General features: G+C 43.3%; 8 protein-coding genes across 8 annotated transcripts; 3 read left to right on the top strand and 5 right to left on the bottom strand.

The window, feature by feature from the left end:
• Positions 1-11,344: 11,344 nt before the first annotated feature.
• LOC131287789 (protein yippee-like) lies at positions 11,345-11,965 on the bottom strand. The gene is made up of 3 exons (XM_058316873.1): positions 11,756-11,965; positions 11,534-11,693; positions 11,345-11,466 (listed from the first exon to the last, which is right to left on the bottom strand). The coding sequence occupies exons 1-3, from the start codon at positions 11,871-11,873 to the stop codon at positions 11,397-11,399; spliced, it is 348 nt and encodes a 115-aa protein (XP_058172856.1). The 5' UTR covers positions 11,874-11,965; the 3' UTR covers positions 11,345-11,396.
• Positions 11,966-12,524: 559 nt separating this feature from the next.
• LOC131287094 (dnaJ homolog subfamily C member 11) lies at positions 12,525-14,686 on the top strand. The gene is made up of 6 exons (XM_058316111.1): positions 12,525-12,649; positions 12,763-13,444; positions 13,514-13,721; positions 13,803-13,919; positions 13,986-14,442; positions 14,507-14,686. The coding sequence occupies exons 1-6, from the start codon at positions 12,581-12,583 to the stop codon at positions 14,651-14,653; spliced, it is 1,680 nt and encodes a 559-aa protein (XP_058172094.1). The 5' UTR covers positions 12,525-12,580; the 3' UTR covers positions 14,654-14,686.
• Positions 14,687-21,436: 6,750 nt separating this feature from the next.
• Positions 21,437-22,461, top strand: LOC131287281 (uncharacterized). Its single transcript, XM_058316315.1, has 3 exons — positions 21,437-21,666; positions 21,732-21,907; positions 21,969-22,461. The coding sequence occupies exons 1-3, from the start codon at positions 21,448-21,450 to the stop codon at positions 22,075-22,077; spliced, it is 504 nt and encodes a 167-aa protein (XP_058172298.1). The 5' UTR covers positions 21,437-21,447; the 3' UTR covers positions 22,078-22,461.
• Positions 22,363-29,917, bottom strand: LOC131287280 (GPI mannosyltransferase 1). The gene is made up of 2 exons (XM_058316314.1): positions 29,897-29,917; positions 22,363-23,764 (listed from the first exon to the last, which is right to left on the bottom strand). Exon 2 carries the CDS (start codon positions 23,762-23,764, stop codon positions 22,430-22,432), a length of 1,335 nt encoding a protein of 444 aa, XP_058172297.1. The 5' UTR covers positions 29,897-29,917; the 3' UTR covers positions 22,363-22,429.
• LOC131287283 (uncharacterized) lies at positions 23,782-24,249 on the bottom strand. Its single transcript, XM_058316318.1, has one exon. The coding sequence runs from the start codon at positions 24,109-24,111 to the stop codon at positions 23,914-23,916; it is 198 nt and encodes a 65-aa protein (XP_058172301.1). The 5' UTR covers positions 24,112-24,249; the 3' UTR covers positions 23,782-23,913.
• LOC131287282 (cx9C motif-containing protein 4) lies at positions 24,205-24,714 on the bottom strand. The gene is made up of 2 exons (XM_058316316.1): positions 24,576-24,714; positions 24,205-24,509 (listed from the first exon to the last, which is right to left on the bottom strand). Exons 1-2 carry the CDS (start codon positions 24,640-24,642, stop codon positions 24,340-24,342), a joined length of 237 nt encoding a protein of 78 aa, XP_058172299.1. The 5' UTR covers positions 24,643-24,714; the 3' UTR covers positions 24,205-24,339.
• LOC131287278 (zinc finger protein 878-like) lies at positions 25,937-28,475 on the top strand. The gene has a single exon (XM_058316313.1). It carries the CDS (start codon positions 26,037-26,039, stop codon positions 28,458-28,460), a length of 2,424 nt encoding a protein of 807 aa, XP_058172296.1. The 5' UTR covers positions 25,937-26,036; the 3' UTR covers positions 28,461-28,475.
• LOC131287277 (dynein beta chain, ciliary) lies at positions 29,183-46,589 on the bottom strand. Its single transcript, XM_058316312.1, has 26 exons — positions 46,477-46,589; positions 46,275-46,405; positions 45,759-46,214; positions 45,513-45,665; positions 45,263-45,436; positions 45,158-45,195; positions 44,575-45,090; positions 44,239-44,504; positions 42,134-44,156; positions 41,799-42,071; positions 40,230-40,259; positions 39,237-40,076; positions 38,212-39,158; positions 37,932-38,133; positions 37,125-37,837; positions 35,807-36,983; positions 35,232-35,593; positions 34,885-35,041; positions 33,325-34,674; positions 33,086-33,255; positions 32,529-33,026; positions 31,782-32,463; positions 31,395-31,711; positions 29,901-31,317; positions 29,523-29,804; positions 29,183-29,344 (listed from the first exon to the last, which is right to left on the bottom strand). Exons 1-26 carry the CDS (start codon positions 46,587-46,589, stop codon positions 29,183-29,185), a joined length of 13,449 nt encoding a protein of 4,482 aa, XP_058172295.1.
• Positions 46,590-53,977: the final 7,388 nt, after the last annotated feature.

The following is a 53,977-nucleotide window of genomic DNA, read 5'->3' as shown; positions in this document are numbered from 1 at the left end:
CATTAAGTTTTATAGATATAGATGTATATATCTACGAAGTAGATAAATAGTATAGTATAGAATAAGTATAAAGTTACAGTTGTGGGTAGGTTGGAGAAAATGTCTACGCACCAATTATTGTTTAAAAATTAGGTTTAGACTTTCTTTTTTTTTATATCTGGTCGTCCGAAATAAAATAAATATGAATCAAATATTAAAAGCGAATGGAGGAGCCTGATGTACATCGTCTTTAAGTGATTCGAAATTGTCATAACAACTCTTTTTTTAAATCATTGGGATATTTTCATCACGTTGTGAAACATATTTTACATTAGCTATACGACTAGCATAATCAAAACATGATCAACCCATAAAATCGACCTTGTGTTAAAACTTTATATTCAAAAATCGATCATATTCGGCTCCAAGAGATAAATAGAGGATGAACTAATAAAAGGTGTTTTCTTTAAATCGGACAGAATTATCTTAAACCCATCAAGATGTTTTTCAAATCAGTCATGTTGCCGTTAACATGGTGGATACTAGTTTTAATACTTTTTGGTGTTATTTCTTTTCTTTACTTTCGGAATATCCTTTTACACCGGTCCGGGAAAAACAAACCATTTTGCGTGACCAACCGTGAGCATGAAAGCTTCCTCACTTTCCCATCCCTCCACACCAGCATGTTCGACGTGTAAGCTCTTTAAGTGCTCGGAAGCATAAATACTCGCAGGGAATTCTGGGAAAACCCTTTCGCTGGACGAACAAACGGAACCAGCCGGCATTGCCGAGTAGGTACGAAAAAAGTCAGCAGGAAAAGAATCTCCGCATGCTGTAGCTCGAGTCCGGAAAGCTAAAATGTATAGAATTAAATTAACATATTTTTCCGCTCCAGTGGCGGTAGTGGAAGTACAAGACACGCAATGGCAACACAGCATGGCAAACGGCTGTCTAGAACCGTTTCCAATCCTCGCCTGTCGGACAACTTTGACAAGGGTTACAATAAGCAAGGTAAAGGAAGTGGTGCAGACGTACAACGGCGGGCATAACTTCATGACATTGCCTTCAGTACAATCGCACGGCATCAGGGTTGAAAAGAATGACTAAAGATTTGTCTGCAGTATTTTGTTGTTTTGTACCATACACTGTTCAAACCAAAGATATGTAAAGGTTAATTATGTTGATGTAAAGAAGGTTGTGAGCCAAAGAAAATTTTGTTCACCCCAAATGTCAATGTTTGCTGCAGTCTCAATGAAACGATTATGGTTTTCCTGGAAATATATTTGTTGTTTTATTTTATTTATTTGCTAACGTTTCATTTGCATGTACTTACAAACATGTATACCGTCATTTATTTTGGTATTTTCCTTTATTTGTCATTCTTTTGCTTGTTTTTCTTATTCTTCTTCTTATTCTTTTACCGTATTGGTCATGAGCCCTAACTTTCATTGGCCGATATTCTAACCAGCACTACCACTCCACTGTCGCGGACCCCCATTATTTGCATTATAATATTCAAAACTCCTGTTACTTTAACCCTTGTTCTGTCCAGTTTTGTGATATTTATTAGACCAAACTACCTAATACATTCATTGTTTTTCATTGCTATATTTATCTTTAGCTAATTAGCTTTAGTATCTATCTAGGAATGCTGACGATAGTAACAAGCCCGCAAAAATAATTAAATTTTTGTTTTATGTAGAATAATATAATAATATAAATAAACATTAAAATATCTAAACAAATATTAAACATGTCAAAAATAATTTCCAAAAAATAAAGAGAGAGAAAAACAAATTTTAAAATTAGTTTGATGAGGTACGTTACAGTTACGGTACAGTTAAGAACTCTCCCTGTGGTTCTTGTTTGGGTTTGTAATTGAAATTAGCTAAATCAGTCCCAGTAATTGAGCTACATCTGGTACTGCCTTTGTTCCATACTTAACATTTAGTACCTTCCGCTACTCGTTCTCCACTCGACCCGTCAACAACCACAAGGTCAACGAAAGTGAAAACCGTCGCATACCACCGTCTTGCCCGGCCGCTAGGGAGGACGACTCCGAGATTTATGCGCTTTATTTAGATTAATGTATCCGTGAGAGAAGTTAATTTGGGCGGTAATTAAATTCATCGTCCCCGTCACAAGTGAGGTTTGCTCGTACCGCAGCACCGCCTTAAAGGTGGCCAAACTTGGGAGCGTGGAGGTGCACTTTTAGAACACACCGTGGTCTGTTGGATCATGATCAGCAGCGTACCGTTCATGGCTAGCCGTGTAGTAGCGAACATTGTGAGCCATCATGCTTTTTGTTTCCTGTTCCGTGGTGGAGGATGTTATTGTTGTTGTTCTACGAGGTCATAAATTACTCCCGATGTTTTCGCAAAACTTGTCTATCTCTCACACCACTGCCATGCCCCCTCCTTTCCCTTCCTCCTGCCCTTATGTTGGTGGTAGACGCAACTGCAATTATGGCTCATGTTACCAGTGTCTGACCGGTTGGTCCCCGAAGTATTTGCCGTTCCCTTTAGTCCTTCCTAGGAGGTACACCGACACAACCCTTCCTTTGCAGTGTAGAATCTTTACGGAAAAGATAAGGTTTGAAAGAGCCCGCGAACAACTTTTTTCGCATTTGCTAGCAGAAAACAAGCGATTGCATAGATGTGAGTCCTTGTAAATGTTCGTTAGTTGCTTGTGAATTTTCATTTATGCATCAGCCTCCATCGAGAAAAATGAAAAACAACTTCGTTCCAGGCCCAAGTCTAACGCCAAATTATTAGACTAATTTTTTTTTTTTTATTTAATTTTATTGTACAGTTTCAAGTGCAACCTAGACCTTCCTCAGCTACTGAAGTTGTCATCTTAATAGGAGCAGATTTTTGTCAAGCCCTCCACAAGAATATTCGAATCGACACAGCGTGCATTTTAATAAAGAGGTTGTTTTGTTCTCCCTACGTTCATATTGTTTTAAGTGTCCTTTCGACGCAATCTGGCACCCATATTTACTCCTATAGGGATTTGCATGTTTCATTGAATTTTGCGGGTGCTTCAGAATTCGTTACTTTTCTCGCTATGCGAAAATCAAGAGTAAAACTTCCGGTCAGCTACCCCGGCCTCCCCAGCTCATACCCATAGAAACACGTACCAGTACACAGGCACATACGACGGCTATTTCAAGTGGAACGTTATTTTGCAACGAATCATCCGGAAACCCGGCGGGCACAGCTGACCACCAGAACCACAGTCCAGCCGGCATGGGAATGCTACCATGGCCTAAAAACCAAGCGGTATGGAAGTAAATAAATTAAACTTTTATTTAAATTTCACCACCGTTTTTCACTGTACGCCTTCCGTCTCCCTGTCGCGCGTGCCGCATAGTTTGCCCTTCCTTCTTCGCTCACTGGACCTAGCGCTGGCGGTTGGGGTATCGTTAGCTAAATCAGAAGGATTTTTGCGGATGGACAAAATGGGAAAAACTCGTTATTTAAATTGAATTAAAACACCACAAAACTATACACAAAGTTGCAACCGGCCTCTGGTTCTCCTTCACATCCGGATGACCACACGGTCATTGAGAGTGTTTCCGTGCCGGCCATGGTTCGCATAAGCCGCAATGAGAGTACTCTGTGGTAATCAATGTAGAACGTTCTGTGCTGTTCTTTTTTTTTCAATAACCCTTCCTCTATGCTTAAGGATTAGTCCCGCGGATTGTAGAGTTGAATAAAGATTGTACCACCACATGATATTAATTGTTTGCATTGTATCTACGTTTCTACTATCGAGAAGTTTACATATTCATTTGGCAGGATTATTTTACACTTAAAATACCGTTTAAGTTAACAAAATGGATTGTATTATGGATTGGGCGTATTAGGAGTGCTCATGGCACAATTGTGGTACGAGGATACATCGCACACAAAGATATCAGTTTGAATTTCGAGTTTGACTCGCTCGTTATAGCAAACAGGTGACTACCGTGCTTTTGATCTACGATAAAACGTCAATAGGTCACTATTCAAGTCCAATAGGGGTTGTTGTACCATTTTAAAACAATATTAATCTCAAACATTACAGAGATGATCTGAAACCAGCATTCAAATAATTACTTTTAATGTTGATTCCATTTCTTCGACTTTTAAATCTCGTGGGAATATTAGAAACATATAGAAATAAAAGCAACATACTGATGTTGGTTTCCAAAACTGCTTACATAACAACGTTTTTATTTCTCATGAAACTTTCTAGCTAGTGAAGATCCTAATCTTGCTAGTATTTACTAAATATCTTGAGGGCTACCTTTGCATGTTACGCTGAGGGCGCATACAAAAGCCGATACTTTCAATTGGTTTTTAAATCCATAATAAATCACTAGGAGCCGAGATCCTTCAACAAGGTGGCATTCTCATTTTTGTGGTATTGTTGACATAAAGTTTTACCATCGTTCCAGGGAATCGGCATAGAACGGTTCAATGGTTAGATGAAGCCTAACGGTAGCACGAAACGATAGCGATACACCAGGGGAAGAACTATTTCTCGAGTCAGATTTCAAATGGCTAGGATTTGGTTGACCTTCCAGCGTAGCCGGATCTCCACGTCGAAGCGATACCAAAGCTCAAGATGTGGTAATAGGCACTCGGACACCGGATAGCAGTAAGCTGATGTCGATTGTATGTTTACCATTATATTGGTGCCACGGAGCAATCGGTTGCGGAAACAGGATTAACATCTGGTTCCCGTCCGTTTGGTACCGAGCCGGCACATGTTGGACAACCTTGGTGCTAACGTTTCCTTCCGGCCATCTCCTGTTCTGTACGATTCAGTCGGCCAGATTGGCTTGCCTAGTGCTTCTGGGTTCTGGCTCGACTTGACCCAGTGCGGCTCAACGTGGGAGCATAGCTGCCACTGTGTTGCTGATGGTGCTGGTGTCGGTTTCTCGTTGAGCTTAATAATAAATCGTACCTCCAACGTCAATGCCCGCACTGCCGGTTGGCGGGCCCGTCCATGTGCCGAGGGGCTTACCGGAGTTTCGTTCGGCGCCAGAGGCTACAAACGGAAGAAAACTCCCCAGCCTGCACTATGCAAATGTGTATGCATTTGATTTCTGCTTCCATTTGCATGTTTCAGCCCTATCAACAGCAAATATGTGTGGTAGGTTTCGACTTTTCAATTTCCTACCCACGACTCTCTTTCGCTCTTCTCCTCGCTCGTTCACTCTCTCCCACTGCCTCTTCCGTTTCTCTTGCTCTAACTTCTGTCCTTCCGGCCTTCTTTCCAAAACGCATCCACCCTCACGCATCGTCGTCCAACCAAGATACCAGCACGATACCGCACGATACCGAATTGGGCTGGTAAAAGCATTGGTTCAACTTTAGACTAAGTGGTTAAAAGTGATTTTCTACCCCTGCACACTGTCATTCCCACTAGGAGGACGGGCGTTCGCCACAAGAGGCACAACTGGACGAGCTGGGAGGAAACAAATTGCTTGTACAGAAATTGGATAAGTGGTGGCCTGTTACGAAATGTGCTGCCAGAAACACCCTCTTTATAGCTCTGTGAACGGTTTAGTTTTTTTTATGTTTTTTTTTTGTTTTGCAATTTACACATTCTCAACATGGAGGTAAGGACTTGTTCACGGCCTTTGTTTTTCGCTAAAGATTATTGTTACCGTTAAATTGAATTGCTCTTCTAGCTTAAGCCTACGGAAACGCCTACTTTTTGTAAAAGCAATCTCCATTTTAATACTGTGGTCTTTTAATTATTCTTAAAGTATAAAACATCAACTATAAACTTAATTCAAAAAAATTGTGTAATGCTATTTCATATAGATTTCTTAGCTTCACAATCTCGACTTCGGACAACTCTTCTTCTTCTTCTTCTTCTTGGCGTAACGACCTCTTGGTCATGCCTGCCCGTTAAGGGCTTACGAGACTTGTTTCCCTGTGGTACGTGGATAGTCAGTCCTCTCGTACAGGGGAGGGTCCGGTCTCGGTTGGGATGGTGGTGGTGAGCCCCAGCGCTCATGGGCCTATTTTCTACCGCTCGGCTGTCGCGGACTTCGGATAACTGGTATGGATCAAATGGTTATATGTTAATATGTTTACGATACCTTGGAGTAAGTTGAGACTTCAGGTGTCAAATATGTTCCTTGAGGCTGATAAATGAATTTCTGAGAATAAAATAACAATGCATTTGTTTTTTGCTCTCTTTGAACCTACGATAAATTTTTAACTGTGATTTTCGTCACGATAACGTTAAATTTAAAAGATTTGAAAAGTTTGATAGAAACCATGTGTACAAGTCATGGAATAAATTTAAATCGTCACGCCACAATCGTTTTAGCCATTGCATTCGATTCAAATCACGTCTTCTCTTAAACAGCTCTGATCGATGTGGCTTGAAGCCTTTATTACGATTCTAGCTACGATTTTTAGTACGGAAAGCGTGTAATAAAAAGGGAAAATCATCGTTTATGAAAGCGGTACTTCGTCCTCGGAATGCCTACCCCAGGTTAGCGATTCGTAATCGTTCCTTACTCAACTGCCCTGAAGGAGAAGTTTAGTGGATGTACGTGCCGACGATTTGGGCAACTTCATGCCGGTGTTCAGTGGCGAAATATGTGCCCTACGGACTGGCCCCTACCCTCTGAACAGGTGTCGAGTAGGATGAATATGTGTTATTTTACGACGGGTGCGAGGACGCCTGCTACAATCCCGGCGGGTTTAGAGCAAACAAACTTCAGACCGGAGGCAAAAGGGGTCGTTATAGAGATTTGTGGAAACATTTGAGATAATTTATCGGCGTATGTTTTATTTGATTGAGAAGAATTTATTTTACCCCCTACGTGCAATGGTGCCAAAACCAATATTCGTGTCAGTTGGTAACAAATTATTGCAGCCGAAATATCGAATAATAAGGGTGTAGTTTATAAGGGCTGTACCTACAGTAAAATACTCGTGCTTCTTCTTTGTGGCGTAACAACCGCCTTCGGCCCGTTAAAGGCTTACTTGACTTGTTCCCTTTGCGTGCATGGATAGTCAAGTCCTCTCGTACAGCGGTAAGAGCGGGTGGGGCTGCCTGTTTCGGTTGGGATTCGAACCCACACCTTCGAGGTGGTGAGCCCTAACGCTCATAGTTGATTTTCACCCTGCGGACCCTGATGCTCGTGCTAGCAGAAAGAATTTTTAAAAAGAACAACAAAAGCAAAGAAAGAAATTGTTTTTTTGTTTTGAAATTTTTTTATTTTATTGATTTGAATAGGACGTGATGGAGTAAGGATGATGCAATCAACGGGTTAACAAATTGAGCAATCAAATAACTATTTTTGCCAATCCTCATCATCACAATTACTTTCGTCCACTTCTCTGAATCCTGTATGGAATGAAACAGGTTATGTTAAATTACGTTTTCTAAATTCTACAACATTAATGTCTTACTATTGTTTGGTTCGCATTTGTTGTGACCTTCCAACAGGCATCTGTTGGAGAAATATTTAAAATTACGACCATCAGTAGCACAGATCGGTTCAAGTATATGCGGGCATGGAACACTGCACTCGTTGTCATCGGCCAAACTCTGATGCATGAACAAGAAGATAACTATAAATATAAAATGAAGTAAACATAACGATGCAAGGCAGTCAAATACAGGTTTTCTTAACACAAACGAACCGATCGTATAGACAAATATTTTCCCTTCCATTGTATGTTGTTTAAGTTCTGATCGTAGCAACGGCAAAGAACAACTGACTAACAGTGGCTTCCACGGGCCTAGTTTTATAGGCACCATATGTTAGTCTTTTGTCGATTACGAAAGCGTAAACTTCAGTTTGATTTTATTAAACTGGTTTAGCTTGATTTTGCGGGTAACATAGTAGTATGATAAACAGTGTTATACTATCTGGCCGACTTTTAACAGCCGGTTGGAACAATCCAAACACCATTTGTTCAAATTTGAAACAAATATGGGCCGTACGGCAGTTGCGTTTCCGGTGGATGCATCAATTTCTGGTTATAAACCGGTTTAAAACAGCTTCTTAACAAGTCGCCAGTCAAGTAAGGTGTCCATTTCAGCGTTATCGTTCAAACTTATGTTTTTTTATGTTTTTTTTTGCATTATTTAAGTAAGTAAGCATGCGAGAAATTTATCACGTGCACTTGATGCAAGATTTTTTCATGAAGTCGTTAAAGAGAAGATTGTTATAAGTGGTAGGTATTTTATTTTTTGATAATTTTGTGAGCATTGTATATCAAATAATTGTGTTTAGTACATATTTTGCCTGACATATAGTATGTATTTAGAAATCGTTTAGAAAATTCGTAGAAAATTTAGAACTTAACGCCTCAAGCCGCGTATTTGGACGAATGGACGAATATAAAGTTGAGATTTTTTTTGCCATGGTCAAAAATTTTTTTATAGTTTCATAGGTTTACGACAGGTTTTTTAATTTTTTTAATGTCTCAGTTTTTTTAAATTGGTCAGAAAATGTTTTATACGTTTATTTATGTTATTTTTACCTAGTTACAATTCAAAAGCGCAAATAAATTTGAAAACATTTGGCTTTTTTTAGCCATAGGCCTTAGAAAACCGGAGCTAATTATCAATACAACTTTTCCCAAGGAGTACTTAAGTATTGAAAAATATGTTTTTAAACTTTTGCAACCTCAAAGGTATGCAGATATGCCATACGATTTGCATAGGAAGCGATTAATTTTGGTTTTGGAAGCTTAATAAATTGGTTATGTTAGTCATGGAGGTTAGAAAATCGGCCCATGAGCGCCGAGGCTCACCACCTCGACGACGTGGGTTCGAATCCCAACCGAGACCGAACCCTCCCCTGTACGCGATTACTGACTATCCACGTACACATAGGCTAAAAACCCCGTAAGCCCTTAACGGGCAGGCATGAACTACAAGGTCGTTACGCCAAGAAGAAAAATAAAGAATATTAGTCATAGACAGTATATAACAATAATACAACAAATAACTTGAATAACAGAACAAATTTTCGTTTTTAAAAGCTTTTTAATAAATTAAATGTTTCTCATTAATTTTTTCCTATAACCAAGGCTTCTGGTGGACTCAACGATATTTATTAATTTTAGATATTTATTAATTTTAGATTTGTTCTAAAAAGGATTGGATTCGACACCTCCTGAGGTCTACCATAGGCTCTCCTTCCCAACTCCTACTCAATACGTCCGCGACGTACAGAACGGTAACTTGTCGTCTAAATATCCAAGCTAGTGTACACGGGAAAACTTACCCGCTTGGGCGGATGGGCGGCAAGGCTGAATTGAGAGGGGGAATGGACTGCTACCGCATGCGGCCCGCGAGACCCTCTCCTCCTTGGGTAAATGTGGCCTAACGCTACGGTTATTCCATCCAATGCGGCCCGCGTTCAAAAAGATTGGAGAACCCTGTAATAGACGAAAGGCATTTATCGGACATCATAGACGTGCGAACGTACAGGGGCGCAAACGTCGATTCAAACCACTTCCTGGTCATGGTGAAGCTAAGCTAAAAGCTCTGCGCTGTCAACACACTGCGTCATCGGCCTACCCCACGCCTAAACACGGATCAGTTGCGGACACCAGCTGTTGCCGAAGGCTGCGCGTCAGCGCTTGGGGAAGCGCTACCGGACAATATCGCGACCGCCACAACGTCCCTCGATGTTCACTGGCCTATGGTGGAGCGCGTCATCAGCAGCACAGCCGAGCAGACACTGGGCTATAAGCCACGTAACCAGAAAAAGTTCGATGACGAGTACAGGCTGGCACTATCCGAGAAAAACGCTGCACGCGCCAGAATGTTGCAGCGCGAAACCCGTAAGAACGTGGAACAATACAAACGACTGAGGACACGGCAAACCCGACTCTTGGAGGAGTCGGATGAACAACTGATGGAGCAACTAACTCAGTCCGGGGAAACTCGCCAGTTCTATAGCATGTTGAAGAAGACACAAGGCGGCTACACGCCAAACGTCGCAATGTGTCGAGGCGAGGAGGGCAACATTCTTACGGACTAGCGAGAGGTGATCGAAAGGTGGAAGTGCTACTTCAACGGACACCTGAACTGAGCGGAATTAGGTAAGTCCAGCAGCGGCGCAGACAGCATCGAGCAGCACATTAGCCAGGAGGTAGATGACCATGTGCTCCCACCATCCTTGGACGAAGTCATTAATGCCATCAAGCAGCTGAAACAGACCAAAGCAGCTGGCAGAACTATTCACGATGGGTTCAGTAGAGCTTGCCGTCAGCTAATTGTGAAAATCTAGGAGCATGAAAGGAAAGTTTACAAAAAGGGTGACAGAATGGACTGGTCCAACTTTTGAGCCATCACAGTCCTCAATGCTGCCTACAAAATCCTACCCCAGATAGTCTTCTGCAGACACGCGCCACTTGCTACAGATTTCGTCGGAGGCTACCAAGCTGGGTTTGCTGGAGGCAAATCCACTACCGACCAAATCTTCACGCTACGGCAGATATATAATTTAAAAAAATATATATATTTTAATGAACCACATAAAAAAATGTTTACATGCAACATTAAAAAACGGAAACACTAACTCTACCATGGAACATTGCTATAACCCTCGGGAATCAAACTACATTGAGTGGGTGCTCCTTACTTACCAGCCCATTGGTCTGTCCACTTGGTTCTGCAACCGCTGACACTTTTTGGAACCATTGAACTTCTTAGTAGAAAGATTATGTTTGATTAGCACTTGAATCCCAGATGCCTTGTCCTTACCAACGGCTAGTGAAAATCTATTACCGTATATCTGGCTCCGGACAAATAACACTATTGGTTTATTCGTCCAACAATATAATCTTGCAATATAGCGATGTGCAGGTTAAGGATACGATTGGAGGGATAAGGTATACCAAGCACTATTTTATGGAATTTTCGGAAATAACTCAATGTGTAAATAACGGGTGTTACTTTGCCTGATATCTGAAAGAATCCTCGGGCGATTTGTTGTGTACATTTCCGTGAAACAAAAGTGGTTGTATGTTGGTCTTGACTTGCTTTTGTGATTAAATGCTATCAGTACGTTTTAAACAATACGTACATGCCCATCGTATGACTCAGTCGAATGTTAGCCCTATTGTATGATGTTACCCCTTGGCAAACTATTCCATGTGTGAACAGAACATTGCTGGAGGGACCAGTTGTGTACATGTGAAGGAAACTCTTCCGAGCTTGTAACTTTTCTATCCGTCTTTGTGATGATCTTTCTGTTTTTTTGATAAGAACAAACATTTCTCATGTGTATTCGCATAGCAGTCGGTGAAAAAACTAATTCCGAAGACTTACATCGATTAGAAACGTGTTTCTGAACACTATTATTTGGAATTTTATTTCTTCACACACATATGATCCGAAGAATAAATTTAGTATATGATGAGAGCGATGAGTTTATCCTAAACTTCCGGAAAGCCTTCCGATTCAGTAATTAGAGCATGTTCGAGGATTACACGTCCCTCTTTGTACCTACGGTAACAAAAACGATTAGGTTATTCATAAAATCTCCAATTCGGTACACATTACCAAAGCATACTTTTGTGTTTCTTCAGTGGCAAACTCGTACATCCAACCCAGCTTGGCCTTGCAGTTTTTACACATAACGTCCCGAACCATATGGCGTCCAGTAAGCATTATACGGTCCTGTACCTGCGAGTAGGTAATGTTCACCACACGCTTGAACAAATACGCACGGCCTGGAAAAGGTAAGATTAGGTTACAACAAATGCGTAGTGACAAATTTGCTTCGCTCTATTACCAGTAGCCCCTGTGAATCTGGTGCTGATTAGCTCCCGTTTGTTGGTCAAGTTGGTTTCACAAGCGGCACAGTTGTACAACTTTTGGCCACCGATGTGATCCACAAAGATTTTTCCCATGGCGAAGCTGCTTTAAACTTTTCAACAAAAAATTGGTTTCGATAGCTTTGTTGTTTACTGCTTGGATCTCGATTTCGAAGTGTTTTGTTTGATTACCTTTGTCGTTTTCGGGACGTCATGTATTAATGTCAAAATATTTCGTTCACAGTGTTTAAAAATCGAATTCATCTTGTCTATTATAGAAAGTGGTGAATCAGAACATTTGACAAAAAAGGCATCCTTACATCCAGAGAAATTCGGATTCAAATGTAATTTTTTTTATAAACTTTTTGGATTGTATGTTTTTGCTCCAGTGGTGCAGTTTTATCAAATGACAGCTGATCCAGTCCAGTGGTGCAGTTTTATCAATAAACGAAATAAAAAGCGTAAGTTATGCAAATGTGTAATTTACATATTTATTAGTGTGGTTGTACATCTCAGGAATTTACCGCGATGTTATAAACCCAATCTACTGTCAAATTTTGAAAACCGCGTATCTCCGAATCCGCGTATGTCGAGTACCGCGTATGTCGGATATCTACTGTATATGTAAAATAACGCACTTAAATCGGAACTTAGTCCATCGTTCCAACATCTAGAATCATGTGAACCTAGAGATGGGTTCACCTACGAAGTCTCATCACTCAGTGTATTTCAAAGAAGAGCCGACGTCGACGAGCTCGTGTTGTTGTTGATAAATAGACTGTTTTTCGTTTTATTACGAAACTATGGACGATAATGAAGATCTGGATTATGTTGAAGAAGACTATTATACTACGTTGAATTTACCCAAAACTGTAAGTGTGGAAGTTGGTGTTCTATACAAACTATACCAGCTACGTATAGTTTCATCATTCGTGCTACTGATTACATCAACAAATCGGTCAACCCGGCAAACTTTTTTTTGTAGGCTACGCAAGAAGAAATCAGCAAAGCATACCGCAATTTAAGCCGAATCTTTCATCCGGACAAGCATGGCAATGGAGAGAACAAGCAAAAGGCAGAGCTTATGTTCAATCGAACGAAAAAAGCCTACGAAGTGCTATCCGATCCGCACCAGCGTGCAATTTACGATTCGCTCGGTGTTAAGGGACTGGAGACGGAAGGCTGGGAGATTGTACATCGGACTAAAACCCCGTCCGAAATCAGGGAAGAATATGAGCGTCTGGCACGCGAAAGGGAAGAACGCCGTTTGCAGCAGAAAACGAATCCCAGGGGAAATATTTCTGTGCATATTAACGCGACGGATTTCTTCAGTCGGTACGATGATGAGTATTACGATAGCGGTATACTGCCCTCCATCGAAGTGTCCGGGATGAGCATGTCACAGTCAATTGAGGCTCCCCTATCGCGCACCGAAGTAGCTACCCTCTCTGGTAGCCTGCATCTACAAAATGGGGTGGGCAGCGGAAATTTTGTGCTTTCAGGAAAGAGACTTATCAACAAGGGGTGGTTTGAAGTGGATTGTGGAGCCGGTAACGGGCCCGTTTTGGGTGCAAAAGGCTCCCGGAACCTTACCAATCGCATCTTCTTGAATGGTGGAACAACATTTCATTTTCGACCGAACGCGATCATACCGGGACTATCGGGAAGTAAGAAATACAAAGGGGATATATATTTGGGGTTGTGAAAGTTGATGATGTAACATTTTAAATTTTTAGCAATTGCCATTCAACTGGATAAACACACCTTAGGATATTTAACGTACAATGCAGGACTGCAGAACTCGATGTCGACGGTAGTAGAAAGGAATACTGAAAAGTATCATTGCAATATCACGGCCACATTAGGTATTCCTCACTGCTACATTTCTGCCTCATACACAAGGAAGTTGTTGGAGCAAGGACTAAAGCTTCGTGTAGCATTGAAGTAAGTTATTATAAACCGTTTTACAATCACTCCTTCCGTTATAATACTGCATGATGTGCCACAATTATCTCCCATTTGTAGAGGAGGTACCTTTGGCGTTTTATCCGAGTGCGGAGCAGAGAAGAAAGTTTCAAAATACAGCTCCGTGTCAGCCACCGTGTGTGTTGGAGTACCGTCTGGCGTGACACTCAAAATCAAGTATGAATTTGGTGGAAATCAATCGGCACACTTTCGTTATGAAAGTAAAATTTATTGTCTTTGCAGGATCATTCGTTCTACGCAAACTTACCTATTTCCCATCCATCTAAGCGAGGAAATCATTCCGGCCGCCATATTTTACGCCACTGTTACTCCTTTGTTGACGTATTTTGTTTTAAAAAAGATGCTTTTCGATCCCATGAACGAAGCAACGAAACAAAAAAACATCGAAAAGGTGAAAGAAACCAACAGTGCCCGCATGGCTGAAAAGCGAAAGGAAGCAGAATCTGCCGTCGCTCTAATGGGCGCTTTGTACGAGCGAATTTTGAAAGAGGAGCAGAAACTTCAAGGCCTAGTCATATTATCTGCCTTGTATGGTCGATTTAAAGACGGTGAACATGCGTCGTTGGAAGAATCGGATGATATGGGTTTTATTCAATCAAATCCATTTGTTATTGATGTGAAAATCGCTCTCCAGTGTTTAGTAAAAGATTCCCAGCTCGTTCTATATGCTTCTAGCAAGGTACGGATGAAATACTGCCATGCTTTGCTTAATATAATGCAATTTTATTGTTTTCTAATTGCAGAGTGAACTACCAGGCTTTTATGATCCGTGCTTTGGTGAAGAAAAACAACTGAAAATCGACTACGAATACAAGAACAATACCTACAGTTCCGTGTTTGCTGATTTGGATGCTGTTCATCTACCGCTTGTAGCGAACGAAGCGTCCTAACTAATCAGTGGACATTACAGTTTTAGTCTTTCCAAAGAATCAGACATTAAAACTACAAAAACAGTAAATATTTTTCAAGCGAAAATAATTTTAGGTTTTGTTAGCAGCCGCACCGCGTCGACCCAGCGGCTAGCAGAGAGCGATGGACCGACTGACACTCTCACTGACAGGAGGCTGTCAGTGGAGAAGTGTCCTGCGATGTAAAGAGGTGAAAAGGAGATCTCTTCTGATCGGCATCTCGAGCGGAGCGGACGCGTCGTCGTGACGGTCCGCCAGTTTTAATCTGTTATTAGTATCTTGTATTTTTAATGTGTTTATTATAATAAAGTTATTGTTTTATCACAAAGCACAAAAGTGGCGACGAGGTAGAGAGACGATTGTACGCGGCAAATGAAAAAAAGGCGCACGGCACGTTGTTAAGTAAAGAGGTCAACGGTCGCGCATTACAAAAGTGCAATGGAGGCGCATCGTGAGCAGCAGCCATCGCGCGAGGTTAATGGCTCACATCGGCAAGCTGATCCTGAATCAAGCTGGATTCAGGAAATCTTCAAACAGCAGCGGGAAGCTATGCAGCAGCAGCAGCAAGCGTTCCTGAACCAGCAGGAGAAATTGGTGACGGAACTTTTTGCGGTTTTAAAAGCTAAAGAGCCGACGGACACGGCGAGAACGATCGAGTCTTTAGCGAACAACATTAAAGAATTCCAGTTCGACCGGGAAGATCGCGTAACCTTTACCGGATGGTACAGCAGGTACGAGGATTTATTCGAAAAGGACACGGAGGGGTTGGACGACGCCGCTCGTGTCAGGTTGTTACTGAGAAAGTTAGGACTGGCCGAGCATGAAAAATACGCAAGCCATGTGCTACCGGCAAAACCAAACGAATTCGATTTTAAAACCACGGTGGAAAAGTTGAAAAAGTTATTTGGTTCCCCAACGTCGAAGATTGAAAAATGTTTCCGTTGTTTGAATCTGCAAAAGCTACCAGATGAAGATTTTGTAATGTATTCGTGCCGAGTTAACAGAGCCGTTATCGAGTCCACAATGAACGGGATGTCGGAAGAAGAGCTGAAATGTCTAGTGTTCGTGTGTGGGTTGAAAGAGGAGTCCCACACAGAGACACGCATCCGGCTACTAAGCTGCCTGGAAGAAAGGAGAGTGCTTACCCTGGCCCAGATGACCGATGAATGCAAGCGTTTGGTCAGCTTAAAGCGTGACACCGCTATGATAGCTAAATCGGAGAAAAGTATTGCGGTTGTGCGAGACCTGAATTATAAATCAAAATTTTCCAGACCGCAAGAGAAAAAAGTAAAATGTTGGCTTTGTGGTGGAGGGCATTTCGCGCAAAATTGTCCGAAGAAGTCCCACAAATGCCAAAGATGCCACGTTATAGGGCATAAAGAAGGTTTTTGTGCATCAGCCCAAAGATGGCGCAATAAACGAAAGCAATCCATTAAAACGGTTCTAGTGAACACAGTGTACAGTGGCCGTCGTGGCCATGTAAATGTGATATTAGATCACACACCAGTGTCGATGATGGTGGACACGGGCGCTGAAATTAGTATCATTTCAAGAGATGTATGGTGCAACATGGGCAGGCCGACGCTGTGGCCGACTGGAATAAATGCCAGGTCAGCGTCCGGTAATTTGGTACAAATATTGGGTGAATTTAAATGTGCAGTTACGATTGGACGTCACCAGCAGCAGTGCCTAATAAGAGTTGCGAGTTGCAATCTGCTTTTGTTGGGAACGGACATAATGGACAAATTTGGTCTATGGGATGTCCCATTATCATCGATCTGCAACCAGATAAATGTTGTGCAGGATGCAGTTGCAAGTTTGAAAATATCGTTCCCGACACTCTTCGCACCGAAGCTTGGGTGTTGCGTTAAGGCAAAGATTAGTTTGGTCCTGAAGGAAGGAGTCAGTGCAATATTTCGTCCGAAGAGGCCAGTGGCTTATGCCATGCGACAAGCAGTGGAAGGAGAGTTGCATCGTTTGGAGAGTGAAGGTATCATCACTCCCGTCGAGTATTCTGAATGGGCGGCACCAATAGTTGTCGTACGGAAGGCGAATGGAACCATCAGAATTTGTGGTGATTACTCGACTGGTTTAAATGAAGCACTGATGTCACACCAATACCCGTTACCGCTGCCGGAGGAAATATTCGCTAATCTAAGCACCTGCTCTATTTTCAGCCAGTTAGATCTTTCCGATGCCTTTCTACAGGTAGAAGTGGCAGAGCAGAGTCGCGAGCTACTCACGGTTAATACACACCGCGGTTTATATAGGTATAACCGTTTGCCCCCAGGAGTAAAGGCAGCCCCAGGAGCTTTTCAACAGCTCATCGATACAATGCTGGCGGGGCTAGAAGGAGTAGCTGCGTACATGGACGATATTGTGATCGGAGGAAACACTGTGGATGCTCATGATCGGAATTTACGAGCGGTATTGCAGAGGCTTCAAGAATACGGATTTACGATAAGGCCAAGTAAGTGCAGCTTTAATCAGTCCCAAATAAGATACTTGGGTCATATTCTAGATGAAAAAGGATTGCGTCCGGACCCTGATAAAATAATGGCTATTACAAAACTTCAACCACCGACGGATGTATCAGGAGTGCGTTCCTTTTTGGGAGCTATTAACTTCTACGGCAAATTCGTTCGTAACATGCGGATGTTACGTCAGCCACTTGATGATCTTCTCAAGGAGGGTACTGCGTTCCAGTGGACTCAAAAATGTCAACATGCGTTTGAGCAGTTCAAGAAAATATTATCTTCAGATCTGCTGTTGACCCACTACAACCCGAAGCTTGAGATTATTGTGTCAGCAGATGCATCATCATTTGGAGTAGGAGCTACTATTGCCCATAAGTTCCCAGATGGCACCCTTAAAGTAGTTCAACATGCTTCGCGGGCATTGACAGCTGCAGAACAGAGATACAGTCAACCTGATCGTGAAGGACTTGCCATTATTTATGCTGTAACCAAATTTCATCGAATGATATTCGGCAGACATTTCCGGTTACAAACGGACCACCAACCACTTCTTCGGATATTTGGCAGTAAAAAAGGGATTCCAGTTTACACTGCGAATAGACTGCAAAGATTTGCATTGACATTACTTCTCTATGATTTTGACATAGAATATGTCCCTACAGAGAAGTTTGGAAATGCAGATGTATTATCCCGGCTAATAGACAGACATGAGAAGCCAGAAGAAGATTTCATCATCGCGAGCATGGAGTTGGAAAACGATATGGAAGCCCTAGTGAAGAATGCAGCGACGTTCTTACCGCTGTCATTCAATGATGTCGTTCGTGAGACTAGAAAGGATCCTGTACTTCGGTTAGTGCATGATTACGTCCAGAATGGGTGGCCAGCCAAAGTGGAAGGACAAGAGCTAGGAAGGTTCTTTGTAAGACGCGAGTCCCTTTCAACAGCGGAAAATTGCATCATTTTTGGAGAACGTCTAGTAATACCGGCATCGCAACGTCACAAGGTATTACAAATGATGCATATTGGGCACCCTGGAATTGAGAGGATGAAAGGAATAGCCAGAAGCTATGTTTATTGGCCACAAATCGATGCTGACATAGAGAGAATGGTTAAAACATGTAAATCATGTCTCTCTGTCGCAAAATCACCAGCGCATAGTACTCCAGTACAATGGCCAACGACTAGTGTGCCATGGCAGCGAATACACATAGATTATGCTGGTCCGATTGAAGGGGTATACTTTTTACTGGCCATAGATTCCTACTCGAAATGGCCTGAAATTGTACCAACTACACGTATTTCTGCTGCTGCAACTGTGGAGATTTTACGAGGATTGTGCTCCCGCCTCGGTATGCCGAGCTGTATTGTGAGTGACAACGGGAGGCAATTTACCAGTTCAGAGTTTGCGGATTTCTGCAATAGCAACGGGATTGAACACATCAGAATTGCACCGTACCACCCGCAGTCAAACGGGCAGGCAGAACGTTTTGTCGACACATTCAAGAGAGCGCTTAAGAAAATTAAGGAGGGGAAGAGGACGTTACAAGAAGCTCTAGACGTGTTTTTGCTTACATATAGGAGTACGCCCCATAAGCTTTTGCAAGAACATAAATCACCGGCAGAGTTGATGTTCGGGCGTAGAATACGTACGTGCCTCGAGCTACTCAGAATACCTCCAAAGCCTAAGCCTGGTTGTGATCAAACCCATCATAGAAGACGTTATAACATTGGTGACCTTGTATATGCCAAGGAGTACAAGCAGAACACGTGGAAATGGATCGCTGGAGAGATTGAACAACGTGTAGGAAAGGTGATGTACAAAATTTTGAAATCAACTGGTGGAAAGCAGGTTTCACACATTAACCAGTTGAGACCGCGATTAGCCGATAGCAGCAAACTTCTTGAGCAAAACCGAGATAGTCAGCAACCTTCGATGGCTTTGGATATATTGCTAGAGGCCTGGGACCTCAATGAATCCAAAACAGCGCTACCATGCACCCGTGATATTGAGCAACCTGTGATAGTTCCTGGTAGGGAATCGTCATCGTCATCACCGGCAACGTCGTCGTCATCATCATCATCACCGTCGTCACCGTCATTATCGTCGTCTCCTTGTGTGTTAACGTCTTCGTTTTCGTCCTCAGTGTCATCCCATTCTCGCCCACCAGAAGAATGTCCTGAAACACCGAGGTCCGCTAACTCCCCAGGATTTGCAACGGCAGATAGTAGATCACCATCTCCGGTACGGACGCTACGCCGATCTTCGCGAGTCCGAAGGCCGCCGCTGTGGATGGACCAGTATCGGCAGAATTAAAGAGGGGGGATGTTAGCAGCCGCACCGCGTCGACCCAGCGGCTAGCAGAGAGCGATGGACCGACTGACACTCTCACTGACAGGAGGCTGTCAGTGGAGAAGTGTCCTGCGATGTAAAGAGGTGAAAAGGAGATCTCTTCTGATCGGCATCTCGAGCGGAGCGGACGCGTCGTCGTGACGGTCCGCCAGTTTTAATCTGTTATTAGTATCTTGTATTTTTAATGTGTTTATTATAATAAAGTTATTGTTTTATCACAAAACACAAAAGGTTTCTTTCAGCGTCTTCACATGCTTACGGCACAATATTTGGAATGTAAAATCATGTTAGAACCTGTGCGTTAGTAAAGTCTAGTTGTAGTATTGTTACATAAAGAATGCTGAATAAAATTGAGAAAAAAACAGATGTGCTGGTTTCAATTGTTCAATTTAAAAAAGTATACTACACGATCTTGTTCCGAATATATAGACGCAAATCCACTCTAAAATTACTGTTACACCATGCCATGAGCTTAGATAGCAATAGCATTGAAAGCGAGTGAAGGGAGCGCGAAAGTGAGATGCAGACAATTTCTACAATTTCTACCTTGAGCTTAGATAGCAATAGCGAAGGTGAACGAGCGAAGCGAGCGCCAAAGTGAGATGCACAATTTCGACGCGTCGAAATTTCCCCTAAGCGTCGAAATTTCCCCTTAACCGCTGTGCTGTTGCTAAGGGAAACCAAATACCGTATGCGTGATAATGTTTGCACCACCGTGTATACCATACCGTATGCGTAATAATGTTTGCACCATCGTAGTAAAATAGTTCCCGTTTTCTCTGGGCATACAAAACGAAATGAAACGTTTTCGTGATTTTGGGGACAATTTCGAATCGAACATTGCATCTACTCTTGGGAAAGGTGGTTCTTCAACGTGATGAAAATAACCAACGCAGAATAAAAATAACCAACGCAAAATAAAACTACATCCATAAGGTTGGGCCCAGTAAACGGGCCTTTTACCGGGCCCTGTAAACGGGCCACGTAAGCGGGTCCTGTTAACGGGTCGTGACACTGGGCTATGTAAACGGGTCCTGTAAATGGGCAATTTAACCGGGCTCTGTAAACGGGCCGTGTTACCGCCGTTTACCGAGCCCTGTAAACGGGCCGTGTTACCGGGCCATGTAAACGGGTCCTGTAAATTGTTCGTGTTACCGGGCCCTGTAACCGGAACCAGTCAACGGGCCGTGTTACCGGGCCCTGTAAACAGGCCGTGCTACCGGGCTCTGTAAACGAGCTGTGTTACTGGGCCCTGTAAAAGGGCCGTCTTACCGCCGTTTACCGGGCCCTGTAAATTGGCCGTGTTACAGGGCTCTGTAAACGGGCCGTGTTACCGGGCCCTGTAAACGGGCCGTGTTACCGGGCACTGTGACCGGGTCCAGTCAACGGGTCCTATAAACGGGTCCTGTAAACGGGCCCTGTAAACGTGCACTGTAACCTGGCCCTGTAAACGGGCCGTGTTACCAGGACCTGCCAACGGGCCCTGGAACCGGGACCTGTAACTGGGCCGTGTAACCGGGCCGTTTTACCTAGTGGATACTAAATTTTCTCCTCGGCAAAACTCGTGCTTCAATCCTGTCGAAATCCTGTTTAAAAAAAATAATTCTAGGTAAGTATATAAAAGCCAAACTAAACCTCATTTTACAAAGCGGAATCATTGACAACATGGTATTGCCCGCAACGTTAACTTTTTGACTTACATGTTGATAAGTTATAGTAAACATACGTTATTTGAAAGAAAGAGTGAAATGTACTGTTGACGATCAATTTTGTTGTTAGAATCCTTCGCAACAACGGCTCGGAATAGGAATTTTGAAAAAATCCTGCCCAAGAACTCTAATTCCACTAACATGAACGACAACAACCTGATAGGTTCAGGGAACACCTGGCACCTCTATAACAGTAGATTGTTTTTATTTCATGTTGAAAGCCAGAAAAATCATATAAACATGAATTACGTTGAAAATTTGCTAATATATGTGAGAAATCTTTCACCGTTTTATGTCGTAAGTATGGTGGTATCGATTCTTGTTGTAATTCTCACGGCCTACCTTGGGTTGACGGGCTGTGTCGCAACGCTGGATGATTCCCAAAACGAAGATGGTCAACAGAAGAGAGCAGAACCGAAGCAAAATACTACCCATAAATCAAAGCCTCCATCAGAGCCTGTACGTAGCTAACACGCAGAATGATCCGATAGGCAAGTGCTAAAAACATTCCCTCCCATTCCCAGATTGACTCCAACACATCCGATGATTCCGATGGCGATGCTAGCAACGACAGTGATGATGAAAGCTCGGACGAAAGAAGCAGGCGGTTGCACATTGAATCTCTGGGGCAGCTGAAATCGGCCAAGCTGAAATCGATTGAAAGTAAACTCACCGAAGAGCAGCGTCAGGCGGAAAAGGAGTAAGAATACATTTTGTCTTGTTGCGACGAAAACATCTAAGTTGTTGCCTCCGATTTCCAGGATCGAGCGGGCTCAGTTGGCTGCAATTTTTGAGCTGCTCAAGAAACAAACCGAAAGCTCCAATTTGAACGAAGAAGATCTCAAGGAGCAGCTTAGTTTGTATAGATAAACCGATTCCTCCGAATGCACGTTTGCATTAAATGGACGTTTCGATGTTCTAGTCAATTCGTAATAGTAATATGCGAAAAATTCCGTTCTATTCCGCTAAGTGTCGTATGGAGTAGATAATATTCTAGGGACCATAAGTTCATTAGTATGAAACGTAAAATCTTGATCGAAAAACACGTTGATCACGTCCAAAATTTGTGAACAGCATAATATTATTTTATCGAAACCAATGTGTCATAGCGTAGATGTACTTGATAATAACGAAGAACAACACTAAATGTGCAATAATACAAAAGGTTTTATTTACAAATTGTTGTTGCAATCACGTATCGAACGGTGTGCATGCGTGCTATTTAATCAATTTTGTAGTTGTAAGCGATATCATAGTTGCTGATAAGCATCTGCAGGATCAAAATGTTAGAAAAGAAAAAAACGATACTTTGTATCCAGATGTACTCGAACGTGTTCCAGCCTTTGAACTCCAGCAGGTAAGCCGGCAGCAACCAGCCTCCCTGTGAGATGAACCACATCACCGGGATGAATATGGCCTTCCTCATTCCTATGTTTTTAAAGTTCTTCACGCACAGCGGCAACAGGGAAAGGAACCAGACAAAGTACTGCGAGGTAACCACCGGGTTGTAGGTGACCATCACGAAAGCAATCGTAAACAATCCGAATACCATAGTTTGTCGATACTGCCCATAGCGGATGGTGAGCATCAGGATCAGTATCAATTGCGGCAGAAAGGTAAGAATCTTTTCGACAATCGTTACGTCGAACGTAGAGCTCAGATATTGGAGGTAAAAGTAGAGCGAAAAGTTGTGCCGTATATCCTTTCTGACTAGATGGTAGAGCATGGATTCGTACAGGAACTGATAGCCATACAACCAGTAGAATACGACGGTCGTGGTGCCCAAAGCTACCAGCGTACCAAGCACGAGGGCTATCTGTTTCTCGTTTGGGTTCAGTATTGCACTCGCGTAATCCTGCCACGATCTTAAGGGACGGTTTTGTGTGGCAAGGTAAAATGCCAACGAGAATCCAATAGGGTAAAGCCGGAAGTGAATTGAAAGCCCAAGAAAGAGCCCTGCGATGAAATGCTGCAAGCTGGTTTGTTCATTTTTTAGAAAGTAGTAGATGGCAAGCAGCACCAACGAGCACGAAACACAATCTCCGTTACCTCTGGTCGCAATTATCATGGTTAGCGGATTGTACAGCCAACAGTAGGCACTCAGTTCCGCCATCCGGATGTACTTCGGGGGTAGGGCTTCGTTGTTACTATTTAGAATTTCATTCTTCCGCTTGATCAAGTATTTGTTGCGGTTGTTTAGCGTTTCTAGTTTTAATAACTTTGTCTCGATCGAGATCTTGTTGCTACGATAGCAGTTGAGCAAGATCCATTTTATTAACACCCCGATAAGGATGTCAAAAAGGGAAAAAATGAACTTGCCAAAACTTGGATGGATCAGTAGATTCGGCAGCACGAGGTATGCCAGGAGCGGAGTGTATCGGTAAGTGTGCCTCTTGAAAGGTGATCCCAGTGAAAGTACATGATTTGCGCCATCCGTGACCACCCGATAATCCACGTCTGTGTACTGCACGTCCGATAAACTGTCCTGCACTTCCCCGTAGTATATGAGGAAAATTCGTACCGCCGTACTTATTATGAGATGCTTTTTGAATGACATCTTGACACAGACGTACTTAATTGGACTCTCCACGGGATATTTTTTAATGGTTGCTGGTTAGTGTTCTGTATTCGTTATCTACTCTAGCCCCTACACTTGTTAGTTTAACATACTAATTGGACGAAAGCGTGTGGTGCACACAGACGACCTTATAATTTTGTTTTCATTTCTATAGCGGCTTTCCGCATGCACTCTTTGAAGGCGTGAAACTCTTTATCGCAAGACCGATGCGTCACATTGAGGTCGGTCGTGACGCAAGTTGCGTACGATGCTGCTGCCACGGAACACTTAGCCATCAACAGTGGATAGTTGCGTAGTCTTTGATTTGCTCGTTTCACTGATTCCATTGCCGGGTTTTTCCTACTTCGGCCCGATACGAATGGAACGAATTTCTCGCGGAGGCAAGGCGCCTGGTTCTGGTTCTGCTATAAATGCGTCGTACAGCGGTTTTGAAAAAAAGATTAATAGTGCTGTACCGGTTACCAGGGAGCTGAATGTTCGTGGATTGCGCTGGAACCAGTTTCGCTTCGGAATTCGGAAAGGGCGACGAGGGTCCGCATTCATTCCGAGCTGTGTTACTTTTTCGACTGATTGCTTCGCTCTTGTTCTGCAGTTACTTTCTCGGCTTTGTAATCACGATCCAGTTGTATTCCGGAACAGCAAAGCGATACCTTGTGCCACTTCAGACAGCACTGGCGCATATCGTCGATAACATCATAACATTTCACCTCGTCGAAATCGTGCTCTGCGGGAGTGGAACAATTATGTAAGAAATTCGGTCTTCCTAAACAAAGCGTAAAGCCAGTCTTACCTTTCAAACAAGTCTGTATCCGACAGGCTGCAATTTTACACGGATCTTTTGATTTACTTTTGGACATGAAAAACTGGATGATTTCCCAATTGCAGCAAATTATCTTACTCTATTCCCGGCGGAAAAAGAATGACATCGAAAAAACTTAGTGCCGGCTAGAAATAAACTTTTCTGTTTATGTTTGACGGTTCCACTTTGACAATCAGCGTACTCTCCAAAGTTTATGTAGAGTAGGTGTGATCATGCTTTTGTCATGGTCACCATATTCCCGCTAGGCAGCTCGAAATATCGTGCTAAAAACGTCCTACGCGTGCAACAAACGTTCTACTTTTTTGAATGGGGGTGAAACAAATGCAGTACGTTTTCGAGCAGTCGTTCTACTTTGTCCTACTTCCCATACAAAACTGCTCGATGTTTGTTTCATTTTAGGACGATTGCTGGAAATCGCCTAGCGGGTTGAATTTAATTTTTGCTAATTATGATTTTCGAAGCAGTTTTTCGGGCATCAAACCATGGTGAGGACTCAAAATTGGCTCAAACAATTTTTAATAATCTTGAACTGTTCAACACAGTCTTGAAGCTGTCCGTTTGCTGTCCATGCCCGCTAGGCGCAAATCGTCCTAAAAAACGTCCTACGTGACACAAACATCGAGCAGATTTGTATGGTGAGTAGCACGAAGTAGGACGACTGCTCGAAAAACGACCTACATTTGTTTCATCCCCATACAAAAAAGTAGGACGTCTGTTGCGCGCGTAGGACGTTTTGAGAACGATACTGCCTAGCGGGTGGATAATCTGAACTGATTATCTGGCCTCAAATAATAGACGTTCTTCTATACAGTCTGTTCCCGAGTTACGCGGATAATGGGGACCAGAGAAATCCGCGTATCTCGAATTTCCGCGTATCTCGAATATTGCTTGACACATAGTTTATACTAGGAGTTAAGAGATCGAGCTCTTGTGTACATGTATCATAGAATATTCAAAAATTTTCTTTGTTCATTAATATGAATGCAATGCAAGCGTATTCAAACAGCATAAATTGCAACAAACGAAATAAAAAGCGTAAGTTATGCAAATGTGTAATTTACATATTTATTCGTGTGGTTGTACATCTCAGGAATTTAAATCGATGTAATAAACCCAATCTACTGTCAAATTTTGAAAACCGCGTATCTCCGAATCCGCGTAAGTCGAGAACCGCGTAACTCGAGAACAGACTGTACTTAGTCTTGAATAAGCATATTAAAATTCGGCTACATGCATAGAAAAATGATTAGCTGGCAACACGGCTATGCTTGGATTGTCAAAACAACATAGATGTTTATTTACTTTTTAGCTTGTTCGGTCAAACAATTTCGTCAGACCCGTTCGGAAATGTAAAAAGTGTAACCACATCTCGAACAAAATAGGAAATGTGAGAGAATTTGAACAATTTAGCAGCGATTCGGTCGAATAAAAATGGGTAGAAAGTGCTGTGTTCCTGATTGTTTTTCAAACTATGATGCAGCATTAAAAACCGGGGCCGCCGCAGCGAGTACGTTTCAGTTTCCCAATGATCCAGCTCTCTACAATCGCTGGTTGCAAGCCATACGTCGTCCTAATTGGGTGCCTTCTAAGCGCTCCAGCGTGTGTATGCATCACTTTAAACCGGACGATATCATGCGGTATGATAAACCCGCAAAACTGCAACCGGGCGCTGTTCCATGTTTGTTTGGTGAATCGATTCTACGATCAGCAGTTCGACCGAAACGGGGTAGGCGACGAAAGGATCTACAATTGACAGAGAATGAAACAAACGCGGACAATATGGGCAACGATTTAAGCGCCATTTATTCCGCGGATCATGTAATCGGGGATTGCATTCTAAATTTTGCAAATTTTAAGCGCTACGTACGCGAGAAATTGCAGCACAGTGAATGGATGATCCTCGAAAGAGTCCAGGTAGTGCATCTGTTTTACTTGGATGACTCAGATGATCAGTGTCCAATAAGGATTGATAATAGTATAAAAGTTTACAGCGATCTAAAGATAAAACTTTACACTCGAGAAGAAGAACAAAGCGATAAACAGCTGCAGTGGATTCTTGGAATGGATAATAAATTAATGCGATGGTCACAACTAATCACCATAGTCGATAAGTATGGCGACGCTTCCCGATACGCATCGCAAATTGGCCATGATCAGCAACACACTGAGCTTTCCTTGGGTGGTGAACAATGTGAACTCAGTCTAATAGAGGAACACCTCGACAACATGGGAGAAGAAAAAGGCATGATAGAATCTGTTGAAAATGCTGCAGATGATACAACAAACCAATGTACGGTTCATGATGAGTCTGTACATGAAGCGGATAGTAATTTTGTTGACATCGGTGGAAATGATTCAGTGGAATCAGAAAACAGCCTTGACGGTGATATAAAATGCAACAAGAATGGGAGCAGAGAATCATTCATTTCAAAACTTAAACCAATTCTAAGCCAAGTGCGAGAGCTGCAACGAGCCAAATTTAAATGTTTTGTATGTAACATAGATCAGGGTACGCAAGAAGAATATGAACGACACATGCCTACCCATTTAGCAATGTTGCCTTACCATTGCACTATATGCACCAAAGACAAGGTTACGATCAAAACTTTGGCCTCATTAAATAAGCACTGTCTTATGCACTGCAAGCCGCTAAAGTGTCGTTTTTGCGATGTACGATTCACCACGTACGCCTCTAGAGTATTGCATGAAGATACGAAACACAAGAGCACTGCGACCACCCGTTGCGACGTGTGCCAAAAAGTTTTCTCCTCACTCCGTAGCTACCAGTACCATCGCAAAATCCATGATGATCCCGAGACGTTAAAATGTAAAATTTGCAATCGCATTCTATCTTCTAGATATGAGCTGAAGCTGCATATGCGTACCCACACTGGGGAAAAACCCAACAAGTGTACGTTTTGTACGGTGTCTTTCAATCGGAGGTCGAACCTTGTCCAACACATTCGTCGATTTCACAGTATGGAGCGACCTTACGACTGTGCCGTCTGTGGGGATCGTTTTCGGACCAATTTTGTTCTTAAGAGACATTTAAAGTCCCACGATGCAATTACGGATTCGGACGCGAGCAAACCGAAAAGGGTTTCTCGTTCTTCCAAGGTTCTTCAATGTGCGGATTGCGATAGACAGTTTCTATCACATGTAAGCTACCATTCTCATCGACGACAGCATGATAAACGGTACCAGTGTAGCTACTGTGGAATTCGAATAGCTCAATTGCGAGACTTTGAAGATCACGAGAATATTCACACCGGCACAAGACCGTACGAATGCAAAACGTGTGGGAAAAAGTTTCGATCATCATCAACGTACTATAGCCATTTACGCGTGCATGGCGGCGAGAAGAAACATTTTTGTGAAATATGCAACAAAGGCTTCCTACGCCCCTACCATCTGCAGGTGCATATGCGGATGCACACGGGAGAGAAGCAGTTTCGCTGTAATACTTGCGGGCGGACGTATTCTGTAAAGGCGGCATACAAACGACATCAGCTCACGCACCGACCAACTGTTGCTGATATGTTGTGCGCACAGGGAGCGATTAAAGGCATCGTCTCTTCCGTACCGGACAAGACTACGTTTCCTCCAAGTGGGGTAGAAGGGAATGAAACTTTCGTAACATCGATCAGTGCACAAATGGGTATCGTATTTTCTTCAGAACAAGTACTCCCGGCTGTGGAGGATGGTATCGGTGCTTTGCCCAGCGTTATGTCGAGCGTTTTAAATAGCGAATGCCCGGTTGTTTTCGAGTGTTTATCTGAAGGCTCATACATGACAGAATTACCGCAGATGATCACATCGGATGACCCCACGATTACATCAATCGATTTAAAGTAATATTTATGGTTTTAACTGTGGCTGCGATATGGAAAACTTCCAAATGTGTCTTTAAATATAACCATAAAAATTGTGCTATTTAACTATTTGAACTAAGATGGTAATTTTTTTAATTGTTCATTAATCATTATCATTATCATTGCTTGAGGTGCTCATCGAGAAAGAAATAAATATCAATTACTTTTATGCTTAAATCAATTTAGTCAATTAAACTCGTTCAAAAGCAATATAAACTATTTCAATTTAATACAGAAGGATTTTTTTTATCAATTTTTTTTATCGATTTATTTAACTGTTGAAGTCGGTGAATTCATCCGGCAAGTACATTTGGAACTTATGGATGTGAAAAAACCTTGGTATGTCAAAATGGGTATGGATTTTGTATAGTATAGATAATATTATCCCTCTTATCCCCAGCGCGTACTAGCTGTTTATAATCAATACATACATGTTGGTAGAATTTTTTCTAAATCAAAAACAAAAAGAAGGAGTTTCCATTTATTTTATTTTTTTGTTTTGGGCTGCTTAAGCTGAAAATAGTTTCATTTTAAAAGAATAGGCAAAAAATAGCATTTTATTTGTGCAAGTAGTGCTAATATTTATTTATTGTTGGTTAGATAGATTTCTCTAGTGTAACAATGTAGTGAAACTGTGCGTAAAAGAAATTCACTCGATCTAGTCTAAACAGTTAAACAAACACACACACGAAGGAAGTATACACTTTAAACTTGTAGCAGTAATGCCACACCAGCTAGAGTCCATTTGGCTGGTTTATCCTTGGTTTTTAAATTAAACGTCCAAATATACGTTGGTCCACGGGTCCGGGTTTTGTAGACTGGGCATTCGTACATATTTCGCAGGTCCTGTTTGTCCTGCGTTAAAGCCTGAATAAATTTCTCACCAGTTCACAAAAGGGACAAGAGGGATCAAAAAGAAAAACAGGGAAAAATAGAAAAAACGCTTAATATCGAAAGAGAAAACCGCAGGCGGCCACATGTCGTCCTAAATGGGCGAATAGTGTGCACTCGGGCTGGCGCACAATTTTGTGGCTCTAAACATTACCCTTATATTTATGACTGGCATTTGCGGATAGAGCTCCTTAAGTTTCGACTCCATAATGATGCTCTGTTGAACATCCCATCGGGCGCCCTCCATGAATATGCCGTGGACGTAGGCTCCCTCCCTCGGTCCGGCTGAAAAATCGTCCTTTTGCTTTTTGGTCACGTCGCAGTGCAGACACATCTTGTCTAGGGGAAGCTCGTTTTTCCTAGCCGTCGACTGCATGATGGCTGTCAGCAATGATTGTGGGTTGAAAAACCCAGCCAACCATACGGAAATGGGGAGCTACGATTAAAAATAAGGAGTAAACCAACAGAAGGAACAGGATGCAATCAGCACGAAGGAACGGACGGATTGTAGAATCGCTCTCCAAAAACATACCACAAAATCTGCCGACCAAGTCTCGAGCTCACGCAATCGAAGGAGCAAATCCACGAACCACCCGGTGAGGCCTAGCAGCGAAGGATAAGCGCGAGAAGCCCATACGAGAGGCACCTGATCAAGGAAAAGTGAATTCTCCAGCTCTTCCATATCGGACGTGATGGTGAGTTCCCCCTTCATACCAAGGTCAAGTTCTTTCAAGCTTCTCTTTATCTCACCGGTAAGGTAGTTCATTCGTTCGCACTCCTGGAATGCTACGATCACGTATGGCGTACGTTCCTCCACCTTGCCCATAATCTCCGGCATGTTGAACTCTTCCGGAAGCTTTTCCATGATTTCGTCCAGCACCTGCTTCACTTTGTCCTCGCGGGTAACGGTCGTGCCGGAGCCGGATCCAGCATCACGCGGCTGCATCTCGAATACCGTCCGGAACAAATTCTCTGAGGTGGTAGTGAGAAAGCCGATCTCGGCATTTGGGTGCAAACCATACAGATAAGGTGATTCCGGAGGCATTGCCTCGTCGATGTACGCGTGATATCCGGTGTAATCGGTGTTTGGTGGAGCCGCGAAACCAGGGGCCAGAAACAGCTCGCCATCCACTAGATCCGGCTGCATCAGCTCCTCCAGGTAGGTGATGCAGGTACGACGGTCCCAGTCGTCCGTGATGTGGCCACCGTACATGATTTCGCCGAACAGGTAGCGTAGATCCTCCCAGGGGACCTTCGTGTTCGCCTCTAGATAGTTGTACAATACCGACACCGATATATTGAGATCACCCACGTTGAAAGGGTAGATTTTGTTCCAACCCTGCGGGCCAAATTTGCGCCGTTCCGCGACGACCGCGTGGAAATAGCACAAGGAAAACAAGATCACCTTAAACTCCGCCTCCTTGCCGCACATCTCCAACGTTTCCTGGGTGAAGTTGTCCAGTGCTTTGTGGATGTTTGCCTGCATGCCGGTCGGCGGCTCGTTAGTGATCTTAATCGACGATTCCAGAATTCCCTGGGGAATGATGTGAGCCGCGGCGGTAGCGGCCGGCTCCGCACTCATAAACACACGATAGTTGTCGTGCGAACCTTCGGAGTAGAACTCTAGCTTTTTCTCGAGCGCCGGTAACCACTTTTTCACCAGATGGATGTTCTGCAGGATCACCCAGTGGCCGTTCGAAGCGGCTTTATCCATCGCCGATTCGGCCACAATTTCCTGACCCTGACCGAGTGACACATTGTAGAAATTTCCATTGTCCGCCGAAAACCCGAGCTGCTTTCCGAGCGCCTCCACATCTTTCAGCGGGTTGACACCGGGCGAGAGGATGAAGAATATCGGAGTGGACGGGCTGGTCTCTTCGAACGATTTAGCGAACTCCATCGTACGGTTCTCGACGTATCGGGCTCCTAGCTTTTCCTCTATGAAATCACTGGACAGCGGGGGACGTAAAACAAAGCAAACAAAAACTGGTCAGTAGAAATGCTCCCCTACGGGAAACATACTTACGTCATTGCGTAGGTCATACGATCTGGCCGAAGGGCACGCATCATGCAGAGACGCTGGAGGGCTGTCTTATTCTTCCACTCCTGGGGGAACTTTTCCTTCTCCGGGCATTCGGACTCGATCAGCTTTTTCCACCGTTTCGACGACGTTTCTATATCACGATCCAGATTACGAAACTCGTCCTTCGACGCAAGACTGCAGATTCCTCCCCAGGCCGCGTTGGTGAGAAAATCGACCGGCGAAGTGACGTGCGGTTTGATCGGAAAACGTAGCAAAAAATCAAGTTCTGCCGGAGTAATTTCTTCGTTGATCAGTAGAATCTGAAAGGGATCCAGCGGAGACACTGTGTAACTAGTTGGACTTCTAATTGCGGATCTACCATTTACGCACTTGGAATGTCATTTGCGACATGAAAATAAGTTTATCACATTCGAACAGGCCTCGAGTGGTATACTGAAACACCGAAAATGAAATACAATCGATAAGGTTACGAACGCGCAGGGGAACCTCGTCGGCCGTGTCGGCCTTCGAAATGGCCTTCTGAAACACGACGCTGAATGCTTTCAGCGAAAATTGGTAGATCGGATTAATGGTGTTCAGATCGTTCAGGATGAAGTACAACAAGCTGGCCCTGGCTGCAGCCGGGCGGTAATGTTCGCGTGCTTCGTCGATTTCCTTCGACGTAACTTTTGCTTCGGTGACCTTTTCCTCAATTTCGGCCGCCGTTTTCTTTGTGGTTTCAAGGTTTTCAACCAGCGCCGTATCACCCAAAATGTTACCACCGGCCGAGGACAACCGGGAAAGCAAGTCGTCCTCGAGCCGTTTGAGCATGATTTTGAAGTCGTTCTGCTGCTTGGTGAGGTCCGCCTTCAGCTCCTCCAGATCCGGACGTTCCGCTTTGACAACCTCCGCCAGCAGCTGATCCTCGAGTCCATCTCGCGTGACGGTAAAGTTGATGAGGGTGGTTTGCGCCTGCATTTCCGGTTTGTAGTGCGGGTTGGCCAGCTTGGTGTGTAGGATAAGTCGAAATTTGTGGTTGTACTCAACTTCCTTGTCACCGATTTTTATGGCCCTATCGAAAACAAATCACGATCAACACGCGGTGAACCAATGACATCGATCGTACCGTAAGCTTACCGTCCTTTCTTGATGAGATTACGCCCAAGCAGTGAATCCAGCACGGGATCGACATTTTCGCTGATGTTCTCAATCAACACTGTGCTACCCTTTGCGAGAGCTTTCTCCAGCACCTCCAAGTAACCCTTGGAACCCAAACGAATAACTTTGAGCGTGTCGCCATACTTTTGCTTGATCCATTTAATGCCTTGCAGCTGCGGATCGATCATCAGGGGCCAGCGATCGGAGTTGCTCAGTATGGTCGCGTTCTCGATAGACATTCGGTCGCTCGGTAGGCCCTCGTTCTGCCAGGTGGCAATCTGCGTATCGTCGGTAAGTAGGCGCAGCGGATCAAGGCTGTCTGTGATCGGGACTGCCGGTTCAAGCCCACGCAAAAACGGTAGCCACATTTTGTTCATCATGTCTAGGCGAAACTGTTTTGTAAAGCACCCGACGTACGAGATGAACGCGGTCACAAGCAAAATGTCACCCGGCAATGTGGTAGCCTGCTGCATAAATCTGCAAAAGAATGTCGGTGAACAGGGATGGCGAACACCGTGCTAACCCGTTTAGCTTACTCTGCAACGGCCTCGGCCCAGCGGACATTTTCACTGGCGAGTCCTCCTACAAGACGGTTGGCCAGCTGAATCGTAGCCTGGGTGGCATCGGCTTCCTGTTGACATCGTAGCTTGTCGGCGGTGGCCTTCTCGAAGTCTGCAGTAAGCTTGGCCAGTTGTTCCTCAAGCGACTGAAATTTAAAGTGGTTCATTGAAGCGACACCGGCTTGTGCTCGACTCCTCGATCTAGCCTCACTTACCGATACTTTACGCTTAATGTTGGCAAGTTTTTCTTGCGATGCAGTGAGCTCAGCGTTAGCCGCTGCCAGGGCACGTCGTTTAGGCTCAACGTCACAGTAGACGTCGTAGAATTTGATGATATTAATAACCCATGCGCAAAGGCCAGCAGCAGCGGCAGACTTCGAACGGACAAAGTCTGGCTCGAACTCCGAATCTTTCAAATAGGGCTGAATAGCTTTAATGATCTCAGGGTGTATATGTTCCTTGTCGTAGTTAATCAACGCATCCAAAAACGTATCGACCTTGGCCATCGTAATTTTCGCTGCTTTCCAGCTGCGATCTTTTGCAATTTTTCCGTTCGGAGCCAACAGTACCATGACAGCGGCAGTGACATTCGTCACCGCACCCGGCGGGGAACCGAACGATTTCAGCTCAGTCAGGTTGGCTTTGTTCAGCGTGTTAAGCGCTTCCTGAGCTGCTTGCAAAGCTGGTTCAGCTTTCACTAAATCTTCCTCACAATCACGCTGCTTTTTGGCGACCTCCTCGGCGATGATTGCTACCTTCTGTTCCTCCTCGTCGGCGATGGCCTTCTCCGTCTGGACCTTTTCCGTCTCAATGCCGACTATTTCGATCAGCGCATCGGCGGCGTCATTCTTCTCCTTGAGTTCGATCTCCTGCACGGCCAGCTTTTGCTTCAGGGCCGCCACTTGATCGGCGGTGTTTCTCAGCTTCTCCAGCCCATTCTCCAACCGCTCCACCTTCTTCCGAAGCTCTCCATGCTTTTCCTTCAGCAGTTTGTCATACAGACTGATCTGCTCCAGGTATGACTTGGGCGTGGTGTAGTTATAGCGCCGTTCGTTCTGCAGATATACCTTCGACATCGAGTTTACCGATGTGTGTACGTATGCCATGAAGCGCGCAATTGAGTCCTTGCATTCGGCTGGTAAAACCGTCAGATCCTGTAAGAACCTCAACGATACGGACATCAGGGCTTCCTGGGGCCACTCGTGGAACCAATTGATCTGGGTGCACGTGATGATGGCGGGAAACTTCCGGGAACGTACACGCAATGTCGCACCGACCGGCGAGAAGCAGAGCACCACCTTCAGCTGACGCCGCACGCGATCGATGAAGAACTTCCAGCAGTTCTCACGCGTGTCCACCAGTCCGGCACCCTTCACCTCGTTCCGCACGCCGGAGATGATGTTTTCCACCTCGTCATCGGGGAAAAGGTCTGCTATTTCACCCGACGAAAGCAGATCATTGATTATGACTAGGAAGATTTCGTTCGATATCTGGGCGTCTGTCATGAGGAACATAATACCGACGTTTTTCATGCCGGCCTTCATGTACAATCCGGAGAGTTCATTCTGCGAACGAATCGGAGGCATGCCAGTGAAATAGGGGAAGAAAGGTGCAGGTTAGTTATTTTGGTCTTTTCGGCAGTACTTCCTCATGATAACGGCGCTCAAAGGGCAAGGTGGAACATTATGGAACAATTTAGAAAACGCACCGCTATTACAAGGAAGCTGAACAGAGGTCTACGTAGTAACGAAACATTTTCGTATAGTTTGGCAAACCTTAAGGTCAATGACACTGTAGCCTTTCTTAAGCTGTATTTGGGCCACTTCCAAACTGGAGATGAAGGCGGCCAATCGACTCAGGGATTGTTTTCCACTGCCACCTACACCCACCAGCAGGGCGCTACCTCTAGGCGACTCCAATATTCGGTTGATTCTGGATGTAAGAATAAAATCGTTATTGCCTGCTTGGTTGTACATTATTCTACAGTTTGCCTACGTGCGCCTCCATGCGGTCAGGCGGCAGTGGCAAGGTACAAGGCAAAAGGGCCCATTCTCTACCTGTCTGCACCTGGCCGCACTTGGATTGGTTGAAGCGGAAGCGGAAAGAAGCGGTCATATCCTACCTGCACACGTGCATCATGGCGTCTTCAAAGAGCACCAAATTCATGGCCGAAATCAGATCGTTGTATGACATCATCGCTTCCTGCAGAAGCTTCGTCAGCACGCCCCAGTCGGTAATGGGCATGTACTTGGGCTCGCCAATGCCACCGGCAAAGTGGCAGTAAATGTTCGGCTTGTCGAAGACAATCGATTCGTCAATCTCTTCGAACGACTTCTTCACCAGATCGTTCTGCATCTTGGTGAAGCTGTCGATGTCCTTATCATCCAGCAGCTTGTCGCCGTACACACGCTGCGTTTCATGAAGCCACAGTCGGATGAAATCGCTCGACGAAACCAGACAATCGTTGGTACTAAATAGTAAACCCTAGAGAGCGCAAAGAGATTCGGGGGAAAGACGCGTCGAATGGAAGGAAAGCGAAGCAAAGGTAGAGAGATAGAGGGACAGAGCAAGAAGAAGAGTAGAAAAAAACAAACGTTCAAAGATCGTTTCTGGTTCGGTTCTCGTATTAAGCCAACTGGGGTAAGGGAGGGAAAAAGGTGTGAAAGAATGTTCCACCTTAAGGTGGTTGGCTCTAACCTGAAAGACGTTCGTCAGGTCGCGCAGGTTGAAAACGTAGTGAAACTTGATGGCCGTCGGTAAAAACACTTGTGCCACTTTAGTGTGTAGTGCCAAGCTTGCTGCGACAATATTTTGTGATATTTTAGTTACAGCTATGTTAAACTTTTGTTCAGCATTCGTAAAGTGTTGGACCAAAATCGAGTGGTAGATCGTGGTGACGGCGTCGGAGCCCGGGAAGCTGACCGCGAACACGCAAAAGTGTCGCTGAAGTCGGGGATTGATGGTGAAGCTGCCGGAAGTCGGATTCATGCACGACACGTACTGACAATTGTGGATGTCTTTGAGCGTTAACTTGTTCCGATCGTACCAATGGCTGTAGTCGAGATGTTGCCGAATCAGCGTGTGCGGTTGGACAGTGCCGTAAGCGTCCACTTCCGGCATGTTCATATCGTCGATGAAGTAAATTAGAGTCTTGCTACCGGGCGGACCATAGTTCCGTCCAGCTTTCTTCTCCAATGGTTTCTCCATCACCTTCTGCAGCATCTCCGAGGAGGTGTAAAAATTGAACGGGATGTTTGCGATGGCGTAGTTCTCCGAGAGGCTGCCGAGCTTCTCGTTCACTACGACCGTCTTCCCGCAGCCGGCAATGCCGACCAGCATCACCGGATGTGCCCGATCCATGAGCAGATCCAGAAAGAACCGCAAGCGTATAGACTCGGAGGTGTGCACCAGTACCGCCTGCAAGGGCTGATCGCAGTCCATCTCGAACTTGGGCAGTATCTCCGTCCACGGGGTCCACTGTTTCGTCTCCGTATCGATGAAGTAATCAAACACGGTTCCATTCGGCGGGAACTTGACGGTCTTAAACTCGTTCACCCACCATTTGCTGAACTCGATGCGGTAGTCAATGGCCGCATCCTGAAACATAGCCGAACCGAATGCCCAAACGCACGAGAACACAAAATATAGGTCATGCCACTCCTTGGGACAATCTGCTGGAGTATTGGTTGGAATCAGTAGACACTCCAATAAGTGACACAGCATTTGTATGTGGGCCATCTCGGCGACCGGGGTGATTTTTTTGAAGCGCGTTCGAATATTGTCCAGGCACGCTGGGATGTACTTGTCGAAGAGAATGACCAGGTTGGATTTTTCCGCGGGAATAGTTCTCGTTTCAATCCAACTTGTAACATACCTGAAAGTACATACATACATTTGATACTCATTTTAGTACGCCGTGGCGCTCGGTTTGGGAGTCGGTGCGTGGCCAGTCAACAGCGCAACGCGCAGCCCCCGAACCGCAGTCCGGCCTACTAAAAGCTAGTAAAATTCTCACGGATTCCATCCAAGATCCTGCGGGTTGATGTATAGAATGCCTGCTCTCGACACTGTCGCGGGTGTGGCCGTGCGTAGATTGGAAATTTCAAAGATCAAGCGCATGTACGGCGTGAGCGCGATGCGCTCGTTTGAGGCCAGCGTCAGAACCTTGTTGTCGTCCATGACCGTGTTTAAGCTTTCGATCCACATGGGATCGATATCGCCGTCCAAGATGATCCACTTTGGATTGTCCCCACTGAGCGACGCCTGGTCACGCATAATGACCGAAAACAAGCCGTCCTTCCATTCGCGCGTCGCCGGATTGATTATACCGAAGAGCTCATCGTTGGTTACTGCTTTTGGGTTAAGATCGTTGAAGATCGGTTTCTTTTTGATGTTCTGGTAGGTTTTGTAAAGCGTCTTCCAGACTTGGGTTTTCCCGGTACCGGCGTTTCCGACAATGAACACGGAATGCCGCACCTCTAGCAGTTCCTCCAATTGAACCACTTTGAGGATGAAATTGTCCTCTGGCTGCAGGGCCAGGTCAAGTGTAGCCTGTTTGACGGTTTTCTCAAATTCCAGATCGCGCTTTCGCGGCACGTCGAGCGCTGGGAACAGATCACCGATCAAACCCATAAATACAGGCATATCATCAGTTACGATTTTGGGAATGTTGAAGTCACGAAGAGCTCGCATCAGCACTTCCTCCTCCGGGCGTCCAGGATCTCCGCGCTGTAATGAAAGGAGGAACAAATTACATTCCCAGTTATCATCTTTTTCCGCAACACGGTTGTGCTTTCTCTTGAACGTTGGTTCGCCTCCTTACTTTCAGCGAACCAGCAACTACGAGTACAGATTTGATGGCACGTAGACCCCAATCGTAATGGTCCTGCTTGGAGAGTAACTCTTTACACAGCGTGTAGAGTGTGATGAATTTACGAGCCAAGACACGGGCGTCCTGGAAACCCTCAGCGACCAACATGATCTCGCAAATTAATTCAAAATCGGGTACCACCATGGCGCAAGGACTACAAGGGAGAAAAAAAGAAAACAGGATAAGTATTCTATCTATGTCGTGTGTGGTTTGTCTTATCTCATCATCTTACCGAAATAGGGCCTTCAAATTCTCGGGCAATTCTGTGCGTCCGGCATAGCCCGGATTCATGGTAATGAATATACCCACCGTTGGCACGCAGGCAATAAATTCTCCCATAAAGTCGAACTTGGACTTTTTATCGCGGATGGCGTCCTGAACGGACTTCACCTGGACCGCTACCACGGACAGGACCTCGACGGAAATACGGTTGAACTCATCGAAGCAACCCCAAGCTCCGGTCTGTGCCAAGCCCTTGTAGATGTTACCGCAAGATTTGTAGTCCATCTGTTCGGAGCAGTTGAATACGTACACCATAATGCCGAGCGCTCGTCCCAGATCCTTGGTGGTCTCCGTTTTCCCTGTGCCGGCTGGGCCAGCTGGGCCACCACCCATGACCAAGTGGAGCGATTGGGTAAGCGTTATGTAGCACCGATCGGTAAGCGGCGTAATGACCAGACGTGGCGTGTTACCCAGATACTCGTGGCTGTAGCAGAACTGTGCGTCACAGATGTTCGCGAAGCAATCCTTTTCCCCGTCGTCCCAGCGATGGCGTAGCTGCGATTGCCACTGGAATGCGGACGCGAACTCGACCTTCGATTGGATCAGCTTGCTCACGACGTCCCGCGAGTGCACGTCGATCGTGCAGATGGTCATAATTTTTTGTCGATCGCCGCGCGTCAACTCCCCAAGCAGCAGCGTGATCAGTGTGCTGAGCTGAGAGATTTGCTTCTTGTAGTAGTCCTTGATGGCGTTGTCGTAGCCCTCCTCGAGGCGACTGAAGGCAATGTTGACCTCGGTCGTCCACCAAATTTGCGTACCACAGAGGGAAACCTGCGCAGGGTAATCGAAAAGCCAATGTTCGCGTTGTTTTTCCTCGTACGCTACCACGGCTTCGGCGATGTAGCTTCTCAAGGACGATCGCATTGCAATTTGCACACGGTTTAACCATACTTCAACCTTTCCACGTCCGGTGGGAGAAGAAACAAGTTAGTTAAAACGAGTTGTCGTACGAAAACCAAACCGGTAACTACTTACAGCGCCGGTACAGTTGCACGATTCGAAAAATTTAACATACTCCGTGTCCTTTGCTATCATGCCGAGAGCTTTCTTCGTATGGCCGTCATCGTTGGACTCCAGTTTGAGCTTTGCGATCGAGTCAAACAGTTTGGTCAGATGCTTGCACACAACCTCCGGCCGATTGCCGTTGCTGAGAATGTCCAGCAAATCCGCCGATGAAACGAAGTAGAAGCGCGGAAAGTAGAGGCGCTTCGTTTCGAGATACTCTGCCAACGCTTTCTCGCACAGTGCCAGTTGGCTCTGCAGGGTGTCCAGTTTTTCCACCAAACCCTCCCTGTTCGTGGCGTGTATCACGTTGGATGTTTTGGACATTTCTTCCATCATGATCTTAAACTCGGCATCGATATTATCGAACCGTTCCGAATCGACGGGCAGCTGCATCCGGATGTCGTCCGAGCTCATAAAGATTGACTCCAGATGGGCCCAGGTACGCTGAACCTCGAACCACACCGTTATCACCTGGTCGGCTGTGGTGAGTTTCTTTTGCCATTCGGACACCTCTTCCAGAAAGTGCGCGATAAACTTGGAGGTGATTAGATTTTGCAGTACAACTTGGTTCTCTTCAAGGGTTTCGATGAGCTCCTCAGAAGCTTTCAGTAGCGAGCAACCGGTTCGGACGTGTGTTTCATGTTCGAACTCCATCATTGACCAGGTTGTGTTAAGATCGCGTAGGATTTTCTCCATGGACATTTCTTTGACGGCCTTGTCGACGATATTTTTTACCTCCTCTTCGCACTCGTGTAGATTCAGTGCCAACAGATCGGACAACGTGGTATTTTTATCCATTATGAATGTAACCTATAAAGTGTCGAGAACAAAAACCACAGATTTGATCGGTTAAAGACGCATCAATTACGCATTTCGGTGTTCTGCTTTGGGAGGGATCTATTTCGAAAAGTCAGTATAAGATCAGAGCTAACAAAGGCATATTTACACAGCTTGATGACTTACTGTAATTTCGGGTGGTAGATTTGCTAAACTCTGGAATACAAGCAACGATATATACGGAACAATTAATATAGTGTATTTACATGGTAGAGACGTTTGGGAATGGTGAAAGTTGGAAGAAAATTTTTAGTGATGAACACAACATTTGAAACATTGATATTTACAAAGCATTTGCAAACGCACTTGTATACATGTACATCGGTATACGGCGTAGTGCCGTTTTAACCCACGTACTTTTCATGTGGGTGGGATTGTAATTTTTTTACGTTTCACTTTTTGGATCATATAGTGAAATTTGTTTTAAACTCATAATACACAGTAATGAATTTTCAAAACGTCAGCTTTCATTTAAAGTTCAGCCTTTCCGTTGACTACTGTTTACGATATGGAGACTTATATTTTCATGTGTGAAAAAAACTTGGCTTGAACCAGTTGTAAAGAAATAAGCACTACTACTAGTAGAGGCACGGGATAGATACATGTATAGTTGCGGAATGGAAATAAAGTTAATCTCAAGAGTGCAAGTAACGAGCACAGTCCATTTCACATAAATTATCCGAAAGGTATGTAGGTAGAAAGGCGCCGGGACAGGCAGTCAGTATCGACCAAGAGGTGGTGATCACGGTTGGGACGGGAAAGAACTGTTCACACACAGATTCTAAATAAAACTATACACGTTGTCTTTTAATTTTTGAAAACCAAATCTGCTGTCTGAAAAATCTAGATGCAACGTAAGCAAATCGTTTTTGCTGCCAGATATCAAGCCGCTGAAAAGAAGTTCATGATTACTTCAAAACCATGTGAGTAAAACCTATTTCTTCGCCATTCTGACGCAAAGGTATTTTAGGTTATATTTTTTCTTTGACGCCAAAATAGTCAGGGAGATTTTAAGAAATTGACTTTGAGTCAAAATAACTACGCTAGCAATTACATCGTGCACGTATACCGATGTATCGATGTACTTAACAATAACAAATTTTGTAATCATATTATGTAACAAACGGTTTTCGAATGTAGAATTGGTTTTACTGTTGCACGGTGCGAAGAAACATCCGTGTTTCAATCAGGAGCAAACTACAAGCGACAGTTTTAAAGACACTGTTTAGTAATAAAAAGGAAAACAGCACAAGGCTTCTAAAAACATGCAAGGCTTGAAAAGTGGCTTATTTTGGAGCGGGTATATCCAGTAAGGCTTGGCTGTTCACCTGTGCCATATTTTCGGAGGCATTTGAAACCATCCTACGTGTAGTAGTATCTTTGAATTGTTACAGCCACTAGCATCTTTCCGAAATCTTGTCAGACTCATGTGGTTAGATTTTTAGTTCACAAGCCAAAATCAATAATGTTTGATCTGCGGTTTCCAGTGTGAAGTGTTTAGATAACCGATAAATAGTTTAAAGTGCGTGTGGTTTACTTTTGATTGGAACATCAGACATTGTTCGCTGTGTAGGTGCAGTCGTTAGAAAATCAATCGAACAGAGAACGGCTTCATTAGAGTGAACGGAAATGTGATGTTGTTGATACGGAAAATCGATACCAATACTCGTTTAGAGTGTGCGGTATCTCAGTAACCTTAGTGGAGGACATGAGTTGATTCCAATGGCGCTCTCGGATGGCTGGATTCTGCAGCTCGCCCACAGCACGAAGCGATGTAAGCATATTCTTGACTGTCGACTCCAACGTGATGTAGGTGTCCCACGGACGCATTTCCTTGTCAAGTAAGCGGATGTCCTTTGCGAACTTTTTGCACTCGATGTCCATGTTTTCAACGTCCACTTTACGCCACGGTGTTGTTTTCCAGTCCTCGATGCTGGTGCGCACGATGAAAACGTAGTCCCAAAGTTGCTATGGAGAGAGTTTTGCATACGTTAAACAATAAAAACCCCATATACGAATTAAATGCTAACCTTCAACATCTTCATCTCTTTGCGACATTGACGTAGGAGCTTAAATTCTGGTACGGTAACCTCAAACAAGCTGCCAGACTCTTGAATGTCTGACATATCCTTCTCGAGTCGATTGACGTCCCCATCAATACGATCGAGCAGAATGTACGGTTCGAGGCAATCGTACTTGAAGAACTCGTAGGTGCGAAACACGTCGCGAAAAACGGTAATGTGGACGTCAAACATTCCAATGCGATTCCGAATGCCTACCACCTCGTTGGCCTGTAGTGGGGCCACCTGCTGTTTCACCGTAAGCGCGATCTTCTTCGTATTTGCCCACTGCTCCGGCAGTTCCTGAAGGTAAACGTTCACCTCCTCCGGGATATCCATGTCGTAGTACTTCAGCAGCTCGATAGTGTCCTTCATCGGCTCGAACATCTCGTCGGTTGTGGCTGTACGTTCCTTCACGTGCAGCAAGTAGGCCATGATGTTGACCAGTCCCTCGTAGTCACCCTCCTTCACCACCTGCAGAAGCCCCTCGTCGGCTTTGCGGATGAAATTACCAAGATCGGTCAAACTATGGGTGACGTTGTTCACTAGGTGCTCCTTGAACATGTTTCCCCACTTGCGCACGATGTTCATCAGAGACTGCCGGAACGGGCGCACGTCCACTTGGAACCAGGAATTGAATATCTGGAATGGCTCAATTTTTTCTATCTCCTGGTACAGTGACTCGTAGTGATCGATCTGCTCACGGAACGCTTCAATAGTTGGCGGACAGGGTTTCGGTGCATCCGGGTCCTTATTGATGATCAATTCGATCTCGTCCGCCTCCAGCTGGCGCCCGTACTCCAGGAACGTTTCCATACTATACTCACGGTCCTCCAGCCACAGGTAGGAGTATCGCTCGAAGTCTCCACAGAACTCGGCCGCTTCCTGTATGACCTTATCAACGCCTTGGAGAATTTCCACCTTCATCTCCTGGATGTCGTTGTTCTTCGTGATGATCTGCTCGTACGTTTTGTTGGCCGTTTTGAGCAAACGCGGGATCAACGACGACATGTACGTTATATCGTTAACCAATCCAGCTAGAAGTGCGTTGAACCCGTTCACATCGTTCGGGTTTAGTGAGGGTACAAATACAAGCTGTGGCTCTAAGAGCTCCAAACGTGATTCAAACAAAGGTGCCAGATTATTGGAAACGTCCATGTTCTCCGCCAGGTAGCCGATGCTGATTCCGATCATGAAAAGTAAATTATCGTTCACGATGTTGTCGACGAACTTCACATACTCGACCCAATTGTTGTCCTCCTGGTTTTCCTCCATGCCGAAGAGTTTCATGTTAGTGTCGAGCAGTTGATGAACTTTAATAGCGGCCGCCTCGAGCTCACCATATCGCTTAGTTTTGCGATCGTTCCGTTCCTCCAGGCACAGCACCGTATCCTTCTTCGAGTCCTTTCTTTCGAACAGTGGCAGCTTCGCCCAGGCTGACATGGTCGTGCGAATCTCTTGCAAATTGTTCTGGATGCTTTGCATTCGCTTCTGCAGCTGCTCGACCGGACCACGGATCTGCATCATGTACTCCTGGATGTCCTCCGAGTTCCACGTAAGCTCATTAATTGCCCGCTCGAGCAGGGCGTCGATGTGCTCGATTTCGCCCTTGATCAGCTCGAGTTCCACTTTGGTACAGTTTTTGCGTATCTTGTTGTACCAGTCGACGGTTTTCTCGAGGTTCAGCGTGTACGATCGGAATATTTCGCTTTTGTCAGAAAACTCCAGCCCACGCTGTGGAATGTCGGCTTTCTCCATCAGCCGCAGATAGTGGACCTCTCGAAGGATGGCAAACAGCTGTGGACTGAAGTTGAGCGTCAATTCGGCGGAATTTTTCTTTCTTATAATTAGCGGTTTGTCCAGATGGACCTCAATCGTTTCCGGCACCTCCGTGGCCCAGCCCTCGAAAATGGACCGTTCAAATTCCTTCAGCTTGGCAATCAGAATTTCGAAGCGTTTTATCAGTGACGCGCCTTCGTCCGATTGAACCACCCTGTATGGAAACACAAATTGCATTACAACAACGCGATAGATAGTGTAATTTTGTTTCTTTAGTGCTCGTGCAATAATCTTACGGATGTTGCAACGTTTGAAATTGTTTGATCGGCGACGTTATTCTATTTGTCAGCTGAAGTACCCAGCGTAGTGCAGCGGTAACGGGTGGAGCACTGCGGTCTACGAAAATGTATCCTTCTTTACGGTAATGCTCCATCTGCTGGGCATAAATATTTTCGCAGGTACTCAACTCCTCGTCGATCATAAGCAAAATTTGTCTGTATTTATTGGTAAACTCTTCCTTGATTTTTGGACGATCCAATACGGTCCCAACGATGCTGATCAACTAGGTGAAGTGTGATAAAGAATTGAAGCATTCACAATTTAGTTATAAAAAACCCAACGAATTACTATACCTTAAACACACTCTCAAGATTATGACAATCATCAAAAGCCTGGCAAAGAATGGCCGCCAGCTTAAGGTCCAACTCCAATATGCGATCCTGGAACTTTACGAAATCTTCCTTGAACGTCGGATCATCCGGATCGAGCACGTCGTATGTTTTCGATGCAAACAGGGAGAAACATTGGTTGAACTCAACCGAGACGCCTGTAATACGTGCGCTCAGTGCACGTCCCTTCAGGCCGCCGATCTCGACCTTCTCAAGCTTGAGAAATTCAATCACGGTATTGAAAAACCACTGTATGGTAAAGAGACGATCCAGGAACGCATTGTACCGCTCGAAGACGGCGTTCGGGTGGAAGGTCCAATTCACTACCGGACGTTCTTGAAAGAAAGGTGCAATATTATCCTTGTACTCGTCGTACACGGTGCGAAAGTATTTTAAGATTTGTATCGATAACGATATTCGCTGCATCGCCTCATCGATATCACTATGGAAGATTGATGATGGATCCAGAAATCGCTTTGCCTGAAGGAAAAAGCAAAGGAGCAGTGAGACGTTTAAGATGAAAATCTTTTAAAACAGTTTTTTTTACCTGTTGAATAATCAGGTTACATATTTGTCGCAGAAGCACTGCAATGGCGAGGAAAAATCATATTTATGCTCTTTCAAGACAGGAAGCAGTTGAGTTTGAACATACCTATCAATTTGGCCGAGTGGCAATAGTAAAGTGAATTCGACCAAATTAAACATACTACGTGTAGTAACGGCTTAAGTAATACTTTGCACTCTGAAAATTCGGTGTCTTCCAACTGTTGAAAGTGTCTTGTGAGAGGATTTAGATAGAGTGTTATATCTCGTGCTTCCGCCAAAGCTAATCGAACGAAACAATGGTATCATTACAACATATTAAACTCGATACAACACGATCGATAGGAAATATTAATTACCTGTAACAACATTTTTGAAAAGTGTTTTGAAACACGGATAGTAGGCACTATCTGTGTACTCCAAGATAAGCGCCATGCTGCGGATGCGCTCATGGCGCAGCTGTTCATATATGTAGGTTAAATTTTTAAGCCGATTGTTCCAAAAATTTATCTCTGCAAAGAACAAATGTATTAGTAGAAACAAAGCTTATCAGAACACACAGCGTGTAGAATAGGTATGTTTAGTTGTGGCGTGACGTTTTTTACCGACTGATGGGACGGGATTTTGACCACCATTGAAGGCGTTTGCACTTGACTCCAGCATGACATCGTTCACCTGAGTGGCCCATTTGATGACAACACCCTCGATTGCACTCTTCAGGTAGAGATTAATCGAACATTCTGCGTTGACAACGAGCTCTTTGGCCGTCTGCACACATTTATCAACTCCTACGGGCATTGGTAGAACGGTCTGTCCACTAACTTGACCCTGGACTTGATAAACCGTGCTCTTAAGACTGTGAACCTGCTTTTGTACGTCCTGTGCGACCATCTCCGGCCAGCCAAGGTGATTGTCCGAGTTCGAGAGAAGCGGCACAAACACCTCATCCACGAGGCAGGATAGCTGGTCGATGGTACGCGTGGCAAGATCCCCCACTACGAGCACATCTTTGCATCCGTCGCGGGGTACCTCCATCGGATTTTTCTTCACAAAGTAGACTCCTGTGGACAGTGTGGATGTTTATTTCATGTTTGTGTGAGATTCAACCATTGTAACATTACCTTTATTCTTCAGCTGCTGTATCGGAAAGCTTACGAGGGGAATAAGTTGTGCGGATGGTGTGAGAATAATAATCATCACGACAGTCTGTGCATTGTCAAAGAATTCTTTCAGAACTGCCTTGTGCTCCTCTCTGTAATGATAAATTCAAATATGGAAAAATTGCTAGCAGCTCGAATCAAAATAACTGCTATTTGTTCATACAGGGTCACTAAACGGTGCCATTTCTCTGGTTTCAGCTTCAATGTTTTCTGGACGAATGATCCAAGAAACTCGAAGCGTGGGTCAGAGTTGCTACTTCCTCCGGCTCCTTCCATGGTGTTTTGTTTATTTGTGTCACACTAGGATACTTTTTAAAACTGGAAACAAAATTATGAGTGGACCACTTTACTTATTATATCTAATCACACTTTTGGAACATTTGTGCTGGCAAGGGCGTGTAGATTACGATTCACTGCCCGTAAAATTAAGGTTTCACAACGATCTATATTTTGTACAAATGATACACTATTTTTCTAAGGAAAAAGAAAGGTAATCTATTATTATATCATCTTACTTATAATTTGATAAGTACACTTTTGTGATTTATTTTGACAAAAACTCTTTACTTCCAAAAAAACTTTGCGATTTATTTTTATCTGCAATTACTTTATATGACAAAACAATTTCAGCACTTAATAACTGCACTTTTTTTGCACTCTCTTTTTAATTTGTGAAGCGTAGAGACCAGCCGCAAAATAATACTGAGTTACACTTCACATAACATTCCAATTCATTCAACATTCAATAAGTTGCTTATAAATTCTTTTCTTATTTGTATGTTTGATGTTATATTCCTCTTCACTTCGGTTCAACACATTAGATGTTTAGCTTGTCGATAAAGTTTCACTCCCCTCGGTGTGTGGGTTTTACTTAACATTAAGGCTCATTTTATTTTCATGCTAGTAGGTTATTTTACGCCAAAACCATTCACTTGACGTATTATTTGATGTACACTTGCATATTTTATTTGTAGAACAAATTGCTTGTAGATTCACTTCACAATTGGTATATGACACATTTGAAGTTCTAATGTTCAGAACAACCTTCTTGTGTTCAATCACTCCCATTATTTTTTTAAAAGATACACCACAAAGAAATCGATTATTACAAAGTTTCTTATTTTTTAGTTTTGTTTTTGATTTTATAAACGTTATACAGGTATCTGGTTCGACTGCCGTTAACTACCGTATACCGAAATAGTTCATTTGAACATTAAACGTCCAATCTCTAAAAATATTGTATATAAATTTAATAACAACTAATCTGTGTTTATTACTATTAATTTAATCGCATCTTTCCCAGATGCTGCGATACTTATGTTGGTTTAAAGAATGGAATATTCATAATTTACTTATTCATCAAGGTAATATTAATTATTTTTTTATTCATCGTATAAAAGATTATTTCCCAGAATAGTAAGGAAAAATTTGATTTTATTCATGAGTTAATAGAACCACCTGTAGTTAGTTTACAGGATTGAAACCCATCTCATGTTTTAGTTTAACAAAATTTGGAGCTAACGGTTTGAAACTGTAAAGTAAATTTCTTAAATTTTAAAGAAATCCATTTCGTGCACATGCTGTAGGCGCGGCATGATTTCGTGAATGCTTGATTGACTTATTTACTAATCACATTCAGCTTCTCATTAAAGTCACGCTACAAATAAAAGCAACTCATCAGACTTTCCACCTTTTGAAGTCCACCGGGAACTTGTTGCTGGCATAATTCCCGAACGCGAGTAGCGTGTTTTGGCAAAGTTTCAGGGTTAATTGCCTGTCATCAACAACGTTCGCTTTCCGCTTCAACATTTTCTAGCACGCGATCAAGCAATCGCCATGGCTCCGACTTGTGCCTGTTGTGAGTAGTTTTTCCTTCCGCTCAGAAGGACAAACAAATCAAACGGCAAAAACCAACCAACTGCACTGGAGACTAGTGACTCGAGCTACCTAGGTCATATAATATTAGCATTTATGATTAACTACGCCATTCAAGAGAAACGATTGCACAAATTCGGCACGCTAGGTAACCTGTTTGTTTGGATGAACATTTTCCATGGTTGTTTTTTTTCTACCGCTGTATAAATAATCCAATCGATAATTCTTTTCGGTTAGTATGTCTTTGGTTTAGGAGTTACAACGCAATAGTTGTGTCACGAGATGCCATCTTGAAATTAAAAACAAACTGTAGAGTTGAAAGGATTTTTATAATTTGATTTGAAAATTAAAATTTTCCATAGTTACCCTGCTTTCTTGTAATCGAAAGTGATTGATAAATTTTATTATTATTATTTTTTTAATGATTATACATAGTTTATTGTTAATCCTTTGTTTCATCAGTACAATAAATTTAAATGAAAATAATTCACTATGTATAAATTATACCACCGTTCATAAAATCGACGTGGAAACCGTTAGAAACTGTCGTTATTATATAACTAGTGTATTGTATAATTATTGCAAGTATTCTTTATATTTTTTACTGCGTTACTTTTGCACTTATAATAGCGCGATACTATCATCAGTCGAACAATATATGCACTTTCTGTGTAATTCTAGATGATTTTATATTTTCCACGTTTTGCAGAAATTCGGAGCCAAGAAGTTGAATCTCACGGTTATGTAACACTGTGCTCATACTACACAAACACTTTTTTAAATACACTTTCTTTCTTAAATACACTTTGAAAATAGATTATAACTTCAACAAATTGAACTATTTCGGAAAAAACACTCTAACAATTTTTATAAAAGCTTAATATTTTACAAAATTGTTTAGTCTCCAACACTCGTTATAGTGATTCGAATCTATTCGTGTAGAAATCCGGCCGAAGACTGATCGGTTTGATTTTCCGGAGCAAAAGCTTTGTGCTAGACACACGAACCAAGACATCTAAAATGATACATTTTTCCATATCGTATCCACCCAAAATCATTCCGTACCTCTCCTTTAGGCCCAAAAGCGTCCAAAAGCACCTGAAAACGACCCTTTTCCCAGTGTCACACGGTGAGTAAGGTTCGAGCTTCGTGCCACACGCTTTTATAAATAAAATCGTATCTAAGATACTGATACTGTTTTGTTGATACAGCTCTGTATTATCTAGCGATGGCTAGATAGCTGGTGTGAGCGAAATCGTCAACCGGGACGAATCCGGACCCCTCCGTTCCGTTTGACCGCCTTTCAATGTGCTGCAATTTTGGCCCGCGAAAGCTTAGCCCACCAAAGCGGCGCGTTTGTTGGGTCGATCGTGTCCTAGAGAAGCCTTGTTCACTGTCAGTTTAAATTCCTGACATCCTTCGTTGAAGTTATAGCTCGTTTGTGTACGTTCGGTAGCTTCTTGCAGCTGTTTCCAAACCCATAGAGTGAATACATGTATTCATAGATTTTATATCGCAAGCTCTTACATTTATGCAGACACTTGTAGCATAGAGAACGAACTACGTGCCGATTGGTATGCACTCTTTAATGCATTGAAAACGTTTTTGAAACCCGCTCAACAATACATCATTGTTGAGGGTCAACAAAGAGGACTTTCAATTGTCATTGTTAGAACGGTTAAATTGCAATATCGCTATAACATATAGCTCGGCAGACAGGTTGGTTTCCGAAACCGTGATATTTCTGATTTTGAAATCACACATAGATTTATCTTAGTTTTCCCACAACTTGTTGAAAATGATAAGATATAAAAAACTGTACGGAGTAGCACATATGGATTCTCACTCGATTGGGGCGTTCGCTCGCGTTCCATTTATTGATTGGATCATACCGACTAATAGTCAATTTACCGCTGAGTGCATGTTGATGGAACGCAAATAAAGCAGCGATATCTAGCGGGTCGATTCAATCAGCTCGTTCCCGTGTGCATAAAACACATCTCGTTCCCTTCTTTCCACAGCTTCCAATCCATGCGCTAGCGTCGGGCATGTAAATTACTTTCGAGTATGGTATGGTCAAAGGTTAAATTTACAAAATCCTTCATCCAACCCACTGGCGAAAAAAAGGGTTCATGGAAAATAAAATCACTTAGAGCAACTTACTGGAAAGCATCAGGTGCTCTCACGTAATTTGTACGTGGAACATTTTGTGGCAAAGGTTCTCTTTCTTTTTAACTGCCAATTGCGGGTAAGTAAATCACATTTGCATTACACCTACAAACGTTGTCCATGCGGTTTTTTCTAATGCGATGATGTAGGTTTATCGAAATAGCATACAAAAAACTCGATAGAAACAGGACAAGGTTGAAACAGTGTATTTGCAAACATTAAAGCTGGAGAAAAATTTTTCCATTAACGATAAATGTTGGCTGAGTTTGGTATGCAGCATGTGAGATGTATCCGTAAGATTTTAACTTGATTTTTTCACTATTAGCATTATCGCTCGGGCAACGTTAATGAAACGATTATAATGGGCGTGAATGATATTATTTCACAATTAATGATCTATCGACTTAAGTTAACAACCGTATTGCATGGATTATTTAATGAATATAAATTAATATTCCGTAAAAGCAGTCTTAATGAGTTTTGTATCTGAAAGATGTGTTCCGAAAGGAATAGTCATGTTGGCCCCTAAAACGATGAAGGATCAGTAATGCTTACTTCAAAAACATCACATTTTCGCTCCATCATCGCGTCTGGCTTCATTACGCATCCTGACGGAATCATTTCACGCAGTGCAAGTACTCTGGAGCTACACTGTAGATTCCCTTTTGTGGTTCATGCATGTGGTGTACCGTGTCTCAAAAACAAGTTCTGAAAGGTTCGCCGAAAAATACAACAGCAGAGAAGACGATAAACGAATCACCGTTTGATAAGACGGTATTATAGCTTCATTACCTGAGCCGGGCATCGTTTCTTCGGGAAACTTTTTGCAACATTCGAGGGACAATGGGGGTATTTCATTGACAGCGTTATTTTAGCGACCTACCTCTCACTGTTTCTCCCTAGCGCATCCTCGAACCTACGGTGAAAGTTTGAGCTAATATTGACGAAACAGCTTTTGTCCTAGCCTTCTCCATTGCTGCCTCGGGTCCTGTGTGTGTGAGTGACACGAGAATTGAAAAGCCAAACTTTGTGCATTCTCCGAGGACGAATAGTTTTCGAAAAGTTTATACGAAAGTAAGGGCTACCATCCATCTGAGCGCGTCCTTCATTCCGGTGGGTTCGGGTTTTGTGTTGGGGTTTTCTTCTTTTCACCATGCCGGTGGCCACTTGTGAATGAAAGCGATTGGGTGGATCTTGTTTTGGGTCGTATGGTTTCCGAGTAGATTAAAGGCTTATTGCTCCATTGGCAATTGAGCAGGCACAACAAGATCTTTCCTCCTCCCTTCAATCCACAGGTGTTTCGTATAGAGGCCGTTTTCTTCCAGAAACAGAACGTTTATATTATGTAGTATATTTGTCAGAATTTATCTAAGCTATAAAAGATGATATGTTCAAGGTTTAATCGAAGGTATTACTTTTAATCCTCCTTTCGATAAGGGTCGGTCGTTCTCGACTTGTTTCGTTTATCGCCTTTTTGAGTATGAGCAAAGTACACGAAAAAAGGAACACGTATTGCCATACACTCTCAGAAAACAAGCTTTTAAGAAATTAGTTTGTGGTTAGCGAGCGAAGAGTTAAATAAGGTTATACTAGCTTTTTTTAGGTATTATACCAAAGAAAAGAAAGAAAAGAAGATATTATTGTGTTTAGTTTTTTTAATTACTTACCAAACTTTCTTGATATTTGTGTAAGTAGAAATCAAATTTGAGATTAGAGTTGCAAAGTGACGACACAGAGAATAATATAATGTTTTTTTTGATAACATTAAATAATTGAAATCAGTTTTAATAATTGGATTATTTAATTAATGTATTATTACTGTTATCATTTTTTTAAAATCTATATAATTCTTAATAATATATTCGTATTCAAAATATTATACACAGCTACCTATACCTAGCAATATACCTGTTTATACACACTGCTAATTTTGTTGGCCTTATCCTACATTAGTTATACCAATGCCTATTTAATTGGGCTTTTAATTTGTACTTGTCAAAATTTCGCTCACATAAGCTAGACCTTTTTACTTAAGATTTTAATTGATGCTTTTGGAACTTTTGCTCACATACAACACAACATGTAAGATGGGTTTCATAAAGAGCAACTTAAATAATGTGAAAAATAAAAATACGACCAGTCTACTTTCATCTGCATATGTATGCTTTAGTTTAACCGCTGTAAGAAATTGTCGTAAACATGTTTTTCTGCTTAACATTCGTTTTCTTTTGTGTTTTATCTTTGAACATAAACATGAATTTTAAAAGCACCAAAACTAACCTCTCAAGAGAGCTGTAGTGAGTGTTGATTCCTATCAACAGCGTGTAAGTTATTCAGACGAAAGGTAAAGCAACAGAACTAGGACGAAGTAAACAGTCGGGTGTATTTGCTTGAAATTCAAATTTCACCTCAAGTGGGCGAGTGTTAAGGATGTGCCTACACACAAGACGGAGTCTTCATCTGGGACGTGTGATGTGTCGTTTTCGCAGTTTCGTAAAGCAACTATGGCATGATTAGGTTAGCTGCTGTAGATGAAAGGCCACCCTTCTTTGCCCTACGGATGATTCGTCCCGCCGGTAGATTTGATTCAATTCAGTCGTTTAACTTCATTAAAATGGGTTTTATTCTGAGCCACTACCGGAGAAAGTAGCGTCGAACCTTGATGATTGATGAACTGTGACAGTCATACGGCTTCATGCTAACAAACTTAGCGTTCCCTTTGGATATCGATTATTACCGATGTACCAAATATCTTTTCAACATGTTTGTCTTTTCCTTGTAACCACCGTTTAAGGACTTGGTTGATTGCATGTGAAAAGTCTTTCACCATAACCGGGGTTTAGGGTGAATAAAACCAAAGTATACTGCAAGGAAAGTTTCGCAGGCACAACCTTTACATGTTAAGCATGTAGAGAGTGCATTGAACACTGAAATGCGTTTTAATCTAGTTTTGCAGGACAACGCGATGGTATTGATTTTTTGCTATTTTGGGAGTTCAGGGCCATCCCTTCTAAGGTTCCACTCCTGGAGGAAGTGGGGATGGTAATAAATAATGGAGAGCGGTTTTCGGCGTATGAATAAGAAAAGCGTGTCTACAAAATCTCAACAGTTCAATGACGCTCGTTGATACATCGTTCAGCACTGCGGGGGAGGGGGGAAGCAAAGTAGAAATTAGATATAATCAATTGAAAACCCGAAGACTCTGGTGACATAGACGTTGTCGAATTTCCAATGGTTCTGTGACGCACGGTAAAGTTTTAATTGACTTTTAGGATTGTGTTGGTGTTTATTTTGGTACTATTAACTTTGACTGATGCTACCAGAGGAGTTCTAATTAATTACCCTCATTCATCCATAAAGTCAATGCCATACAGTCAATAACTGTTGGACGGTAATTGTGCCAAATATAAAACGATCGAAAAGAATACACGATCTTTTCTTTGATTGTGGCACTTCAACAATGATTTTTTTTCAGTAAACATCACGCGATTTTCATATTATCTAATATGAAAATAATTAAAGCTAAAATCTAATTTGCTGATTAGTTGATTATAATCGTTAGATGTTAATCGAAGACACTATGCTGAAACAAAGTCAGGATGCAAGTGCTAGAGCTTAAA

The sequence above is a fragment of the Anopheles ziemanni genome, chromosome 3 (assembly GCF_943734765.1).
Source record: "Anopheles ziemanni chromosome 3, idAnoZiCoDA_A2_x.2, whole genome shotgun sequence".
Classification (NCBI taxonomy): domain Eukaryota; kingdom Metazoa; phylum Arthropoda; class Insecta; order Diptera; family Culicidae; genus Anopheles; species Anopheles ziemanni.
Note: the sequence above shows the minus strand (reverse complement) of the source record. Positions and strands in the feature narration are given on the sequence as shown.

Bases quoted from the DNA above. Each gene is read 5' to 3' on its own strand.
- LOC131287789 (XM_058316873.1), bottom strand. From the start codon at position 11,873: ATGGGAAAAATCTTTGTGGATCACATCGGTGGCCAAAAGTTGTACAAC. The intron at 11,694-11,755 runs GTAATAGAGCGA...TACCTTTTCCAG, and splicing joins CAGATTCACAGGGGCTACTG to GCCGTGCGTATTTGTTCAAG. The intron at 11,467-11,533 runs GTATGCTTTGGT...TTGTTACCGTAG, and splicing joins GCCACTGAAGAAACACAAAA to GTACAAAGAGGGACGTGTAA.
- LOC131287277 (XM_058316312.1), bottom strand. From the start codon at position 46,589: ATGGAAGGAGCCGGAGGAAGTAGCAACTCTGACCCACGCTTCGAGTTT. The intron at 40,260-41,798 runs GTTACTGAGATA...CTTGTATTCCAG, and splicing joins AACTCATGTCCTCCACTAAG to AGTTTAGCAAATCTACCACC. The intron at 39,159-39,236 runs GTAAGTAGTTAC...GGACGTGGAAAG, and splicing joins CGTGCAACTGTACCGGCGCT to GTTGAAGTATGGTTAAACCG.
- LOC131287278 (XM_058316313.1), top strand. From the start codon at position 26,037: ATGGGTAGAAAGTGCTGTGTTCCTGATTGTTTTTCAAACTATGATGCA.
- LOC131287281 (XM_058316315.1), top strand. From the start codon at position 21,448: ATGAATTACGTTGAAAATTTGCTAATATATGTGAGAAATCTTTCACCG. The intron at 21,667-21,731 runs GTACGTAGCTAA...TCCCATTCCCAG, and splicing joins CAAAGCCTCCATCAGAGCCT to ATTGACTCCAACACATCCGA. The intron at 21,908-21,968 runs GTAAGAATACAT...TCCGATTTCCAG, and splicing joins CAGCGTCAGGCGGAAAAGGA to GATCGAGCGGGCTCAGTTGG.
- LOC131287094 (XM_058316111.1), top strand. From the start codon at position 12,581: ATGGACGATAATGAAGATCTGGATTATGTTGAAGAAGACTATTATACT. The intron at 13,920-13,985 runs GTATGAATTTGG...TTGTCTTTGCAG, and splicing joins GGCGTGACACTCAAAATCAA to GATCATTCGTTCTACGCAAA. The intron at 14,443-14,506 runs GTACGGATGAAA...TTCTAATTGCAG, and splicing joins TTCTATATGCTTCTAGCAAG to AGTGAACTACCAGGCTTTTA.
- LOC131287282 (XM_058316316.1), bottom strand. From the start codon at position 24,642: ATGTCCAAAAGTAAATCAAAAGATCCGTGTAAAATTGCAGCCTGTCGG. The intron at 24,510-24,575 runs GTAAGACTGGCT...CCACTCCCGCAG, and splicing joins GATACAGACTTGTTTGAAAG to AGCACGATTTCGACGAGGTG.
- LOC131287283 (XM_058316318.1), bottom strand. From the start codon at position 24,111: ATGGAATCAGTGAAACGAGCAAATCAAAGACTACGCAACTATCCACTG.
- LOC131287280 (XM_058316314.1), bottom strand. From the start codon at position 23,764: ATGTCATTCAAAAAGCATCTCATAATAAGTACGGCGGTACGAATTTTC.